Raw genomic sequence first — 72,089 nt, 5'->3', positions numbered from 1 at the left:
TAGCAGGCATCAATAAAAGAGAGATAGGCCAGGAAAAATGATACAGGGGAGCCCAATAATGGGCTGGCAGTGACCACAATGATCATATTTCCTACCACAGAGATGATGTAGATGATAAAACATGGCAAATATGATTTTCTGCATGTTTGGATTTTTTGTGAGCCCTAGTAGGACAAACTCTGTAATGCTCCTATTCTCCATGGATTTTACATTATGGTTAATTATATTACCTGGAAAAAATGAATTTTTATTAATGCAACTTTGAATTTATTAAATCTCTCCATATAAGAAATAATAAATTCCTAGACTTTATTGAATTGTGAATTTTTATGTGATTTCTTGGTATAGAAAAAGGTTCTCAGTTCTCGAAGATTTCTTAAATAGTCTTCTGGGTAAATAGTCTGTTAAAAGTGTAGACATGAGGAAATTTGGAAACATAAAGAAACATAAAGGCAGGATACCCTGTGAGCACACTTAATCATCTGAGATGATTAAGAGCTTAATGTGAAGTAGAAGATTGCACACATAGTGGGACCTAGGCTTGAAAAGGGAGATACAACGTGGATGTAAATGCTATGAGTGCAAGGCTGAGGAATTTTCCCTTTATTCTTAGGAAATGGGAAACCATGGAAGGTAATAGTGAATATGACTGGAAAGATGAAAAAGAATTTGAGAAAGGTGGAATCATGGATATAACTCTGGTAAAGCTCTTTTTGTGTCTTGGATGAAGTGGACTGAGGTTTAGTAGGAGGATAGAAGCCAGAGAAAGGAACTCCATTATTAAACTCTTTATAATCATTGCCATTAAGTGTAACAGGGCATCGGTGAAGAGAACGTAGTGAAAGGATACTGGAGCTACTGTAAACTAATTGATAACGCTCATTTTCTAAATCAAATAACATTGTGATAGCTAGTAAATAGACTAGTGCTTGATTGCTATGTGCAGGGTGTGGTAGCACCTGTGTGGTTTATATTATTTCATTCATTTTGCAAATAAGGAAACACTCTCAGAGATTAATGTTAATAATAATAATAAGGATAAAATTAACTAAAATTTACCGAATGCTTACTTTGCTGTAAGTGATTTTGCAAACGTTTGGTTATTTAATCCTCACTATAAACCTATGAGATGATTGCTACTCTCATTTTTATACTAATTTTACTCATCAGGAAATAAAAGCATAGAAAAGTTATTGATTCTGCCCAATTTCAAGCAGATATTAAAGAGTAGAGCCAAGCTTAGGTCAGATTATACTTGTTAACTTTTTCCTCTCATTTTTTTCCCCAAATTCTTAATCCATGCCCTACTGTGTTAAGTTGAAGTAATAATCTCCTTTTGGTATGACCATAATAATTATAACTAATTTAATGCTACTCAGAGACAAGTGTATATGAAGAAATTTCTTCAGTGCATACACACACACACACACACACACATTAACATATTGGAATCCCCAAATATTAATTAAAAAGTGATACTGCTTTCATTGAAGGTCCTTTTTATTTTCTCCTCTCCCTCTGCCCAATTTCCTTTCCTCTTAATGCCCCTTCAGAGCATTCACCCCCAGTCTCTTCTGAAAATGGTGAAAATGACTACCACAGCAGTTAAGTGTGTTGGTTTGAGAATTAGAAAGACCAGACTGGAATCTCGCCTTTTCCACTTGCAACTCTGTCTAACTGAGGTGCATTACTTTGGCCCCTTACATTTTTGTTTCCTCATCTATAAAGTGAGAAAAATAATAACCACTTCACAGGTTGTTATGAGAATTTATTGAGGAAATATATATCAACATATTCTCCACACTGCTATGGACACATAAGGATTTTCACCTATTATTGTGATCGTGTATGCATCTAGGAAATGGGAAGGATTGACGTTTTGAAGATAGTACAGAGAAACATTTAGCCATATAATAAGTTCAGGAAGATTCATCTCCAACTTTGCTTTTAAAGAAGGCAAGGAGACTCATCTTATCCGTAGCAGTTGATGTTAGGAAGGGTGTTCCGTGTTTGTCCTTGGACTAAATAGCTTATGATTCATGTCATTTAAAATTCATACTTGTGTATTTTCTCCGTGTGAAGTGTAATCAAATTTTATTTTCATTCTCATGATTAGTCTTGATTATTAAAGGAGGTGTCTCATGGCAAAAGAAAGATGTCTGATGTTGGAGAGCTGCATCCTACAATGTGCTTAATCTCTATGAGCCTCAAATTTTCAGGAAGATTTTTCAGATCCTTAAACAGACCAGAAGAATTACTGATTCCTGCCCTGTTTTTTTTTTTATTTCTATTCAGCTATAAATTTACTCTATTTCATATAGTCTCATGCTTTATGCTAGTATTTCTTCTAATTAACTGTGTTTTACCAGTTTGACTGAGCCAGAAGATTGTGTGCTTTATCTTTATTTTTCTTCCCCTCTCTCTATTTTTTAGCAATAAACAAATTCAGATAGGAACAGCTACTGCATTAAATTCAAAGACACTATCTTCTCTTTTTATTTGATTCTATACATTGTTCTCACATATGTAGAATGTCCTCTTATGTCATTAACAATCATATATTAATATTATGCATGATATGGTTGTTAGTGTGTAATTTAATAAATTCTATCCATTTATATAGGAATATATTGGTAATCTAAAAATCCACCATTACTAAATTTTATTCAAGCAATATCTTACCCTGCAAGTGAACACTTTTATTGCAGAGGCACGCTATTTTAGCCCCAACACTGTCAGAAATTACCAAAGTGAAAGAAGCTTAGAAGTCTTGGAGGGGGCCTAAATAAAAGACTGAAAGTCAAAGTAGCTGTGAGTGACACAGTCCTATTTGACTTCTTGTCTCAGTCACTCTATCTCAATCCCTAAATCTTATCCCCAATCTTATATCCTTCTCTAGGCATCCATTGAGAGTGCTGATTTAGTACTTCTAGACTGTTCTAGTATTCTCTTCAACACCTGGCAGAAGCCTATAATTATGGTGTTGCGTATCCTAGATATTTAAAAGCAATCTTCTTGTTTTCTTTTAACTGTGAAAAATTTTCCCCTATCCTGTTAATCAACACATCCATCACCCCATATATTTATCTTTTACTTTTTTCTGGTGAAGTCATTTAAGTTTCTCACTCTTAGCAAATAATGTTATTATCAATTATAGTCACCAGGTTATACGTTAGATCCTCAGACCTTATTTATCTTAAAGCTGAAAGTTTGTACCTTTTACCAACCTCTCCCTTTTTCCCCTAAACTCCCAGGCTCTGGCAATCACCTTTCTGTTTCTATGAGATTGACTTTTTTTCTTTTCTTTCTTTCTTTTTTTAAATTTCAAATATAAGTAATAGAATACGCTACTTCTCTTTCTCTGTCTGGCTTATTCCTCTTAGCATAATGCCCTCAATTTCTATCCATGTTGTTGAAAATGGCAGCATTTCCTTCTTTCTCACAGCTGAATAATATTCATATGTATATCTTACATCTTTATCCATTCATTCATCAACTTAAGTTGTTTCTGACTGTTGTGAATAATGCTGCACACAGACATCTTAATTTCAAATAATTCATCCTTTTCTCTATACCTAAATAATCCAACTTCCCAAAACATTTAGATTTTATCAAATATCTCTTAGAGTGGCTGCTTCATCTGAAAACACACAAAATAGTCTTACTTTACCTCATGTTCAGATACTTGTACTGTAAAATGGGCTATAATCTGAATTGAGTCCTTCACAAGGAAGATTGGACTATCAGCTAAATATATCAGCAGAGGTTGGAGCATCTTTTCAAATATGGGCTTCAACACTTCAGTCCACTTCTATATTAGATCCACAGTGATTAGTATATGTTTTAACATACAAGTGGTTCTTGGGGGATGTGATATGCTCATGCTTTATGGTATGGGAATTCAAGCTCTTGAATCAGTAAGACCTAGTTATGATGGGCTAGCTGCATGACTTTGAACATAGGCCACACGATGCTTCTAGTTTAATTCTCTGTATATAGTAATTATCCTATATGTACTAGCAGTTGCTTTTGTTTTTAGGGTTTTAGAATATTTAACTACCCTGTGCAGAGATGTTAATCAGTGCAACTAGTAAGAGCTAATCAGAATCTATGAATTTCAAGTTTTTAAAAACTGTGCTGCACACCTGTCAATTAGCAGCAGCAACAGTTCTCTTAATAGTAACTTTTAAAAAAAACACAGGTGTTTTCTTCCCTCCCCAGCTGAGGTTACCTATTGATAAGGAAATGGAGATGGAGATGTTGGTGACTTTCTCTCTGAAGGCAACTATGGGCTTGAATGGAACTTCTTTCCTGAGGAGCCAGGGTGTGCCCTGACTTCACTTTTTCCTTAGAAAGAGAGAAAACCTTGGCAGCTCCTGTTTGCACTGCCCGGTGGCCTGGCTCCATTCACTAAAGGTCCTCAAAATCTGCCAGTGTCTCCTCTTCATAGCAGCAAGTTCCTTCAGATTGTGTTGCCAAGTACTTTTAGCACTTTATTTACCTTATATTCTTTAACTTTCTTTGATGTTTTGCTTTTAGTAATCTTTTTCAGTTATGCCTCCCCAAAATGTAAATTCTATGATAAATTTATGAAATAACCTATGTATAATGATATGCTGTACCACAATGACACCTAAAACTTGAGAATGGGCAGGGCACCATTTGTTTTCCTTAAATAGATTTCTTTTCTTCCAACTGCAAAAGCTTTGTTAACATATTAAGACTTTCTTGAGGGCTCTTTGTTTGCTTACAGTTAGTTCTTTATCAAATGGCTTCTTACTGCCATGCAAATATGCTTTCTTCAAGTTCTCTCTTCAATTCATCCAAATAACCAAACCACAATTGAATTCAGCTTTGAATCTAACTGGAAAGGGTTCACATGGAATCTTTAGGCCCATTGCAAGTAGGTATGTTAGACTCTCCAGAAAACCTGACCTATCCAGTCTGACTAGATTTGTTCCCCATGTGCCTCATCCAAGTAGTACATCTTGTAAGAAGACTGACCTTAGAGATGTTGGTTTCTCATCCTGAAATGGTATAAGATCTCACTTTAAGTCCAAGAGTGTTAGACTTAAATACTAGACAATTTTTTTTTCCATTTGAGCTTAATTTGGTTACATGCTTTTGAAATTTAGTGCAAACAAGATCTGGAACGCTCTAAGTGAAAGTCATATAGTCAAGCAACATATTATTTCTCTAAAACCAGGTATGATTCCATGTCTAATGATGTTAACTCTACATCCAATTGATGATACTTTGGGGCTAGTCACACAATTTTATGGTATCATGAATAAATACCTAGAAGTAGAATTGACGGAACGTAGCTTACTCTGGTTTGAGTAGATATTGTGTTAATTTATTTCAAAGTTTCTCTTTATTTTTCACACCACTACCAGCAATATATAAGTTCCATTCCTCATATTGGTAATTTGTTTTTCTCTCTCCCTCTTTTCTCTTAACTGATCTTGGTAAAATTTTCTGAGTTTTACTAATCCTGCTAGAGAACTGACTTTTGCCTTTTTTAAATTCTATTTCAGAATGTTAGTTATGTCATTGATTTCTTTGCTTAATTTCTTATATTCTTATTTCCATATTGTTTTTATTTAATTTGCTTTTATATTCCTACACCTTGGTTCCTAGGATACTTATAGATCATTGATTTACCAAACGATTATTTTTAATGATAGAGGTGATATCACTACACATTCTACAGATTTTAGGAGAATAGTAAGAGAATATAATGAGCATATTAAGGCCAATATATTAAAAGACTTAGAATAGACAAATTCTTTGAATGATGTAAGCCACCCAAGAATATTGAAAAAAATAAGCAATAGATATTCCCAATAGTTCCCTCTTTCTTAAAGAAATTTAATATATTGTTTTGTTTCCCTACCCCCTGTCTAACTAGCTTCAATGGTGGATTCTAGAAAACATTAAAGAAAAATATTTATTCTGTACAAACTCTTCTAAAGAGAATAGAAGCAAATATTTCTGAACTCATTGTATCAGTCCAATATTTCTCTGAGACTTATCATTTATACTAGCTTATCTGTACATTTCTTAGAAATTTCTCTATAGGCAATCATTTCACTGTGAATACAGACAGTCTTCTTATTCCTACACAATATGAGTGACTTTCATTTTAATGTGAGTGTAGCATTGTTGCAAGATGTAAGATCAATATATAAAAATAAATTGCATAGTTTGTACTAGTAACTAATAAACAGAAATTGGATTTTTAAAATTGCATTTATAATAATGTCAAAATACTTAAGAATAAATATGACAAGATATAAGAGAGACATATATACTGAAAACAAAATATTTGTTCAAAGAATATGTAACCCTAGGCTCTCCAGGACCAGTTCAACTGACTCCATCTTACCAACAGAGTGCTTAAAAGTTGTCTTTCAGGGACTGTGACCCCTTGTCCAGTTCAGGCTGGTTAAGATCACCAAACCATCAACTGCGCCTGTGCAAATGCTCAATAAATGACCCCCCTTTATTTTTTTGTTGGTGAGGAAGATTGTCCCTGAGCTAACATGCCAATCATCCTCTATTTTGTATATGAGATGCTGCCACAGCATGGCTTGAAGAGCAAAGCATAGACCTGTGCCTGGGATCCCAACCTGTGGACCCCAGGATACTGAAGTGGAACAGATGAACTTAACCACTACACTGCTGGGCTGGCCTCCAGTGCTCAATAAGTGACCCTTTGATGTCAGGAAGCTAAAATATCTACCCTCAGATCATAGTAATCCTGCCATTTTGTGAATATGTTTGCTATGAAGATGTGTGAACCTTGACTACGCTTTTGCAGATCATCAATTACCTCACTTCTCCTTACCTCCAATCATCTATCTCTACACTTCAGACTGCCCTGCCTTTCATCCCATAAATTGTGCCCCAAAGCCTGGATTGGGGAGACAGATCTGAGGGTACATTCCTCTGTCTCCTCGTAGATAAATCTACATTTCTTTTCCCAAAAGCTGATGTTGCCATTGGGTTTTTTAGTGTGCATCAGGCAAGAGAACCCCAATTTTGTGTGGTAACAAGTATAAACACCTCAAAGAAAAGGTGTGTTCATGGACAGACAACTCAATATTATTAAGGTATGAACTCTCCCCAACAGCGTTTCTACATTCAAGATTTCTGAAACAAACTATAAACAGGCACATTTTTAGAATTTTTCAAAACTGATCTAAAACTTATATGGAAATGCGACAGACCTAAATTAGCTCCCACAACTCTAAAAAGCAACGTTGGAGTACTTACACTACCTGATTTCAAGTTACGTTATAAAGCTACTGTTCCAAAATAGTGTGATCTTTTCATGGAGATAGGTAATAAGATCAATGAAGCAGACTTGAGAACCTGGTAGTAGATTTGCACATATATGGTCAACCAATCTCAACCAAATATGTAGCCAATTCACTGGAGAAAAAAATCATCTTTGCAACAAACTGTTGTGGAAGTATTGGATATCTATATATACCAAGACAAACCAAAAAAGAAAAAGATTTCATCTATATATCACACATTAGACAAACTTATTAAAAATCCATTAAAAATGGATTTTACACCTACATGTAAAATATAAAAGTACAAAACATTTAGAGTGAAATATATGAGAAAATCTCTGTGACCTTGGATTATAAACATAATTTTAAAAACGGTACCAAAATTGTGGTTCATAAAAAATGATAATTTGCACTTATCCAAAATTAAAACTATGCAGCAGAACTGATATATGACCAGGGTTGAGTTCAAGAATTGAGGATGTAAATGCCCAACATGTATCTGTCTCTAAGGAGTGCCCCAGTGTGTGTTAGTGTGGGGAGATTAAAGTTATGACCAATTATCTCCTTCTGTGAATTGATACAGACTAACGTGAATAAAGTTTGGTCAATATTGGACATAATATTGAAGTGCACAACCTGTAAAACAGTGGCTTACAATATCATTTAATGCTGAAGTGCTATAATCCTTTATTTACTCAGGGTTATTAAACTTTCAAAGCCTAGAAACAAGCACTAAACTTAGAATAATCCATTTTCTTGCTTCTGTTGCTTACTGGCTATTTGAGCTAGTTATTTAAACTCTAGAATCCTCTGTGTTCTTATCTGACTAGTAGAGCTAATAACATTTGTGTCAAAATATGCATTATTATGAGTATTAAATAATTTAATGAACTTAAAACACCCAATAATCTCTCAATAAATTTTTGTTATTGTTTTGCTAAGTAGTGTGATCCAAATAAGATTAAATCCTGTAAAATTTAATTCCCTGATGTTTTAAATGCATGAGAAAACTTTGTGTGGATTTGTACATGGTAGAGAGAGAAAGGCTAACTGAACTTTAGTGTGTGTAGAAGAGGCTGAGTCTAGACAATCTGAGAATATTCAGTGACAGGAGAAAGAATCAAAGGGTAAACACAATAAAAGATTTACTGTGCTTTGCATGCTTCTTTCCTGTGACTCTTCTATGCATTTTAATTTTTCCTACTGGCCTAGTTTATGGGGAAAAGAACATTTATTCTCGTATTTTTCCTCTGTCTCTCATTCCCCAACCATCTATTCCATCAATGTTAGTTCCTATCTAGAAATAACCTTGTACAAATTATGATATGCAGGTCATTGATTTTATGTACCTAGCTGCTCTTCACACTTAGAATCTTGATAATTGTCCATGCAGGTCTGTGAGTGTCCGTGTTTGGTTCTCTTTGCCCTACCTCATCTGAGATTTTCCTGAAAACTAATCTGTTACTTCTGCAGGCTACATTAGATTTTGTCCTATTCTTCAGAAAGCTGGAAGAGCACAGTGCTGTCAGAGTTTCCTGAGCTGCTCAGACTGTAGACTTTTAGGCCTCCAAGGAAATAGTGCGAGTTCTTTTCCAAGAGGGCAAATGTGGAAAGCAAATACCCAGGAGCAACAAGCACATTATTTTGGACACTGGCTTAGCAACATTGGGCCAGGATCTGTTTAGAAATGCCTTTGGGAATATGATTACTTAGAGCTTTTAAAAACTAATTCTTGCATTGTCGCCTAAGTTTACATTCTGTTCTTCTAAAGCAAATTTTCTTCAGGTATAGGCATGAAATAGATATTCCTAGGACCTAAATACTCGTGTTAGCTTTTGAAGGAATTTAAAAATACTTTTGTTTACTTTTCAGTTTGAGCTTTTATTAGGGTGTCAGTTGGCATTCCAAATTCCCAGCCTGCTTCCTGAGGAATAACGATCTACTTCTCCTGCATCACTGATAGTTTTAGTGAATATTTGAAGTCTACTTCTCCTATTAACCTGGAGAAGGTTTAAAGCATGTTGAGATTTAAAAATATTTTCAGAGAATTAATCTGGATGCTTTGAATTCCTCGATTGTAATTTTCCGCATTTGATTCCAGATTTGGGTCCTGGAGGCGAATTGGCAGGGTGAGTATCTGAGGGCGAAATGCTTCCTGATGCACCCTAAAACTAACCTGACAGACACTCAGATCTGATGGCTGGTGAATTACTCATGTCATCTTGGTGTGGGAAGCGTCCCACCAACCATGTGCTTGGTTAATTTTATGTTCTTTATATTTATTTTATACAACTTCATTCTAAAGGCTATAACTTCTCTTGTCGCATATGATAATTCAATTACTATAAAAATGTTTTAGCAGACTTCAGTTTTAATTGTGAATTTTTATAAGCAAAATTCCCATGACAAACAATAGAGCTAAATAAAGCATTTTTAAGTGGGCAGTGAATTTCATTGTGTCCCATTCTTGTGCTTATATATTATCTTCTATATTACTATTAAGAAATAGACCAGTTAGTGCTTGAATATATACAATAGTGAAGAATGTCCTAAATTTCAAAAAATTGCGATGCTAACATAGACTGGTTTTATCTAAGTCAAGTAAGGTAAGTTTATAGTATGCTACATGCTGCTACACTAGGAGAAAATTTGGATGTGTAGTCAAAATTTTATTTAAATTTGAGTGTCTATTCTTCTACAGACAGCAAAACACAAAAAGCACATATTTTTATTCAACACTAACAGAGAAATAAAGTAACTGTTTGAGCATTTTTTTAGTAAAAACAACAAGAGTAATGATTAGTGTTAAGAAATGCCCTAAGATAACCAATCTATCATTGAATTAATTAAGAGATTTTCACTAATAGATTGCTGAAATTGAAGTTTATCTGATTCCGCATTAAATTCATGTGACAATTTTTTTCTTTACTTTTCCATTGGATTTTGTTGTATATATGTGCATGACAACTTCTGTAGCTGCTAAACAATTCACTCAAACAGGAAAGACCAGGAAAGGAAAATGACCATCGGTTTTGAACCACACATGTCACTGGAGTGTTTCACATTACTTCATGTATTCCTCACTAAATTTCTGACTTATGTAATGATAACAATTGTATATGAAAGGAAAATGTTTAAAGAGATTCAACAATTAGCTCAAGGATCACACTAGTCAGTTTATTTAGCATTCCTCAATGTTTCTACCTCTTTCTGTGTTGCCAACTGTTCTAACAACTTGTTCGGTGGTTGCTGATATTCTTTATTTCATCAGTTGTGGCTGCAATTTTTACATAGGAGATTTCCATAATATCACTATGTTGTTTTATGACAATGATTCTCCTCGATTGACTTTCCCCTTTTATTTTTGCTAACAGCACTGACCATACAATATGTCCCCTCAGATTGCAGGATGGTGTTTCGAGCTATTGCAAATTAACTGCCAGTGATGATCTAGAAAACAAGCAGGAATCTTGACTTGAGGAATTTACTGAAGGAAAATTATTTTGAATGTTTTAGAATCAAAGAATTCTAGAATGCATGCTGATATTAAATACTCCACTGCTTTTTACATGAGTACTCAGAAGCACAGACTGGGTGTCTAGCAATCCTTCATCTTGCGTATTCTTTCTACTCAGATGAGGCTTCACGACAGTCTCTTTATCACTGCCCTTCACCGCACCCTTCGGCCAACCTCTCAGCTCTCAGGCATTAAATATAGCCCCAGACGGAGGGAGAGAAAAGATTTTTGTCGTCTAACATTCGCAGGGGATTATTTTCCAATCCTGAGAAATTACTTAGCTTCTCTTGATCTGAGTCTGTTCTATCTAAAATCAGAGATTTGGATTAGTCATGTGATTTCTATTTTGATATTGTTCACAATCTACCTATACAATAATTCTGTTTGTTTCATGTAATGAAATGTATCTGAAAAAAACAACATTATTTCCACATTATGAACAAAGACTGAGTATCAGTTTCAATAAGTAGAAGACAGGTCATTGATTCTCACACTCCTGAAACATTTCAATATTCTTCAGTTACGCTTAACTTCTAGACGTTGTGACTGATAATTATTTTGCTTCGTTATTTGAAGGAGGCTAGGGAATCTTGTAGTGATACTGAAACAAGTAGGAACAAATTGAGAATTTTCACTTTATAAATTTAGAATTTTGAATAGCAATTTAGAATAGAATTGATGACCTATAGTACGGACCATTTTTTCAACGCCATAGCTGTCAACCATTTGACACCTAAAATCCTTTAAAAGACTATAAACAACACACAGAATGAATTCGTGAGTCACTAGAGTTGATGGTTTCGAAATAATCTTGCAACAAAAGCAGTTTGTGTTTTTAAAATAGATTTATGGGGGCCCAGATATGACTGTCACATCAGACCCAGACTAAGGGAGAAGCTGTGCTAGCTTTTACAAACCCACTAGGGTCAGATACTTCCTCATCAGTGGGTACAACAGCCTCTGGAAGTGCTTTCTCTCTATTCTCCACTCATTTTGTACTGATTAAATAATGTCTTAAGATTTACATTAGGTACAAAAGATCCAAATTCCTGAATTTTTCATCTATTAACTATTGCAACAAATACTGCTTAGTGCTAATTAACCGCAGTTTGCCTTCAACTTACCTTCTATATCATCTCCTTTTATTGACATTCATTCGTTAGATTATATGTAAAACATTAAATTTCTAGCAAAAGCCATGACATATGCACAATTCAAATATACTTGGGCAATTTAACAATCTTATTTTTACTTTACCAATTCCTATAACAAACTTCGCTGACTGTATATGTTTTTTAATTGTTTTTAATTTATAAAATGTAAATATGAGAAATGAAGTTGCTGATTACTTTTCACAATTACAGTCATTAATTGATATTTTATTAATGTATAGTTTTTAAGCATTCTTTGCTTTTTGTTGCAACAACAATTCCATTGGTTCAACATGACCCATTGACAATGTTTGATCACATAACAAAGAATAGTGTGCTCTACACACATTAAAGTTTAGCAGTTCAAGCTGGGCTGTTTAAATACATTTGCATTTCTTCAAGATTTGTTCCCAAATAATTCAGGGCATTTGATCAGATAATCTGAAAAGAAGAAAAATTACCTTATGTATATGGCACAAGAATTGAAAAATCTTTTCTTATTTTAGGTCAATTAGACTAAATAATATAATTAACGTTTTTTTGTTATCTAAATAACAAAATTAACAGCAGTATTTTTTATTTTCAAGATATTACTTAAATATTTAAAATCATTACCAGTATTATCAAGTAAAATATATAATTATTCTCAATGAAATCATTATGAAATTATTCCACAATAGGTTTATAAAATGAGACATAATAAAAAGAAAAAGCAGCTTAATTCAATAAACTAAGAATAATTAAGAATAAGATTCCATTCCTGTCAATCCATGTTTTAGTAAATTTTATACTATTGTGTTTATACTATTAATTTTTCACCTGAAGTTGTTTTCTTTCTTTCAGAAACATGTCATTTGTCTGTAACATGCATCAAATCAAATATATGGAAAGCCAGAGAAACATCTCAGTATTCATTCTTCTAGGACTTTCTCATGACCAGAACACACAAATATTTTGCTTTGTGCTCTTCTTATTCTGTTATGTTGCCCTGTTGGTAGAAAACCTTCTGATCCTCATCTCCATTCGATGTAGTCCTCTTTATAACCAACCAATGTACTATTTCCTCATCCACTTATCCTTAATAGACATCTGCTATACTTCTCCCGTTACACCCAAATTAATCGCCGACCTGCTAGTGGAAAGAAAAACCATTTCCTATAGTAATTGCATGTTACAAGTCTTTACTATGCACTTCTTTGGAGGTACTGAGATCTTCATTCTTACTGCCATGGCTTTTGATCGCTACGCTGCCATCTGCAAACCTCTCCACTATGTGATTATCATGAACAGGACAAGATGCAATCTCCTAGTCTTGGCTTCTTGGGTTGGTGGGGCTGTTCATTCCATTCCTCTCTTTTCTACAGCAATCAGTTTGCCCTTCTGTGGTCCTAATGAAATTGATCACTATTTTTGTGATATTTTTCCTTTGCTAAAAGTTGCCTGTACTGATACCTACATTACTGGTGTCCTCGTAATTGCCTTTTCAGGTATGGTTGCCTTAGTTACCTTTGTTGTCTTATTTATTTCTTATGGCATTATATTATTCACTTTAAGAAATCACTCAACTAAGGGAAGACATAAAGCCCTCTCTACCTGCTGGTCTCACATCACTGTGGTTGTCTTATTTTTTGGGCCTGTGATCTTTATCTACCTTAGACCTCCCACCACTTTTCCTGAGGATAAAGTATCTGCTCTATTTTACACCATCATTGCTCCTATGTTCAATCCCTTAATCTATACACTGAGAAATACAGAGATGAAAAACGCCATGAGAAAAGTTTGGTGTCAAACATTGCTTTCAAAGGATGCACATAATTAATTTGAAAGACCTTATTGGATAAGTAACTTTGTGAAAGAAAAAGGGGTAGCTGTGGATTATAAAAACAGGAATTATCTCATAGATTTTATATACCATCACTATCTTAAATGGAATGAATGAGAGAAATAAGACTACGAGTTTAAAATAATAACTAAAATTCTAATTCTTGCAAACCAAAATTAAGTGGAAACTAAGTTAATGTTTTTGGGTGTAGGTAAGGAAGATTGGACCTGAGCTAACATGTGTTGCTAATATTCCTCTTTTGCCTGAGGAAAATTGTCGACGAGCTAACATCTATGCCAATCTTCTGCTATTTTATGTGGGATGCCACCACAGCATGGCTTGATGAGCAATGCTAGGTCCATGCCTGGGATATAAAACTTGCAAACCCTTGGCCACTGAAGTGGAGCATGCAAACTTAAACACTATTCCATTTTGTGGAGTATTAAGAGGGTTTATATATGGTTACCTTCATGAAAAAGCAATAGGGCCAAATCAAATAGGCAATGCTATATTGATCAGTGAATTATAAATGAAAATGTTTTTAGGGATAATTCTATTAAAAACTTCTGACTCATATCACATAGTGACAGACAGTCTGTAGTAGTGGAGACGCTGTGATCTAAAATTAAAATAAATTTAAACTTCTGATGGAACATTCACATATACATCCTCTAGTGTCGTTCAGAAATCAGTTGTCAACAAGGAAATATGTAGAGTAGAATCTATTTTAAAGTGACTTCTGGGCAACTCTCCTGACACCCTATTGAAAGAAATAATAAAAAAAAAAAGTGAAGACAGAGTGAGAATATATAATTTAGAATGCTAAAAATAAACAATGGTATTACACCTATTGGCCAAAATTTAATAGCATGGCCCATTGAACTTAAGGAAATGTATGATAAAATTTAAGTGTTGACCAACTGCTATCTGCCTAAAATTGATAAGTAATATTGCAATCGTTGGAGCAGAACCAAAGACCTTTCCTGTTGCAATTAGACAAAAAAATTAGCAAAAGACAAATAAGAAGTGGTCTAAAAGCAGAGCAACAAACCAAAAAGCAAAATGCATTTTGGCTGCACATGAATGTTTACAGCAGCTTTGTTCATAATTGCCAAGTCTTGAAAGCAAACAAGCTGCTCTTCAGTAGGTGAATGGATAAACTATAGTACATCTAGACAATGCAATACTGTTCAGCACGAAAAAGAAATGAGCTATCAAGCCATGAAAAGACATGAAGGAAGCTTAAATGCATATCTTAAAGTGAAAGAAGCCAATGTGAATGGTCTACTTGCTGAAAAGTTTCAACTGTATGAAACTCTAGAAAAGACAAAACTACAAAGACAGCAGAAAATCAGTGGATGCCAAGGGTTAGGGAGCAGGGAGGGATGAACAGGTGGAGCACAGAGGATTTTTAAGTCAGTGAAACTATTCTCTACATTATTAAACTTTTGGATATTGTTTTTGTACATTTCAAAACCCATAGATTGTACAACACTGAGAATGAACTGTAATGTAAATTATGAATTTTGGGTAATAATGCTGTATCAATGTAAATTCATTTGATTGTAACAAGTGTATTACCTTGGAGGAGGAGATTGTCCCTGTGTGAGGACTGGGGATGTACAAGAACTCTTATGCTTTCTGCTCAATATTGCTGTGAACCTAAAACTACCCTAAAAAATAAAATTTACTAAATAAAAAATATTGTGGCACAATACATAAAGCAAATCATCTTGCAACTATAATAAAGAAGAGAAATCAGGAAAATTTTCTAGAGAAACTAGAAGAAACTTTTATGAAAAGACTTCTGTGCATGCTTAATAGGATTTAAACTAAGATCTCTTAAGATGCACAGCAAATATCACAATAGAGAAAGGATTGGTTAATGGAGTTTTATGAAAAAGAAAGTAATTAAAATACTGAAAGGGTTTTAGAATACATCGAGGCAATGCAAGAGTTAAAAATTCTGAAGGTGCTGCTCGAAGAAGGTTAAAGAGCAGAAAAAGTAATGAAGGAGGTAAAATTAAGTAGAACTGTTATAGCAGACAGGCATTGGACAAATTATTTTCTCAGCCATAACTAATAAATGAAAATGCAGCCAAATTTAAATTTATCTTTTGAAAAATCATCACTAAACATGTCAGTCTACGAAAGGGAATGTGCCGAAAATGATTAATTTTATTACCAACAAGTTTATATTCCATTGTTTATGGGAGAGAAAAATATATCCTTCCCTTCAAATGGACTCAAAGATAAAAAAAAGCATATGTAATTTTCTTGAAAAAACTTTAAAATGTGAATAAGAATTCCACATAATATCTCCTCTCTTTTCTTGCCTATATATACTGTTCTCACATATCTAGAACATCCCTTTATATCATTCACAGTCATGCATTAATAACAAATCAAGTGCTGCCCTAAAGCCCAAGAATTAACATGTATTCCCATGTAACTATGGAAAGGGCATGAAATCCAGCAAACTCTCAGCACCTATTATGTATCTTTTGAAAGACTTTATTTTTTTTTTTGGAGCAGTTTTAGGTTCGCCTGAAATAGAGGAGAAGGGAAAGAGATTTCCTGCATAACCCCTGCTCCTACACAAGCATAGCCTCCCCGATTATCAACAACCCACTCCAGACTGGTACATTTGTTAGAAATGATGAACCTGTATTCACACAGCATAATCATTCAAAGTTCATAGCTACATTATGGTTCACTTTTGTTGTTGGACACTTTATGGGTTTGGACAAATTTATAATGACATTTATCCACAATTATGGTATTGTACAGAGTGTTTTCACTGCCCTAAAAATCTTCTGTGCTCCTTCTGTTCATCCCTGCTCCCCATATAATGTCTTTTACCTGTTTATTTTCTTCATTAAGGAGACTCTATTATTCTAATTATATTTTACTGCCATATTTTATAAATCACATAACCCAACCTCAGCTCTGTCTTGGTTCCCATTTCTCAGATATCTGTCCATGCCCAGGCCCTTGTCTTTTTTCAGTAGAACGAATGAATTGCATCCACACAGGTCCTCTGAAAGTGTTACTCCTGCCTCATATTGAGGGAGAGATCTGGGGAAAACCATAGACACAATACTGTTTGTCTTTAGTGTCAGGGACTGCTCTTTGATGTTTTACCTCTTGGAGTCCTTTACACAGCTCTTATTGTTTTTTTTTTCCCCTCAACCCATGGAATACCAGGGAAAAACATTTGGTCCATTCTGAAGGAAACTAACTGTGACCAGTTAGTTGTATGGTGCTCTGTTTGATTTGGTTCAATGTACTATTTTTCCAGAGTATTTAGACTTTTTTTAGGTAAAGAAAATGTTCATGTGTTTATGTGCCTGTGTGTGTCAGATGTGGGTGTCTGCATGTGTATGGTATGAGGAGTGTGGGATTTTTGAGGAGGGCTCACAGGAAAGACCCTCTCCATCAGAGTGTGCTATGAAACAAAACCATGAGACCTATTATTAGTTTTTTTCTCCAAGGGCCACAAAATTTTATTAGCTGAAAATATGACTAACATATACAAAGTGCACAGCCATAATCTATTAAACAAGATTAATTATTTATTTGCTAGATGTTATTTTTATTTTTTATGTTTCTATTTCTATTTTTGTTTTTAGTTATTTTCTAGATTGTAGGACAATGTCTGACATCTGCATATATAAATGTATCATGAATTTAATCAATTGTTTTGCTCAATATATTATCAAAAACACAGAATATTTTACAAATCTTTATATTTTAAATGTATCATTAAAGAAATGTCACCCATTACTATATTATTTTATTGAAAAATTAAAAGTCCACCATCACTAAAGTGTGTTAAATGAATAGCTTAACCTGCCAGTGAACACACACATTGTACAAGCACTGCATTTAAGTTTCACAGTATCAGAAATCATCAGACTCAAAGAGCTTAGAAGACTTGGATGGGCCTAAAAGAAAAATTGGAGATCAAAACTACCTGTGGGTGAGATAGTTCTATGTGACCTCCTGCCTTGATCTCACTCTCGTCCCTCATCCTCTCCCTCAACCCTATGTCCATTTTTAGGCATCTATTGAGAGGGCTGATTTAGACACTTCTAGGCTACTCAAGTGTTCTCCTCAATACCTAAGAGAAGCCTATGAATATGGTTATAGTATATCCTAGATCTTTCAAAACATTCTTACTTTAAAACAGTTCATTATTTTCTCGGTACCTACATCATCAACTTTGCCAGAAATTTTGATTGTACTAAATATCTCTTAAAATACGTGCTTCTTCCAAAAGTACATAAAATAATTATCTTTCACTTCATGTTCTGATACTTTTACTATAAAATGAGCTATAGTCTGAATTGGGTCCACCACAAGGAAAACTGAACTAGCAGCTGCTTTCTCCAACCCTCTTTTTTCAAGGCCCTGGGAATATATCATAAGAGGACGGCAGGTTTTTCTTAACTTCTTGCTTGCACATATGTTAGGTCCACTGTGATTAAAATGCATTCTCACATGCAAGTATTCAGGTGGTCCTGAATGGGATGTGATGGACCACAGTGTGTTGTAGTAGTCAGGATTTTAACATCTGGAATCAGAAAAATTTATCAATGAGGGTATAGCTGTGTGACCTTGGTTAATGCTCATGAAGCACCTTGCTCAGTTCTCGGTGTAAAATAAATATTCTATATGTGATTATAGCTGCTCATCTTGTGATTAGAGATGCATTTAGGATCTCAGAGAATGTATGTTCCCACTCCAGATAAGTTAAATAGCGTGGCTAGTAATAGATTGTATCCAGACTCTCCGACTTGGAAGTTCAAGTTTTTAATCACTGTGTTGGATTTCTTCTCCAGTATCAGCCATAGTAGCTCCACTTCTAAAAGTAAATTAGGAAAATAAGCTCACGTGTTTGGTTCCCTCAGTACCTGGGACCACTTTTTGATGAGAAGAGGGAGATAGAGATGTTGGTGATTTTTAGCCTGAATGTAACTGGAGATAGACTATAGGTTCCTTCAGAAGAACAAAGTGCTGTTCTGACTTCATTTCTCCTTCAAAAGGAGGAAGAAGTTGAAACACCCATAATGGCCTGCCCGATGGCCTGGCACTTTTCTCTAAACATCCCAGACATCTGCCAGTGGTACTATTATTTTAGCTACATGCATCCTTTGCAATTAAAATCCCAAGCACTTTTATCATTGAATTTCCCAAACATTCTTTACGTTTCTTTTAATGCTTTGTTTTCTTCAGCCATATTAATTTCCCCCATCCTCTATGTTGTAATCTTTTTGATAACTTTATGAGATAATATAGGCAATATGATTTCACTGCACCACAATTACACTTAAACCATAAGATTGAGCAGACACAGTTGTTTTACTAAAATTCATTTCTTTCCTTCGAACTGCAAATGATTTGTTGCTGTATTAAGACATTCTTAAGGGCCCCTTCTTTGCATAGAATTAGTTCTTTTCCCAGCTGCTTCTTTTCCCCACACAACTATACTTTCCTCAGATTCTCCCTTCAATTCAACCAAATAACCAAGCTATAATTTAATTTACATCTGGATTTATTTTGAGGGATTTTCACATTAGAATTATTAGGCCCATTGCAGATTGCATTGTGGCATTTCAGAGTTTCCATAATGCTGAACATGTCCAGTATACTGAGATTCATTTTCCATGGACCTCATCCAAGTGAGTACATCTTGATAAGAAGACTGGCCTTACAGGTTTTGGTTTCTGACTCTGAAATGGGTATATTATCTCAGTTAAGTACAAAAAAAAGTTATTTCTCCCTTTTTGAGCTTAATTTGCTTATGTTTTCTTTGACACTTATTTCAAACAAGAGCAGATCTTCTTAAAGTATGACCGTATGCTCAATCTACTTACTCTTCCTTCTAAGATCATATATGGTTCTGTATCTATCCTTCTAATGATGAAGCATTGATGCAAGTCACTCTAATTTATGGTATGGTAAATGAATACCTAGAAGCAAATTGCGAGATCATAGGTCGTGACCACCTTGATAGATATTGTCAAAAACTATTTTATGTGTTTGCAAAAATTTACACTACTGGGTGTTTCTCCAAAGAACTTGATAACGCAAAGGCATAAAGATACCTGCACCCCTATGTTCATTGCAGCATTATCCACACTAGCCAAGACTTGGAAGCAACCTAGGTGCCTATCAAGGGATGAATGGATAAAGAAGATGTGGTATTTATACACAATGGAATACTACTCAGCCATAAGAAATGATGAAATCTGGCCATTTGTGACAACATGGGTGGACCTTGAGGGTATTATGCTGGGTGAAATAAGTCAGAGGGAGAAAGTCAAATACCATATGATCTCACTCATAAGTAGAAGATGAAAACAATGACAAACAAGCACATAGTGGGGCTGGCCGGTGGCGCAGTGGTTAAGTTCACACATTCTGCTTCTCGGTGGCCTGGGGTTCACCGGTTCGGATCCCGGGTGCGGACATGGCACTGCTTGGCAAGCCAGTCATCTATCCCATCAATGTTATTCCCTGACAACAAATAACCTGGTGCCAGTCCTGATATTGCAAGTCACTGACTTGATTGGTCTCTTTACTCTGTGCATGAAAGTTACTCTAATTAATGATCCATACTTGGACTGTAGCTGCCTGTCCTTGGTTGTCCTGGTCCTCCCTCATCTCAGAATTTCCCCAAAGCTACCCTAATATTATTTCATGCTCCATTGTTTTTCCTCTTTTCCTTCAGAAAGTTAGATGAGTACACAGTAGGCAGTGTTTCTTGAACTGCTCTTCTGACTAGAGCATCTTAGGGCCTCCTGAGGAATAGTGACTGAGCCAGGCTGTTACCAAGGTGAGAGGTAAGGTTATAGCCAAAAAATGCCCAGAGGCACCAGGAACATTATCAGGGAGAGTGACTTTAAGGCATTAGGTAATCTGTTCAGAAAGCCCCAGAAATATAATTTTTTAGATTTTACAACAACCAATTAATTATTTCATTGGCATCGAAGTTTATATTCTGCTCTTCTGAACCAAATTTTATTTAGGCATGGGCATAAAATAAATGACTCCTGGGACTGAAAATGTTTGCATTCTTTCATGAGAATTTCAAAACACTTATTTTTTTTTTTCGTTTGGAACATCCTTTCTTGCACTCCTGATGGTTAATCGATATTTAAGTCCCACTCACATTGCAAAGGTATACCTAAAACCTAAAACAGTATAAATGTTCTAAGAAAGGTTGATATTTTTAAAACAATTTTAGAGAATTGACCTAAATATGTTTGGATAATTGGTTTGTAAATATCAGCATTTTATGTCAGATTTAGATACTGGAGAAGAGTCAGTGGAATGAATATCTCAGGAGGGAATTCTCCCTGATTCATCCTAAACCTAATCTAATAACCACTTAGATCGGATCATCAGCGAATTAACAGTCACCTTTTTTGAAGAATATTTGACCAACTATGCTTTAAGGGGGTTAGATTTTATTTAAGTTTGTTCAATTATTTTCATTATTAAGACTATATTTTCTCTTGCAGCACAAGATAATTTGATTATTATAAAAATACTTTATGTAAGTTTACTTTTAATTGTACAATATTTATAACCCCAATTCCAGTTGAGAACAAGAACACTTGAGTTAAAGTCAATGAGATGTTGAAGTTGCAGTGAGCTTATTGACTACCATTTTGGTATTTTCATATTTTTGTTGATATTTGTATAAAGGTGTAGCCCAGTTTATGCTTGAATATCTCCAATGATAAGTAATTTTGTAACATTCAAAAACCTTGCCATTCTAAAGTAGACTTGATTAATTTGATTCAATTCAAGTGAGTTTATATTCTGACACCAGTAGGGGAAATTTTGAACTTATGGTGAAACCTCACTTACTTGAACCATAAGAGGAATGATACTTGTTATTTCAATAGCATAACCAAAAGAGAATGCAGAATTTTTATGCAATATTATCAGAGATATAAGGTAATAATTTGGCTATATTTTTATAGTACAGACAAATTTCAGGCTAGTGATTAGTGTTAAGAAATAACCATTTTATCAGAATATTTTTATTTATTTTTACTAAACATTTGCAAAAATTAAAACTTATTCTCATCACCTAATTAATTCCATACTGTGATATTTTTGTCTTTTCTTAATTTGTTCATTGGACTTAATTATATATGTGTGTGGCAACTTCATAAACTGCTCACTCAAAAGATACAAAAAGGAAAAGGAAAGTAACACGTGTGCTTATGAACATGTAAGAGACTGCTGTGTATTACATTATTTCTTGTAGTCCTCATTGTATTTCTGAATTATGAAATAGTATCACAATTCTCAACGTGTAAAACGAGGCTTTGAGAGGTTAGCAATTAGGTCAATGATCACAAAATTTATGGAAGGGAGAAAGTTGATTCCGTTTACTGAGTTCCTTATTTAAAGTTTTGATATATAGGAAAGGAAGATGCTTAATAAAATTGGAGAGACTAACTAGTGAGAATAAATAAATTGGTGAGAATGTTTGGCTAGTGTCTATGCCTATACTGGGTGATTGATTTCTCATAGAACATTGGCAAGATTGCTCAGATTTTAAATTTTAAAACCCTAAATAACTACAATTAAAGTGAAAAATAAGGTAAATATAAGGACACACTTCACTTACTATCAAATCACTGACTATTAGAATTACTTAGGTAACTGGTTTTCTTTTTATATTCAGATGGTTGCCATTATAGACACACAATTTGAATCAAAACAGTTCACCATTCACTTTATTGTGTACTTCTCCATGTTTCTACCTCTTTCTTGTTGCCACTATTCCAACCATGTGTAGAGTATGTGCATATTTCCTCTTTTCAACATTTATGTTTTCAATTATTTGACAAATTGAGAAAAGGTGTTCAAGAATATATGCGTTTCCATGACAATAATTCTATCATTGTCCTGTTTCACTTGTTTCTTTTACTTCTGCTAATAGCAGTGATAATAATATCACTTTCCCTCAGAACTTGGGATGGGTTTTAAGAGCTATTGTGGATTAAACTTTTCTGATGATCTAGAAAACTAGCCAGAATCCTACTTTAAGAAATGTGCATTTCGCTAAAAACGATGGAAAATTAGTTCAAAATGATTTTGAATAAAGAATTCTGGATCATATATTTATATTAACTACATGTTATAGCCAGATAAACATTCAGAAACACAAATTAGGTGACCCAGTAATCTGTCACCTTGCATATTTTTTCTTTTGGATTCAAAATACTCTCTCTGCTATCCTTCGTGACCCCCCCACTTGCTCTGCTCTCAAACTCGGGATGCAGCCCCAGACTGAGCGAAATCACATATCCATTCTCCAATGTCCACAATGCATTACTTTTTGATGCCAAGAAATTGCTTACATTCTCGTAATGAGTCACTTTTATTGAAAATTAGGTGTCTTGATTACATTAAGTGATACTCCAGTATCACCAGGCAGATGCTTAGGACCGGATCATGATTGTAACCTCCCAAACCCCACATTCATGAAACAGCAGAGAAGCAGAAATATGAGAGAGATGTGGGTTTAGCCAAGTCAGTCATTGAACTTTGAAATGTAACTTCTTTCAATAAAGATTTTTTTTTCAAATTTAAAAACAAATTTTATCATGACCCTCATTTCCATGAACACAATCTTTTATCTAGATATTTCTTGCCAAGTTCTTGTTGAAGAGACATTATATGCAAGCAAAAATATATACTGAAATCAAATATATTTGAATGTATTCTGGAAGACTTACTTATCCTATTTTCTTCCTCCCCATCTCACCCATACCTCCAATATATTGTCTTGGAAGTTATGAGTTGACCAAAGCTCAGACTATAATAGAATGAATAGACAAAAAATTACCCTTAAACATTTTTTCTCTCCTTTAGTAAATTTTCTTCTCCATAGAATTTAAATTTATCTTATCATCCTCCAAATCAAAAACAACTCTTGGGAAAACGTCTGATGAAGCTATTCGCTTTGGAGTGCCAAGGATAAAAAAAGAAGCTTCTTTGGACTTTGTGACTAGGACAAAGATCTGAAAGTATAAGAGAAGTAATCTTGGTATCTGAATCATTACAATGAGCTTATTCTTTCCTTTATTCTGTTAAATGAGTACTGTATCATAAAATATTGACGTTTGAAAATACAGCAGGCATTGGAAGCAAGAGGATGTGGAAGTCTCTCACTCTATTTAGTCAATGATTTGGGCCACTCTCTTGAGACCTTAGTTTTTGGTTTGGATATTATCAATCCTATTAGTCTGTCCATTTCTAGGGCAAACATTTATTTTCTATATTTGGATATATATACCTAAAAGTTACTACTACTAATAAATATATATAGTTTAGTTAACTCTAATAAGTGTGGGTCTTCATCAAATATTTAATGAATAGTTTCATGATGATGTTAAAAGTCTATACACCAAACTGCATCCATAAAGCTCATTTCTATCCATTCATTTTCGAAACAACCCAGACTACTTTAGTCATATGTTTATTAAATTCTTTGAAAAATATTCTCTGTGGCCTCAAGTACATTTCAAAGATTCGCTATGTTAAACAAAGTAATTTTTAATCTATTTTGTAATTTATAATACCCCATGATATAGAAAAGGGAGAATATACTTCTCAAATCAATGAGTATTTATTGATGTTTGTATATAAGCACGGTATGTTCACAATGTAATGGGTGTATACAAAGATTAGTATATATCAGGTGAGTCTCTGTAATGAAAGTAATACAGTAGCCAAGGATTAAAAATAAACAGTTGTAGTGAATCCAAACCCCTTGTACCTTCTCCTTTCTGACTGTAATGACTTTCCATTTTTAGCTGTTTCAACTTTCTGGGAACCTTAAGACCAAACTGCTCAGAAACATCCTCTAGATGGTTTCAGTGATGACCTGTGAGAAGGAAGATTAATTCTCCTGCTCTCTAAAGACTTTCTTTACAACTCGCCTTATAATATTAGATATTATTGCTTATAACACAAGAATAAATGTGCTTATTTTAGCTTCCTTTTTGGTACTGGAATTTGGAAAACTATATATTCTCAGGAATTATTCTCCACAGTTCCAACCCAATGCCTTGTACTTTTGAGGTGCTCAGGAGGAGCTTTTAAATTGAATATTATCTATTACCCCTTAAAATGTTATATTTTTCTTATTGTTGTTGCCTTATGCTGATCACAAAACACATTCACAGCAGAAATTTACTGTAGTCTTCTGTCTGTTGTGTATGATAGGGAGACAAATACACCTCCAGTTTATAAAGCCAGAAAAAAGAAAAAATGACTTGAGATCAAATTTTAAATAACTTTTGAATTGTTGTACAATTTGGAGTAGAAGATGTTTTAGTACAAACAGTAACACATGGCAGGTAAGACCTTAAAACTCTGACACCCATAAAAATGAGAATCTTAAGGCATTTTTTAAAAAACAATTCTGAGCCTTTGGGAGAAAAATAGAGACATTTTTCATATCCTCCTAATATTGATTCATGTTTTTATGTTTGGTATGTGCATGACTACACGCTAGACTTTTCCCCCCAGAGAAGTGTTAATACCTTTCCATTCTCAATGGAGTCTGACATAGAAACAGGTTACAGTGGACCAGAGACAAAACAGCATCAGTGACATGGCACATCTTCTAATATTCTGTATTCACTTCAACTCTTCAAACACAATCAGCTTACTTTAAAGTGACTGAATTTATCAAAACAATAATAAGAGAATGTGTTAGTTTGAAAATGGGTAGGTAACAAAGAAGAACTGAAAGAAAAGTAGACATGAAAAGGTGGAGAATAAAGAAGGGTGTAATACAGATTGTTAAGTGGCTCCTTCTGTGTTTCTATGGTTTATTACAGATGCTATAGTGAGCAGTATTGCTTTCCTTAGGCACTGTCTCTTCAACTACCCACCCCTCCCTAACCAACTTACATTAGACTTCTGTCTTTGGAAGGATCCCTACACTTACTTTATTTCTATGAAGAATTTACCATTCTCTGTGAAAATGTCAACAAGTTGTCCTGAGTTTCTTTACCCCTCAAAAGCCAAAATAAAAGAGTGATATAATCTACCCTTCTTGAATTTCTCGGTCTGTGTAACTGAATCCAGTGATTCCTGTTCATCTGTTCAAGAGATGCCCTGGAAAACAGCTCTAACTGAGAACTAAAAAGTCGTCATGAAACTTAATAATCATTTCTAATGTTTCCCATAGCTGGTTGCCCCAAATGACATGAAATTAATATTTATTCTTTTTCCTCTTTACGAATCTTACTGAAGACAGAAGAAGCCTTATAGAGGAGCAAGGCAGATTAGATCACTTGTGGAAGAAGATACGGCAGGGACAAATATTGGAAAGGGAAGATTTCTACCCAACGTACTTTTAGAAACACCCCTCCCACATATATGGCATGTTATCTTTCAGATTTTAGCATCCTCATTGTCATGTTTCCTCTGAGCTTTCTTTGAGAAGTAGTTATTCTACTTTTAAATTAAATCTCGGAAATGCATCACCTGCAAATTATATTATTATGACATCATTTTGGAAGCCTACAAGGAGTAATAATTTTATACTCTGATATAGAAATTCTATTCAAAGATTTCTCTTAGAGGTGGAAAAGCCTCATTCTCCAAAAACTATGTGAAGGTCATTATTTCCATTAACGTTTTCTATAATTTCTAACCGGTCATAATTGTTTCTATCTTTCTAGAATGCATAGCTCTTAGCGAGCATTTATCTTGTTAAACTACTTTTCATCAAAATCTTTTGTGAAGTTTCTATACTCTGCCATCTGTAGAAACTGTGATAAACCTTAACGTGTGGAAAGAATTCCCCTATACTACACTTCAGTGGTGGTTTTTCACATACCTGGTGCTCATAAAAGATTTATTAGTTCAATAGACCATTTTTCCCCAATACATATTTATTCTATTTATTCCCTATGTTAATAATACATCTCGAAAAACTTTGGATTGTTCTTTTTCTCCCCGTTCTTTTCTGAGTGTGTGGAAACAGTATAATCAAAATAAATATGGAAATATGCTAGAAAATTATTTTGGATTATTTTGTAATGATGTCACTCTGTTTACATAGATGGAAATAATCTGTCGCTTCCCTGTTAGAAGACTCTGAATTAGTGTCAAGTCTGACTATCCTTTTTTCACAGCAGCCTTCTCAGACAACACCAGAAAAAATGTTCTTGTCCACATTCCAGGGGGACTACTTTAAGAAATAATTATGTAAATTATTAGCATTCTAGAGAGTATTCTACCTTAAAGTTTTCCTTGCTTTACTAGTCAGAACCATCTTATATGTAATAACTTAACTTTTGGTTTGTCTACTCAATCTATAAGAAAAGCAAGTTAACCTACCTTTTGTTCATTAACCATATAGAAACAAGGATCTTGAGATGTTATGTGCTTGAGAGTGACCAACAGTACCAGGGAAAAAAGAAGAATAAAAACAATGAATAGTGGAGAAGGTGGTAAAGACCAGAAAGAAGAAAAATAGTGCCAGATAAAAAAACAGAAGGTCACCTGGAAAAACCTGTGCTCCCAACTGGAGCCCTAAGTTGCCCCTCCCTGCATTTCTCAGTAGAAACCTTTTATGACAGAAGGGTTTGAGATGATATATTCAAAATGCTGAATGAAAATGTCATCTGAGAATTCAATACCCAGAAAAAAAGTGTCTTTTGAAAATAAAGATGACATACATTTCCCCACAAACAAAAGCTGAGGGAGTTTGTCACCACCAGACCTGCCTACAACAAATGCTAAGGGGGATTTTCAAGTTGAAAAGAAAGGACAAAAAACAACAATATGAACACAAATGAAATTATAAAACATTTTATATAGTTATATATGAAGACAAATATGGAATACATTGTTACTTTAATGGTGGCATGTAAATCTCTTAATTTTAATGTAAACATTGAAAGACAAAAGTTTTAAGAATAATTATAATTACAAAAAATTTTTAATGGACAGATATAACTTGTAGCATTAATAACAAAATTATTGTAAAGTGTGAGTGGAGAAGTGAAAGTGTAGATGTGATTGATATTAAAATGCTATCACTAAAATACAATACTATAACTATAAGGCACTTTATGTAAGTCATATTAACCACACATAAAAACACCTATGGATAATACAAAAAAGAAAAATGGAAAAGAATCTAAGAATATCACTGCAACAAACAACAAAATACTGCAAGAGAGAAATGGAGTAACAAAAGAAATATAAGACAGACAGAAAATATATAACAAAATGGCAAGTCGCTACCTATCAATAATTACCTTAAATTTATTTGGGTTAAAATCTGCAATAAGACGATATAAAGCAGCTGAATGGATTAAAGAACAAAAAGCAAGACTCTACTACATGCTGTCTGTAAGAAAACCAACTTTGGATTTCAGGACACGAATAAACTGAAAGTGAAGGCACAGAAAAACATATCCAATACAAATAGATAGAAAGGAGCAAGTGTGGCTATACTTATATCAGAAAAAATAGTCTTTAAATCAAAAATGATCAAAGAGGGCCAGCCTGGTGGCGCAGCAGTTAAGTTCGCATGTTCTGCTTTGGCGGCCCTGGGTTCGCCGGTTCGGATCCCGGGTATGGACATAGGACTGCTTGGCAAGCCGTGCTGTGGCAGGTGTTCCACATATAAAGTAGGGGAAGATGGGCACAGATGTTAGCTCAGGGCCAGTCTTTCTCAGCAAAAAGAGAAGGATTGGCAGCAGATGTTAGCTCAGGGCTAATCGTCCTCAAAAAAAAAAAAAAGAAAACAAATTTAAAAAAATAAATGGTCAAAGAAGACAAAGAATGACATTATATAATGATAAAAGGATTAATTCATCAAGAAAATGTAACAATTTTAAATATACGTGGACACAACATCAGAGCACCTAAATATACAAAGCAAATATTAACATAACTAAGGGAGAAAGATAGGGCAATACAATTATAGTAGGACACTTTACTACTCTCATTTCAATACTGGATAGAACATCAAGGTAGAAAATCAATCACCTAAACAACACAATAGACTAAATAGACATAACAGACATACACAAAACTTTTCACCCAACAGTAGTGGAATACACATTGACTAACTAAACCCAAAAAATAGCAGAAGAAAGGAAGTAGTAAAGACTGGAGCAGAAAGAAATGAAATAGAGGAAAGAAAAATAGCAGAAAAAATAAATGAAAATATGATTTGATTTTTTAAAAAGCTAAACAAAATCAATGAAGCCTTCCTAGACTAAGAATAAATGAAGATGCAAATAAATAAAATCAGAAATGGAGGAGGAGACAGTTCAATGGATGACATTGAAATATAAAAAGTCAGAAGAGACTGTTATAAACAATTACATGCCAACAAATTGGATGACCTAGAAGAAATGGATAAATTGCTAGAAATGTAAAACCTACCAAGATTAAATCAACAAGAAGTAGAAAGCCTGAACAGACCCATAGCAAACAAGAAGATTGAATCAAAAATCTTCTAACAAAGAAAGGTCCAGGACCAGACGGCTCCATGGGTGAATTCGACCAAACATTCAAACTACTGATACCAACACTTTTTAAACTCTTCCAAAAGGTAGAAGATGGAATACTTCCAAACCCTTTCTTTTTTTTGAAGAAGAAGCTTAGCCATGAGTTAACATCTGTGCCACCCTTCCTCTACTTTATATGTGGAACACCTGCCACAGCATGCCTTGATAAGTGGTTGGTACGTCCGTGCCCGGGATCCATACTGGTGAACCCTGGGCCACTGAACTAGAGCACGTGAACTTAACTGCTGTGCCACAGGCCAGCCCCAAACACTTTTTGTTTTTGAGACCAGCACTGCCCTGATTCCAAAACCAAAGACGACACAAGAAAAGACAACTCTATGCTAATTTCCCCCAATTAATATTACTGTAAAAGTCCTCAATAAAATACTAGCAAACTGAATTCAACAGCACATTAAAAGAATCATTCATCACAACCATTTAAGATTTATATATGGGATGCAAGGATGGTTCAACATATGAAAATCAGTAAATGTCATATACCAAATTAACAGAATGCAAGACAAAAATCACATGATTATCTCACTAGATGTAGAAAAAGCCTTTGACAAAATTCAACAATTTTTCATGACGAAGACTCTCAACAAAATAGGTATGGGAGGAATAGAACTGAACAAAATAATGTTTCATATAAAAAATCCACAGCTGACATTGCATTCAATGATGAAAAACTGACAGCTTTTCTTCTGAGATCATGAAAAAGACAAGGATGTCTACTCTCACTACTTCTATTCAACAAAGTACTGACAGTTCTAGCTAGGGAAATTAGGCAAGTGAAGAAAATAAAAGGCAACCTAGTTGAAGAGAAGAGGTAAAACTACCTCTGTTTCCAGACAGCTTGATCACATACACAGAAAACTCAAAGACATTACAAAAGAATTGTTGGATCTAATAAATTCAGTTAAGATGAAGATACAGAATCAATATATAAAAATCATTGGCATTAGGGGCTGGCCCCGTGGCCGAGTGGTTAAGTTCGCGCGCTCCGCTGCAGGCGGCCCAGTGTTTCGTCGGTTCGAATCCTGGGCGCGGACATGGCACTGCTCAACGGACCACGCTGAGGCAGCGTCCCACATGCCACAACTAGAAGGACCCACAACGAAGAATACACAACTATGTACCGGGGGGCTTTGGGGAGAAAAAGGAAAAAATTAAAATCTTTAAAAAAAAAAAAAAAATCATTGGCATTATAATACACAATGAAGTATCAGAAATGGAAATTAAGAACACAATCCACATTAGCAATAAAAAGAATAAATACTTTGGAATTAACCTACCCAGAGAAACTGAAATCTTGTACACTGAAAACTTTAAAATATTGATGAAAAATTTAGAAAAAGATACAAATAAAAGTGCAAAGACATTGCATATTCATGGCATGAAAGAATATTGTTAAAATGTCTTAATATCACAAAGTGATCAACAGATTCAATACAATCTCTGTTAAATCCCAATGGTTTTTTTTTTCAAAAATAGATGGAAAAGCAATTCTAAAATTCTACGGAACCACAAAAGACCCCTAAGAGTCAAGCATCTTGAGCAAGAAGAAAAAAGCTGAGGCTTCACAATTCCTGATCTCAATTATGTTACAAAGCTATAGTAATCAAAACAGTAAAGTACTGATGCAACAAAAACAGGCATATAGACCAATGGAACAGAATAGAGAACCCAGAAATAAACCCACACGTGTATGACCAATTGATCTTGAACAAGGGAGACAAAAACACAAAATGTGAAAAGGATAGTCGTTTCAACAAAGAGTGTTGGGAAAACTGTATATCTATATGCAAAACACTGAAATTGAACTTCTATCTCAGAACAAAAATCACCTCAAAATGGATTAAATACTTAAATAAGATCTGAAACTATAAACTTCCTAGAAAACACAGGGAAAAACTTTCTTGACATTGGCCTTGACAATAATTGTTTTGTATGCGACACCAAAAAGAAAAGCAACCAAAGTAAAAGTATACAAGCGTGATTTCATCAAACTTAAAGCTTCTGCACCCACACAAATCAACATAATAAAAAGGTGATGTACAGAATGGGAAAAATATTTGGAAACTGCGTATTGAATATGAAGTTAATATTGAAGATATATAAAATATATATAGACTTCAAGTCCCAAAATGCAAATTTCCCAATCACATATGAGCCAAGGATATAAATAAACACCTCTCAAAGGAAGAAATTCAAATAGCTAACAGGTACATGACATGGTGTTCAACATCTCAATTCATCAGGGAAACACAAGTCAAAACCACAATGAAGTATCATCTCCAAAATATTGAAAAGGAAGAACAGTCGTAAAATCATTTTATGATGCTGACATTACCATGGCACTTAAGGAAGATAATGAAATTACAGGAAAGGAAAACTACAAGAGAATATACCTGATGAATATAGATGCAAAAATTTTCAAGAAATATTCCAAATTGCTTTTAACAGCACAGTAAGGATTATACAATATGGTCTAATGGGAGTTATCACTGGAATGCAAGGATGGCTCAACACACAGAAATCAACAAATGTGATATACTATATTAATAGGATGAAAGATAAAAATTCTGTCACCATCTCAATAGATGCAAAAAAAGGCATTTGACAAAATACAACATTCTTTCATGATAAAAACACACAAAAATTACATACACAAGGAGCTATACTATACTATACTATACACTATAATCTAAACTGTATGGGACTGGCATTAAAACAGACACACATCAGTGGACCAGAATCAAGAGCCCAGAAATAAACCCTTGAAATGTATGGTCAACTAATATTTGACAAAGGAGGTGAGAATACTCAATAGAGACTGGACTGTCTCTTTAATAAATGATGTAGGGAAACAGGAAAGCCACATTCAGAAGAATGAAATTGGGCCCATATCTTATACCACTCACAAAAATTATTTCAAAATGCATTAAAAGCTTAAATGTAAGACACGAAACCATAAAACCTCTAGAAGACAACATAGGGAAAAACTCCTTGACATTAGTCTCAGCAAAAGGTTTTTGGATATGTCACCAAAAAGACAAGCAGCAAAAGCAAAAATCAACAAGTGGGACTATATCAAACCAAAAAAACATTTGCACAGCAAAAGAAACAATCAACAAAATGAAAAATAAACCTATGTAATGGAGTAAATATTTACAAACCATCTATCTGATGAGGGGTTAATATCCAAAACATATTAAGAACTCATAAGACTCAATATCAAAAAAACCCCAAATAATCTGATTAAAAAATAGACAGAAGACAGAATACACGTTTCCAAAGACATACACGTGCTCAATATGTACATGAAAAGGTGTTCAATATTACTAATCACCAGAGAAATGCAAATCGAAACCATAATGAGATATCATCTCACACTTGTTAGAAACTATCATCAAAAAGACAAGAGATAAGAAGTGTTGGCTAAAATGTGGAGTAAAGGGAACACTTGTGCACTGTTGATGGGGATGTAAATTGGTACAGCCACTGTGTAAAATAGTATGAGGCTCCTCAACAAATTAAATATCCAACTACAATATGATTCAGTAATTTCACTTCTGGGTATATATCCAAAGGAAATTAAAACGATCTCAAAGAGATTTCTGCACTTCCATCGTCATTGCAGCATTAGTCAAAATAGCCAAGATACGGAAACAACCTAAATCTCTGTCAAACGATGAACAGATAAAGAAAATATAGTAATGAGTATGTGTGTGTATACTATATACATATATATATCCTATATAGGATATATATATGTACGTATATACTATGTATACTATATGTACGCATTTGTACATGTATGTATGTATAGTAATGTAAGCCTTGACAGTTGACTTTTCTTTTTGTAATGCAAGTGCCTGACTTAAGCTTTAATTGCCAGTGCATCCATTTCAAACAGGCATCCACTTTGAGGAAGGCTATCTCAAATAAACACATTCCCAGCCACATGACTAGCTAAAGAGTGAGGATGTGGGGCCCCACCCCCACTGTGAGGCACCTTTGTTTTTAGAAATCCTGGTTGATTTAGATAACTAGCCATTTGGACCACTTGTTATTTTTTCTCTCTTCCCATACTTTAAATTCCAACTCTTATGTTTTAAATTTGCCAGTGATGAGTGAGCCCTGGAGACCCTAGACCCCCAACCTTGACCTCAATACAAGCAGAAGCCAGCTCCCCCTACACTCCTTGCCTTGTGACCTCAGTTATTAGCAGAGAATTGAATGGTGGTTCCCAGAGGCCAGGGTTTGTGGGAAATGGAAAGATGTTGGTCAAAGGGTACAAGGTTCCGCTTACATAGAATGAATACTTTCTATAGGTCTAATATAGACCATGGTGACTACAATTAACAATGTCATATTGTATACATGAAATTGCAAAGAGGATAGATCTTAAATTAAATCTCATCACACACACACAATGGAAACTACGTAGAGACAATTGGTGCGTTAATTAGTTTAATTGTGGTGATCTTTTCACATTATACATATGTCAAAACCTTAAGTTGTACACATTAAATATATTTAATTTTTGTACGGCAAAAAATATCTCAATAAAGCTGTTAAAAAAGTGGTAAAGCCAGCATTTAGATTTATGTGGTTTGACTCCAGAGGTCATACTCCTAATCTTTATAGTCTACCACCTTCCTGGAAGCTAAAATAAGTGAAGTTTATGATCACTGCATCAACTTCTTAATGTTTCCTGTATTTTATGCCATTTACTAAGATGTTTGAAATAAGGCATAATATAGGATAGGGGCATTTGTTATTGACTTGGAAAACACATAGAACTGGTTTAAAACCTGGCTTCTGGTACTTAGCAAAACAACCTCAAGGAATTTGTTTATTTCTCTGACCTTTAGATTTTTCAACTGTATACTTTCAATAGGAATACATAACCTGGTACTATTTTTGTGAAACGCAGGTATTGTAATAAAAAAAGCCTTGGGGAATATATCAGATACTACTTGTTCCTAAAATTACAACTAGAATTCATTATTTTTCTTTAGACAAATCAGTTTTGAGGGCTGGTGGTCGCTTCATAAGTATCCATTGGATGAATATAATATCCCAGAAATTTTAAAACTTGTGCTTAAATTTCCCACTTTTAATTTAGCTAAAAGTACTTTTGAACAGCACCAACCCTTCCAACTTTTCTTCCGTCGTGTAGCTTCTTCTACACCTATTTTATAGCCTTGATTTTTAAATTTACGTTATAGCTTCTTTCTTTTCTTCTATACCTCCTACCTTCAATTATTCATCTGAAATGCAAATCACCATGAAAACCTGTATAGTGTGTATGTGAGTGTGTTGATGTGTGCTGGTGTTATAGAGAAGTAGACTAGGTAAGTTTATGATGGATCATGACATTTCCACTCTGTGTTAATTATATGACCCTCCTCATGCATGACATGCCAACTATGGGAAACCAGTGCAACGCTGAGCTTCATAATATCTCAGAAAGCAAGTGAGAACACTGAAAACGTGTTATTTTAATGAATTTATTTTAAAATAATCTTTGACAGGAGGATAATATTAGTATCAGTAAGGTTTTCAAATTAAATAATGAGAAACGGTATTAAAAATGAAGTAGAATGTTGTAACAGGTACTAAGAATGCGGTACACTTTAATACACTGAAATGGATGAATATTAAAACTTCATGATATAATCCCCAGCATGCACATCCAAGCAGCAGGTGTTAATCTGCTCTGCCCACTCTGGGCAACAAAATTCTATTGGCAATTCTAACTTATGAATCTGTACCATCCCTTTATTAAGAAAGTACAAACAAAGAAAGCTGCTTCCGGCTGCATAGTGGGTTCTCTCTAACTCCACTAACTAGAGACAAGTATACTGAATATTTTCTGAAAGCCTATAGCACTTTCTTTTATTTTATTGACATAATCCAATTTTATATAAATAATATCACACATTTGTTTCTTAAAACCCGGTTCCATTTTCTGTATTTCAATCTCAGAAAATAAGTTGTATGTCTGGTGTATTTTTAATTTTCATTAGATCCTGATAATATACACCATTTTACTTTCCTTCTTCTTAGAATCATAGGATTCTATTACTATAGCTCTTATACCCCAATCAGACAAACAGTTGACTATGTCAAGGTCTTTGTAACACTATATTTAAATAATCACATACATAATTTCTCAGTTATCTTAATAGCCAAAGAAAAAGTAAGAAAAATTATTTTAGAATATCAATTTATTTTAAAAAAGCCTTTGATTCAATAATTAGAAAATTTTTAAGGAAAAAATAATGATATAATGAAATGAACTTCTTGATATGCAAATTTAGTTCCTTTGTTGTGAAAGTGTTCAAGAAAAAGCAGAATACCTAATTTGAAATGTGCTATAGAGGTAATGATGAATCATTGAAAACTAGCTACATTTTATCTATGGATGGTCACATGTTTGAGCAGTTGTGATTGTATGTCTTTCTTTCTTTTTATCAAATAAGAGGGTAGACTGTGTTGTGAGGTGTATTTAACCATGAGCAATGCTAGAATTGACCCTTCAGGTAAAGAAAGAGTCAGGCTGAAGATGTGAGGAGAGCTACTAGTCTGAGGGCAGAAGAACAGAAAAAAGCAAGGAAATAAAGTGCATCATACTAAATTGCATGAGATAGTAAGGATATACATAGTCATATTTGATATATTTACAGATTCAGTCAAACCATGATTGACATCAGGCCAAACCCTCAATTCACTTTTTGCTGTCTGAGGTAATTTTGACATGCCATAACTTTCTCATCACATTTTTCACTTCTGCATTCCTCAATGTGTAGATGAGTGGGTTGACTAAGGGTGTTCCAATAGTATAAAATACTGCCACCATCTTGTCCATTGAGAAAGTGCTTGGGGGGCGTGTATATATGAATATACATGGACCAAAGAATAAGACAACTACAATGATGTGGGTAGTGCAAGTGGAGAGAGCTTTTTTCCTCCCTTCTGCACTGTGGTTTCTCAGCGAATGCAAGATGACAATATATGAGATCATCAAAATGACAAAACTGCTTGTGCAAAGGGCCCCACTATTAGACACCACTAATAGGTTGATCACATAAATATCTATGCAGGCTAGTTTCAACAAAGGCTGCATATCACAGCAATAACGATCAATCAAATTGGATCCACAGAAAAGCAATCTCAAGGCCAGGATAATCTGAGCTATAGAATGTATAAAAGACCCTATCCATGCAAGAACAATCAGGATGATGCAGACCTGCCGGTTCATGATGATTGGATAGTGCAAGGGCTTACAGATTGCCGCATAGTGATCAACGGCCATGAGGACAAGGACAAAGATCTCCATGGCGCCAAATAAATGCAGTGCAAAGATTTGAGTCATGCACTCATTGTAAGAAATGATTTTCTTTGCAGAGAGAGCATCTACAATTAGTCTAGGGGCTGTGGACGTTGAAAAGCAGGTATCAACTAAGGACAAATAAAATAGGAAGAAGTACATGGGGCTTCCAAGTGTCTGGCTGAACTTGATGGTTACAATAATAAGCAAATTCCCCAGCACAGTTCCCAAATAGAAAATGAAGAAGATTGCAAACACCATTTTCTGCTTTTTATGATCCTGTGTCAATCCTAACAGTATGAACTCAGTTACACTGTTATTTTGCTTCATTGTTTGAGTCAATTTGGGGAAAGCACTGGTTAGACATAATCTGCAAAGAAGAAAAGAGAAAAGAATTTTAAAATGAATACTGCATTTGGAGGTTGAATACACTTAATCATGGAACTGCCACTTTCCGATAAGTAATCACTTACCTGCAGAGTACTTCTGGTTTTATCTGAATAAAATGTAATTAATGATATTTAGTATATTTATTTAACTGATTGCATATGAAAATAATGACATAAGAATAGAAAAATAATAAATAAGTAAATGACTCCTCTGACAAAATAAACATTAGTTTAGGTTATTTGGCATGAGTGAATAACTTTTTCAGCCGAATATTTTCTTCAGCATTCATCGAGGACACATCAATATAAGGTAGTGTGTTGCGGAAGTAGAGGAAACTTTTACATGATTTACTCAACATGCTGTCACATTTCTTGAACCAAGAGTCCAGCTATAAAATACTCTTCTAGTAAACATTGAATGAGAAAACGATTGTCTAAACATTTCAGTGTCTTTCTTAACAAAACCTACACACACACACACACACACACACACACACACACACATACACACACAGACATGTGGTAGAAGGAGGGAGGTGGAGCAATAGAAACAATAAAAATGAAATTTTAGCAATGGACACAGCCAGTTGGCCCAGTCCATCATCAGACTTATTTTAAACTGTTGCCTTGACTAGGTTTCTTTTCTTTTCTTTTACTTCTCAACCTTTCTAATTGTTTACTGTTCTAAATTCAGCTTATCTTATTGAACTTTGTACTTTTAATTATAATATATTGTCCAAAATTAAATTTATCCCCATATTTACTATTTTTCTAAGTCTTTCAATATATTTTCTTAAGACAGAAGGACTCATTGAGACTAAAGTGAAGATAAAATAGAGGGAGAATACTAGCCATAAACCAGAACATTCTTTCCAATTTCAGATTTAATGTTAAGTGTAATGGATTCAGAAAATGATCTCAGGCAGCTCTAAGCCATACCTGAAAGTTTTCAGTAGAATTCTTGGGATATATATCTTTAATGCCATGTACTCTCACTTCAAGTAAGAGAAGATAGAAATAAAAACAAACTCATATTTACCCATGTCTGACTATATGCCAAACAGCAGACAAACTGCTTTATGTGCTTTTATGGTTTCCAGTTAATAGCACAGTCAACAGCAAATTATAATTGCAAAACTGGCAAAGTATGTTTACAACTCACATGCTAGACAAAGCATAATTTTCAACCATAAATAGATTTCACTCAACGATCTTAAAAACACAGTGAAATGAATGATGGACCAAAGAGTCAACTTCAAAAGGGTCTCTTCTACTTATTAAATGTAATAAGCATATGGAAAGATGCTCAATTTCATTCATAGTTAAATACATTCAAATTCAGTTTCCAATTAAATAAAATTTTCACGTATCATTTTAATAAACTAATCTTTATGATACAAGTTTATTGACATATAGTGCTGACAAATTGTGGGCAATCATCAATCCCACCCATTTTCGGTTGGCGTGTAAGTGGGTGGAATCTCTTGAGGGATGGTTTTCAACATCTATAATATTACAACTGCACATAGACCTCAATCCAGTGATTCTATTTCCTACAGATACTCTTACTTGCAAAGATGGAAAAAAATTAAAATCCATCTGAAGGGGGCTGAATGAATCAAGAATGGTACTTTTATTGATACTACTCATTGATAAAATCACTGGTTAAATAGTGCATATGGTCTCTAACATATATTTTAAAGTGAAAAATAAGAGGACAGAACTGTATCCTAAGATGTTGTTTTAATTAAAAGCAAGAGATACATATTACACACATACATTTCTGTAAATGAACGGTAATTTGAAGAATGTCAACAAAAGCGTGCATTTGGACTCTCTCTGTGAGGAAACTGTATTCTTGGCATCACAGATGTGAGCAATATGTAATTTTTAAGACATACTGTTTGGCAACATTTGAAAATATAGCACTATCATGTGTTTCATTAAAAATAAACCTTTTTAAAACATTATCTTACCTTAGGAGGCTGTTTACTACTCACGTTGGCATATCACTGAGCCATACAACTCTCTTCTGATGGAGGTAGAAAGAGCAGCAATAATTTGAGGCAACAATAAGACCCAAGAGTGTGAGTAGGATGGTGAGCTAACTATTGAGGTAGTTCTAGAACTCAGTGCTTTTTAATCACATCATATACCACCACGCTGCCGTTAATTACAGGTCCCCTGGCTTTCTTGGATGTTTTCCAAACATACTCTTATCAAAGCTCTTCAATAAACAAATGGAAAAACTGTTGGCAGTTTATATCAATTAAGAATATTATATAAATATCCCTCCTTATCTATATCTATTTACCTGTGTGTATATGTAGATATATAAATATACACATATTAGCATTACATATATACAAATGACACACTTTAGAATGAAGCAACATAGGGGTGAGAATTTTTATCCATCACCTACTGAATTTCAAAGTCTAAAAAAAAGTAGGTGCTTAATAAATATTTGTTGTATGAATGAAAGAATTAAAAATCCTACAATCTAATAGTGTTCTGCACTATTCTATACTCAGATGGCATTGAGGAAAAGGGAAGCCTGTATCCTACTATATCCACCACCATGTCATCATATCTATGGACTATTTCCTGGAACACCCAAGCAGATATTATTTCTATTTGCTTGTCTCTCACACATTCATTCCAATATACCGTACCTAATAGTGCCATTTCCATCAGGAGCTGCTGTGCACATTTTTTATTTCCATCATCTCACTTTAGAATGTAAAACACTCCTAAAAATGTCCTAAACTTTCTATCCTTCCACAAATGCATTGTATGTATTAGATCCTCACAGTAGCATTGGTAAGGTTCACTTTCACCAAGTATTAAATAAAACTAAGTTAATCTCCAATGCAAATCTTACTGGCTTTGGTAATAGTTTATGCAGAGGTTAGGACATTCAGTTGCCTTCTTCTCTTCCCAAGGCAATTTGGACACTCTTTACTCAAATGAGAATAAAAAAAGTGATTCTAATATTCTGTCTGATTATCTGGAACCAGGATCTCTTTGCTCTCACAAAGAGGCTTTAGTTCTCATCTGCATGCCAGAGGCTAGGATGGTCCCAGATTCACTCCACTATTTCTGAAATCTATTCTCACATAGGATTTTGACTGGGAAATGCTTCTCTTCTGTCTTCCTTGTAGGAATATTTAACATGAACGATGCACAATATAAGAGTCTGGGCAACGTTATTCCCTGAAGTGTCCCTTCTCTTACAATTACAAAACATGAGCCAGATGTGATAAAGTGCTTAATCTTCAATTTGTCTCACTACATTATGAAAAAAGGTGGCCTATTCTTGCGATTAAAGATGTTCATATGGATCCTAAATGACATCTTTAATTAGAATAAAAAATCATGGTCGCCTAGTGCCCAGGTCTTGGTTTCTAATACCATTCTCCAATAAAATGAATCAGGAATTCTTGAAGAAATGGCTGATTGTAGGACTGGGGCATGGAATGTAAAGATGAACTGGAAAATACTGTAGTCCTAGAACTTAAGGAAGTGCTAAAATACACACACACAGTGATGAGGATATGACAAAGGGACACAGGAGCCAACTGAAAGAGTCCCAATGGCCAAAGCTAGAAAAAAAAATTAGCAGTAAAATAGATAACACATAATTGAAATATAACTCAAAGTACAAAATAAATATCCATGAGTTACAATGATCTAAATAATTAAATAAATAAATGAATATAGGAGGAGAATATAGAAAAGAATCCCAAGTGATTTATATAGATACTCTGACCTCAAGCTCTTCACCTCTTAAGTGTGGGCCGTTCATAGTGACTTCCTTCCAAAGATCACAGTATAGGAGGAAGGAAAAGTAAATTTACAGAGAAGAAATGTGACAAACACTACCTCAGCCAGGTGATCATATTAACAAGTTTAACAGCGGTAAGTGACATTGAGAGCATGTACCTATTGATATGATGTGATGAAAATGAAACTTTCTCTTGTGGTCTTTCTCCCAATAATCCATAACTCCACTCTAATCGTAAGTAAAATATCAGATAATACCCAATTGAGGGCTTTCATACCAAATACACGACAAGTACTCTTCAACTGTCAAGTTCATCCAAAACAAGAAAAGTCAGAGAAACTGTCACTGTCTGGAGTAGCTGAAGAAAACTTGACAACTGAATGTAAGGTGGTATCCTGAATCAGATTCTGGGGAAGATAAAGGCTTTTGTAAACTAAACAATGAGTCTGGTTAGAGCATGCATTTTATTTAAACATAATGTAATAGTGGCAATTAACTAGTTGTGATAAATGTATCACACTAATGTAAAAATAATAGAGAAATCTGAGTGTGGCTTATATAGGAACTCTCGGTATTATTTTCACTGCTTCCCTGTAAATGCAAACCTACTATAAAATATAAATTTTACTAAAAATGAATGGCTTATTTCATTTAACTCATCCTCAAAGTTTGTTCATGTTGTAGCATGTATTACAAACTCTTTCCTTTTTAATGCTAAATAATATTCCATTATATATCTACATATTCTACCTATTCAAGTATTGATGAATACTTATGTTGCTTAAACATTTTGGCTGTTGTAAATAACCCTGCTATGGACAGGAGTGTACAAATATCTTTTTGAGTACCTTCACTCAGTTATTTTGGGCATATTCCCAGAAATGGAAATGCAAAACCATATGGTAATTTTATTTTTAACTTTTTGAGCAATGCCATATTGTCTTTCACAGCAGCAGCACCATTTTGCATTCCCAAGAAGAGTTCACAGGTGTGATTAGTGATGTTGCACATGCTTTAATTGCTTATTGGCCATTTTTATATCTTATTTGGAGAGGTTTCTATTCAAGTCTTTTGTCCACTTATTATTTGGGTTATTATTTGTTATTGAGTTGTAGGAATTTCTTGTATATTCTAGATATTAACCATTTATCAGATATATATTTGTGAGAATTTCTTCCTAACCAAAGGGTTGCCTTTTCTCTCTGTTGATTGTATCCCTTGGCACAAGTAAGTTTTCAATTTCAATGTACTTCAATTTATCTACTTTTTCTTCTGTTGCCCATGTTTTTGAGATCATATTCCAAAAAGTAATGCCTAATAAAATTGCCTGATCTATCCTCTCTACTTCTTCTAAACATTTTATTGTTTTAGCTTTTATGTTTAGGTCTTTGATCCATGTTGAGTTTATTGTATATATGGTGTAAGTTAAGGGTCCACCTTCATTCTTTCACATGCAGATATCTAGTTCTTCGAATACCCTTTGTTTAAAAAACTGTCCTTTCCTCATTAAATGATCTTTGCACCCTTGTAGAAGTCATTTGACCATTCATGTGATTTTTTTTTGCACTCTATTCTATTCCATTGGTCCATATGCCTGTCTTTATGCCAGTATCACACCATTTTGATTACTGCAGCTTTACAGCAAGTTTTGAAATCAGGAAATGTGAGACCTTCAACTTTGTTTTTCTTTTCAAGATTTTCTTGGCTATGAGGTCCCTTGAAATTCCATATGATATTTTCAAATAAATTGTCTATATCTGCAAAACTATCATTGGAGTTTTGATAGGGATTGTATTGAATCTGTATTGTTTTAAGTATTACTGACACCTTAACAATAAGTTCTCCAATTCATGAAAATGAAATATCTTTTAGAACAAATAGTGTATATACACCCATGCACTGCATAATGATATTTTAGTTTATGACAAACCACATACACAATGGTGGTCCCATAAGATTGCTACCATATAGCCTAAGTCTGTAGCAGTTTCTACCATCTAGGTTTGTGTAACTACTCTCTATAATGTTTGCACAATGACAAAACCACCTAATGATGCATTTCTCAGAATGTATCCCTGACATTAAGGACATAACTATATATGTATATATACAGAGAGAGAGAGAAAGAAAGAGAGAGATATTTGAAGAGATTTGTTGTAAGGAATTGGCTCTTGTAATCTTGGAGGCTGGTAAGTGCAAAATCTGCAGAGCCAATATCCTAGCTTGAGTCCAAAGGCCAGAAACTACTGTAAAATAGTAAGAGACAATGTCCCAATTCAGGTCCATAGGGAGGAAGCTGCCTTTGAATCAGGAAGAGTTAATGTGCCAGTATTCAGGCTGTCAGACAGGAAGAGTTGATGTTTCAGTTCAAAGGCTCTCAGGCAGGAAAATTTTTTCTTACACAGTGGACCTCAGCTTTTTGTTATTTTCAATCCTTCAACTGATTGGATGAGGGCCACCTGCATTAAACAGGGCAATCTGCTTTACTTAGTCTACTGATTCAAACATTAATATCATCCAGAAGAACCTCACACACACAACCCCAAACAATGTCGATATAAGGGATCAGCATGATACAGAATGAAAGACAATCATGATCCCTATGAGCTAAATTATGACACAGTGCTGGACAGCTGACATAGCCCGGATGTAGGATGATACTGCTGGCCTTGCAAGCTGAAATCAAACTGCTTCTGGCGGTCCTTAACGACAGGGTGATAAAAAGCATTTGCCAGATCTCTAGCTATGTATCAAATACCAGATCATCTGTTAATTCGCTCAAGCAAGGAAACCACATCTGGTACAGCAGCTGTAATTGAAATCTCCACCTGATTAAACTTACAATTATCCACAGTGATTCTCCAAGATCCGTCTATCTCCTGCACAGGTAACATAAAAGTGTTGAATGTGTATGTGCTGGGAATTGCCATGCCTACATCTTTGAAGTCCCTGATAGTGGCACTCATCTCTACAGTCCCTCCAAGATTCGTGGCATTGCTTTTGGTTTACTATTTTCCTAGGTAAAAGCAGCACTAGTGGCTTCCAATTGGCCTTTCCCACTGCAGTAACCCTCACTCCACAGGTCAGAGAACAAATGTGGTGATTCTACCAGTTGTTAAGTATTTCTATTACAATTATGCATTCTGGAACTGGGGAATAAAACACAGCATAAGTTCAGTGACCCACTGGATCCACTGTGAAATAGACTTGAGCTAAAACTTCATTGAAATCTGACCTACTCTGACTGGTGGAACACAGCATTGTTTTTGGATCTCTTGGAATCATTGTCAGGTCAAAGCCAGTGTCCAGTAGTTCCTGAAAGGTCTGATTATTCTCTTTTCCACAATGCACAGTTATCCTGATAAAATATCATAGGTCCATCTAGGGATGACTGTGAGAAAGAAAAATATGCAAATTTTTAGCAGTGATCCAGGGTCCTTCCTCAAGGGGACTCAAAGAATTAGGTCTGTAAACTGGCTCCAGACTGGGAATACGTTATGAGGCCATGGCTCTGCTTTTATGATTCAAGCTAGACTTTTGTTTACTTAACCTAAAACTTTTCTGCTGACACAGATCAAGCAAAAATTGAGTTGGCTTCCTCTCTATTTCACTTCTGGGAACACCATGATCAACCAGCCAATACTATAAATTTTCTTGTGTTGATTATTCTGATTGTTGTTTTGACTCTACTGTGCATTATAGGGATCATGCGCACCTTGGCTTTGGGAGTTGAGGGCCACCCCTTGGCCACAGTTACCCAGGATCACAATACTCCCACTGCATTTAGATTTCCTGGTTCAGTGACCATAGTTCCAATTAGAGGTCTGGCCTACAGATAAAAGGGATCACAGGGCTTTTCAAGGATGCCAGGGATCCCCCATCAGAATATTTTTTATGGTTGTGATGAAAGCTATGTCCTCTGTACCCTCCCATTGTGATGGAGTAGATCTTAAATGACAAATGCACTCTAACATTCTTTCTAATTTCCTTACTCCATTGAATTCCTTCCTCTACATTAAACCAAGGCATGTCTGGTATTTCTAAGTATCACACTGTGAGCCACCATTTCGTTCATGTGTTAGCTACCAAACACACAAACTGACAGAGCCTTTCTTAACTCTAAAAGCTACAACATTAAATGCAGAATCTCTGCTTAGTGAGCCCACATTGAAATATTCAGCCTGATCAAACTTTACATTTTTTCCATGAGTACCCCATACCTTTCATATCCATTCCAACATATATTTCTAAGATTTTTGTCTCTAATTAGAAAATGCAAGTAGTTATTTTGGAGTGTAGTGCACCTCCTCATGAATCACACTTTGTACCTCACCTTTAGGGCCCTGCTGGGACTTGTGTCTGGTTATAGGTTCAGAAACAAAGCGATGGGATGAGTCCTTTGGAGAATCAGAGTTATCTTTTATGGTAACTGCCTCAAGGGAGGCTATAACAGTTTCCTTAGGCAATGCAGGGTTAAATCCTTCAGAATAGCAGGAGAAGCCACTTCCACTGGGAGTGAAGAGGCCTCTGCTACTACAAAAGAAGTTCATCTTCTCTCTATTCTGTCTTCTCAGCTTCCTCATCCATTCAGTGATCTGATTCAGAAGGTGTGTTTCCTTCTTGACCCTTCTTTCTCAAATCTTCATCCTATATCAAGTTATTAGTTTATAACTCCTAAACATTTTTTGAACCTTTTTCTATCGCTCCATGTTAGTTTGACTTTCTTAGATGCAAACTCTGAGATGGGGGTTTTTATAAAACTGATTTAGAAGGTAAAGGCTTGAGGGAAGCTGACTACGGTGGGAAAGAAAGGATGTGGTCTCAACTGGTGTCTGGCTTCAGCTTGGAACCATGGGAACCCTGAAGTATACATTGTACTACAGAACTGATTCCACCTTGAGGCAAGGGCACCAGCCTTTTGTACCCTCACTTCAGTCATTAATTGGCCACTGTTGGGCCCCAGGGGAAGCAGCATCAATTTTCTCCAGTGCAATTGTCCAGAGGAGATGAGGCTATAAGCTTTAGTAGCCCAAACACACAGCATCTGGGGCCTAGATGCACTAACCCAGTGAAGGGGATTTGTACTGGATGCAGCAGTGTCCACCACATACTCCATCCTCAATGGCACCATCAGAGGTTAGGCATCCATCTTTTCATACCTAGATCATTACAAAACATCGTAATTGCTCTCCTTCTGCCTGTTCTGTCTCCTTCAGTTCACTTCCGATATCACAACCAGAATTACCATTGCAAAACTCAAATCTAACTACATCATTCACCAGCTTAAAAGACCTTCCAATATTTTCCCCATGGTACTTAGCATTAAGCCTCAACACAATTATGAGACCCTTCTTGATCTGCCCTGCTCCTGTCCCTCCAGCTTCATATCTTGCCATTTACCCTTTATAAGGCCAGTGTCCAGCATGTTGCCTGGCACACAGTAGACATTCATTAAATAATTGTTGAATGAATAAATGAAGTAAGAACCGCAGCTCTATTGAATTGAGTAGGTTTTCTGCATGCTTATTTTCACCTTCTGGCCTTTGTTACATATTCTTTCTCATAGGAATGCTCTTGCACTAACTGATGCCTCTTCACTCTGCTGACTCTTTTTCACGCTTCAGATCCCATTTCTTATGTCTTTTCTTCCTGGAATCTTTCCTGAAGCCACAGGTCTTTGCTGTGTGTTCCTCAAACATGCTTTCCTACTACCTTTTGCTACTACTATTTTATCATTTATAACCCTATATTGTAGTTTTCAGCTGTCTTCTGGGTGTCTCTCAATGAATCTTAAGCTTTGTTAAGACCTTGGTTCCTCTTTATTCACCAGTGAAGCACCAGCAGCTATCAATGTGTACATTCCTTATGTTCAAAAATGATTGTTTGTTAATGAATGAAGGAGGGAAGGAACGAATGGAATATATTTACCCTGGCATAGCTTTTTGTGTAGATGGAGCTACATATTTTTAAAAACGGCTTTTCATAATGAAATTTTACCAAAAAGTAAACCAATTAACGGCAAAATATAACATCAGCAGTCCACATTCCTAAGATGATAAAATCTTGCTGAAAGCAGAAAGAATACCGAGGTAAATTACTTGTTCATTCATGAGAATTTCAGTTTCAGTTTTATTTCTCCTGAAACAATTTAAGAAGGAGTAAAAAAAAATTGTGGTTTCCCTAAGAAATCTACCTAGAATTCTCCTCAGAGTCTGAACCAGATAAAAGTAGAAAAAAAAAATCCCTGGTCTCCAGTATTATTTTTTTGCTGTATATTTTATTGACTTTTTTTCATCATCCTTTATACATTTATCTATTCATTCAATGTTTATCATGCACGAGATGTTGTTCTCCTTGTAGAAACTTTGTTAGTTAACAGGCAAGTATTTTATGGAGTACAAATGTATACTCAATAAATGGAAATTCCTGTGACATCAAGATATTCTTTTATTTGAGTCATTAATTTTTCTGAGGGGTGATCAGCATTAGATGGTGACAGGAGCAATACAAAATGATTCTGAAACCTACACAGAAATTTGGAAACATGGTGTAATATTCGTCACTTACCCCTTAAGGTTAAACGGCCTATTGATTTTGTATACCTGAAGTATTTACTGAAATATTACAATATTTCAGTCAACATATTATCATCAACTATCATATATAAAAATGAGCAGAGTTATTAATAAAAACTATTAGAATTTAGTTATAGGTAATGAATATATAGTGTCCATTAGCTCAGCCCCTAGCTCGATCAACGGTAACTATTATAATTATCTTACCTTTCTATCGTCATTGCCTAGCAGTGTGTCACAGCAGTTAAGAGCATGGTCTGAGAAAAATCAGGTAGATCCTTGTTACTGGTTCTTCAATGTATCTGTTCTGATACCTTCTCATTTCTGTCTGTTTCGTCATCCATAGAATTATGGGTAATAACAGTGCTTACTTCTTTGGACTGTTATAGAGGTTAATGCTCAATACTGATATATTTTTTTTAATTTCTTTTACTTTTATTAGAATATAAGCTCATGTATCCGTATACATGGATGAACTAATAAAACTAAGCCCCAGTTCAGTAGAATTTTTCAAATGTGCAAATAGTGGTCCTGAGTTTGGATTTTCTCCTTTTTCTTGCACTCATTTCTACTCCTCTCAGTAAAGAATCTATGATGTGTAGCTGTCATTTGAATTTCTTTATCCCATAAGTCTTCCTTGTGGAGATCATCCAAAATGTCCTTTTGAGCCTTTCCTCAGTTGAATCAATGTTGGTCTCCAGGCACATTTCTTTGTCACCTGAAATAACTTTCCTACTACACAATTTCCTAATGGCATTTTTCATCTGCTCATTTCTCAGGGTATAGATTAAGGGATCTAATGTGGATATTGCCATGGTAGGGAATATAGCAAATGCTTTATCGGTTGATAAAGTAGCTATGGGTCTCATGTACACAAATGCAGGGCACAAAGAATAAGATGACCACTGTGATGTGGAAGACACAGGTGGAGAGGGCTTTGCACCTCACCTCCCAGCTGTGGATCCTTAGGGAGCACAGTATAACCACATAGGGGGACCAAAAACAGGAGGAAGTTTTACACACAGATGAACTTACTATAGGCAGCAATGAAGAGCCCTAGACTGTGGGTATCATGGCAGGCAAGATTGAGAAAAGGCTTCGGATCACACATAAAATAATCTGTGAGATTAGGACCACAGAAAGGTAAGCAGAAGATGAAGAGGATATGTATGGTGCATGAAGGAAACCTCTCACCTGTAACACTTTCATTAGCAGGCCACATAGCTGCTGATTCATGATGGTTGTACAGTGTAATCGCTTTCAGATGGCCACACAGTGTTTACAGGCTATCACACTGAGCAGGATGACATCAGCACCGCCAAAGAAATGTTTGCCAGAGCATTGTGTCATACATGCAGTGAACGGGATGGTCTTCTTTTCATGGTGTGAATCTATGATCAGTTTCACGGTACTGAGAGATGAATAGCAGGCATCAATAAAGGAGAGATAAGCCAGGAAAAACTACACGGGGAACCCCAGTGATGGGCTGGCAGTGATGATGACCATGAGGAGCACATTTCTTACCAAAGAAATGATGTAGACGACAAAAAAACACAGCAAATATGATTTACTTCATCTTTGGATTCTCTGTGAGCCCCAGCAGAACAAACTCTGTGATGTTCCTATTGTCCATGAGCTTTATCTCATGGTCAATTATATTACCTGAAAAAAATCACTTTTTATTAATGAAAACTTGAATTCATTAAACCTCTCCCTCTAACAAATAATAGATTCCTGGATTCTAGTGAGTAGTGAATTCTTATGACATTTTTTGAAATACAAAAATGTTCTGAGTTCTTGAAGACAACTTAAATTATCTCCTGAGTGAAGATTCTGTTAAGAATATAAACACAAGGAATTGGAAACACAGAGGCAGGAGATTGTCTGTGAGCAGTTAATCATCTGAGATGACTAAGACTAACGTGAAGTAGTAGATGGTGCACATAGTAGCAGTTAAGCTTGACGAAGGAGGTTGAACATGAATTCACATTATTATAAACAATGTTGAACTCGTAATCTACTTTTTATATGACCATAATGATTATAGTTACTTTCATGCTATCTAGAGGCAAGTGTATATGAGTGTTTATGTCGCAATTTCATCAACACATATGCACATAGGAACACATTGGAATCCCCAAATATTAATAGAAATGTGATTCTTCTTTCATTGAAGATTCCTTTCATCTTGACTTCTCCCACAGATCCATTTTCTTTCTTTCCAATCCCCCTGCAGACATGGGCCCCCAGATTCTTCTGCAAAATGTTGAAAATGACCTCCATAGTGGTTAAGTGTATTAACTTCAGAATTAGAAAGACCAGACTGGAATCTTCACTTTTCCACTTGCAACAACTTTTATCTGGGATGCATTGCTTTGGCACCTCACAGCCTTGTTTCCTCATCTTTAAAGTGGGAATAATAATAACCACTTCACAGGTTGTTATGAAAATTGATTGAGAAAACATATATGAACATATTCTCTACACCGCTATAGATACATAAGGATTTTTATTTATTTTTGTGACCGTGTATTCACCTAGGAAACAGAAAGAATTGACATTTTGACTTTTTCATTTTGTGTATGTGTGTGTGAGGAAGACTGGCCCTGAGCTAACATCCATGCCCATCTTCCTCTACTTTATATGTGGGAACACCTGCCACAGTGTGACTTGATAAGTAGCGCATAGGTCCACACCCAGGATCCGAACCAGCGAACCTGGGGCTGCCAAAGCAGAACTTGCAATCTTAACCACTGCACCACTGCCCGGGCCTCTCCACTTTACTTTTAAAGAAGGCACAGAGACTTGTCATCTACAACAGTTGATCCTGAGAAGGGTGCTCCATGTTCGTGCTTGGACTAAACAGCTGATAATTTATGTCATTTAATATTCATATTTATGTCTTTTCTGTATCTGAAGTGTACTTAAATTTTGTTTTCACTCTCAAAATTAGTCTTGATTGTGAAAGGAGGTGTCTCATAGCAAAAGAAGGGTGTCTCCGGTCAGAGAGCAGGGTCCTACTATCTGCTTAATCTCTGTGACACTCAAATTTTTCATTTGTCCAATTACGTTAATGATATTTACCTCCATCTTTTGAAAAATTGAGTTGATGATGAAATGCTCTACTACTATATTTGAAAAGTGTTGAAATACAATGATTACTATATACGAGGAGTAAAAATCTTCAACACGTTCCAGCACTATTGAAAACTTACCTTATAGTTTTAGATGATCTTAGTGATGTTTGGGGGTGTTCAGAAACAGTTCCTTCTTCAAACTGACCTTGTCTTGGGATAAATAAATTTCAAAGTGAAAAATATGACACACTCAGAAAGAACCTTTTCAGACAATTCGATATGAAATCAACAGTTGTTAAGAAAGTGTTTTCATAAGTCTAAATCTTTCCTTCTAGCCTAAAGCCTCATTTTCACAGATAACCCGGGTTTAAATATAGAATGGATTCGTTTGAAACACTATGGAGAAATGATCTTCTGTAGATGGTCCCATAGGCAAAAGGCAGAAAGTGTGGAGGAGATACATTCAAATGGGTCATTCCACCCATGATGAATTTACTCTGAAGATGTTAACACCAAAAAAATATCTTCGCTTTGCACTGCATGGATATTTGAAGAGGTTTTTATAAAGTTTCAAGGACTTTGTGTTGTATCTACTACTTTCTCTCCCAGGAATGAATTGCCTCCTTTGAGAAAAGTCTTTGTCTTAGCAGCAGCTATTCTGGACAGACGTGTTTGAGGAACACTCACTCATTAATGGGGAATTGTATTCCCTGCCCTTGAAAGGTGAACATATGACAATCCCCTTTCTCAATCTGAACCCTGAGAGAACTTATGTCTTCTTATCAATTTTAAAACTTTTCAGGAAATGCTCTCTTGATTACTTGAGAGCTAAAGTGGTGAAGGCATAAAATTAATGAGCCATTTTAAAGTACTTGACTATAAAAATTGTTTTTCACGTTCATCAGAGGGCTGTGAAATTAAGCAGAAACTCTAAGTTTCCCAATTAGTTATCTCTGGGACTCATGGTCTGGTCGGTATGGAATACCAGGCAACATTAAAACTGTGGGGAGATGTCTAAAACACAAGAAGAGGGTTCTAATTTCAAACACAGGGATTGTTCCACGCTTCTCACTTGGTACTGTTAGCAATTTTCATTTGAGCCATTCTAGCAGGTTTGTAGTGACAAATTATTGTGGTTTTAGTTTGCCTTCCATGATGACTAATGATATTGAGCATTTTTTTGTTATTACTGTCTATTTGGATATATTTTTTGAAGTTTCTTTTCAAGTTCTTTTCACAACTCAAAAATAGGAGCTCTGAGTTTCTCATAACTGAGTTTTAAGCATTTTTTATATATTCTAGATATAGGTTTTGGTCATATATACGTTTTGTGTATAAAAATAAATATAAAATATATATTTATATTTAATTTATATTTAAAATCTCATATATAAATATATAAAATCTTATATATAAATTACATATAATATAATTTTTTTTTTTTTTTTTTTTTGGTGAGGAAGATTTTCCCTGAGGTAACATCTGTTGCCAATCTGCCTGTTTTTGCTTGAGGAAGATTGTTGCATTGTTGCTGAAGATTGTTGTTGTGACAATCTCCCTCTATTTTTTATGTGGGATGCCACCACAGGGTGGATTGATGAGAAGTACATAGGAACGCCCCCTGGATCTGAACTCACAAATACTAGTCCACCGAAGCAGAGCACATGAATTTCACCACTATGCCACTGGGCCAGACCCAAATATAAATTTTTATGTATAAAATATATAAAGTTTTTTCTCAGTCTATGGATTGCCTTTTCATTTTTAAAAAGGATGACATCTGATAGGCAGAAAATGTAAAACTTTGACAAGTTTCATTTTGTCAGTCTTCCTTATGATTCCTACTTGTTGTGTCATGTGTAATAAATATTAGCCTACACCAAGGTCAAAAATATTTCTTCTAGAATTTCTGTAGCTTCCAATTTAACATGAAGACTTCTGACTCATTTCAAGTTAATTGTTGTATACGGTGTGAGGTAGTGGTTGAAGTTCCTTTTTTCTCATATGAATACCAATCGATCTAGCATAATTTGTTGAAAAGTCTATTGTTTCCCCATTGAGTTACCTTGACATCTTTGTAAAAATTTCAAACATTTGAGTATATCTTGACATTCTGTTGTGTTGCAATGATCCATATGTTTATCCTATGTCAGTGCCACACAGCATTTTTTATAGAAGCTTTATAGTAAATCTTGAATTTAGGTAGAAAAGGTTCTGTAATTGTGTTCTTTTTTTTTTGAGATTTATTTGCTATTCAAAGCTCCTTTAAAATTGTCTATTTCTACATAAATTTCAGAATAGGATTGTCAACATCTCCAAATAATTTGCTTTATTTTTATTGGAATTTGATATTGTAAAATTGATATGGTAAAAATGTCGACTCTTGTAACCCATTAACATGGCATCTCTCCATTTATTTATGTATTGACTTTCAGCAATTTCTGGTTGTCACATAGAAGTCTTGAATGTATTTTTAAAACATATCTATTAAATGTCATGTTTTTTAACAGTATTTTACATAGTACTTTGTTTCTAATTTCAATCTCTAACTTTATTATAGAAATGTATTTGATATTTTGCTTGACATTGTATTCTGTGACCTTGTTAAATTAACTGCTTAGGTCTGTTAGTTTTTCTGCAGAGCACAAAATGTTTCTACCTATGCAATCATGTCATCTGCACCTAAGTATATTTTTACAGTTTTGCTCCTTCCTTTCCAATTTGTAAGTCTTTTATTTCTTTTTCTTAACTTATTGTAATGAGTGGAACCCAGCATACAATGCAGAACAAAAATGGTGAGTGGACAGACTTATTTTCGATCTTAGAGAGGATTCATTATTAAGTGTGATGGTAGTTGTAGGTTTTATACAGATGCTGTTTATCATGTTGAGCAAGTTTCTTTCTATTCTTCATTTGATAAAAATTTTTTATCATAAATCTAAATTGAAATTTATCAATTTTTATGCATCTATTGACATTATCTTGTGATTATTCTCTTTTTTCTGTTAATTAAATGAATATTGATTGAGTTTTGAATGTTAAACCACGTTTTATTCCTGGTATAAACTCCACATGTTCATGTGAATTATTTTTTTTAATTTGGCATATTTTTGATAGTATATGGTTTACTATCTTTGTGTATATGTTCTAGAAGATATTCATCTCTCATTTTATTTCTTGTAATGTGATTTAGCATTTGGGCAATGCTGGCTACCTAAACTGATGCGCTTAGTGTTCTCTCTATTTTCTGAAAAAATTTGGGTAGAATTTGTATTATTTATTTTTTAAATATTTTGTCAATTTAAAAGTAAATTCATTGGGCGTGGGATTATTTTTGAGAAAGATATTAACTAAAAATTTGCTTTTTTCAAATGGTATAGGACTATTTAGGTTTTTTGTTTCTTCTTGAGTCAGATTTTATAATATTTTTACAAATAATTGATATTTAAGTTGTCAAATTTTCTGGCGAAAATTTGTTCTTGATATTTATTACTATTTTATTAATGTCAATAGAATCTGAATATGTAATACTAGATGCACTTTCCTTTTTAATATGAGTAATTTGTCTCTTCTCCCTCTCTCTCCTTGTCTCTCTCTTCTTTTTCACTGTTTCCACTCCCCATTAATCTAGCTAATCAGTTTTATTGAGGTTTTAAAAAAATCAGTTTTTTGTTTCATTGATTTTTCTATTTTTTTTAATTTTCTATTTCACTAATTTTTTCCTTATCCTTATTATTTTCTGCCTTCTACTTATTTTCTCTACTCTTCTATTGTTATAGGTCAAAACATTTGGCAATTGATTTTAGACGCTATTTAGTTTCTAACATATATATATATATTAGACATATATGATAGTAATATAAAATATATAGTATATATAATAATATATCGAATAATATATATCAGATATATAATAACTATGTATATATTATATCTGATATATAAATATATTATGGTCCAAATTTCTGTCTAAAGATTTTACTGCTTCCCAGATATTCAAATATGTTGTTAATTCAATTTCATTTATTTAAAAATTTTTTATTTTGTAATTTTTTTAGCTGAGGTAAAATTCTTATGAAATAAAATTAATCATTTTAGCCATTTAAAAATGTACTATCCATTGACTTTTATACATTCACAATGTTGTGCTATCATCACACCTTTCTTATTACAGAACATTTTCATCACACTGCACAAATTAAGCAGTCAATTGTCATATTACAATTCCTCCAGCCCAAGGACCTGGAAACCACTAATCAGCTTTCCATTTCTATGGATTTGCTTATTCCGGACATTTCCCAGACAGACATACCTTGGAAATATTGTGGGGTCAGTTCCAGACCATTGCTATATAGCAAATACTGCAATAAAGTGAGTCACATAAATTTTTTGTTTTCCTGGTGCTTATAAAAGTTATGTTTACACTGTACTGTAGTGTTATAAGTGGGTAATAGCATTATGTCAAAAAAAACTGTTATACCTTATTTAAAAGATGCTTTATTTCTCAAAATGCTAAGCCTCTTCTGAACCTTCAGGAAGTCGTAATCTGTTTGGCGGTGGATAGTCTTGTCCCAATGTTGATGGCTGCTAACTGATCAGGGGAGTGGTTGCTGAAGGTTGAGGGAGTTGTGGTGATTTTTAAAAATAGCCAAAATGCAGTTTGCCACATTGACTGACTCTTCCTTTCACAAACAATTAGCATGCAATGCTGTTTGATAGCGTTTCACCCACAGTAGAACTTCTTTAGAAATTGGAGGCAATCCTCTCAAATCCTGCTGCTGCTTTATCAACTAAGTTTCTGTAATATTCTAAATTCTTTGCTATTGTTTCAACAATCTTCAAGCATCTTCATCAGGAGTAGCTTCCCTCTCAAGAAACCACTTTCTTTGCTCATCCAGAAGATGCAGCTCCTCAATCATTAAAATTTTACCATGAGATTGCAGCAATTTCGTCACATCTTCAGGCTCCACTTCTAATTCTAGGTCTCTTTCTATTTCCTCGGCATCTGCAGTTATTTCCTCCACTGAAGTCTTGAACTCCTCAAAGCCATCCATGAGGTTGGAATCAAGTTCTTCCAAACTCCTGTTAATGTTAATATTTTGACCTCTTCTCATAAATCATGAATGTTCTTAATGGCATCTAAAATGATGAATCCTTTCCAGAAACTTTCACTTCACTTTACCCAGGTCCATTAGAGGAATCACTATCTGTGGGAGCTATAGCCTTAAGAGTGTATTTCTTAAATATTAAGACTTGAAATTCAAGATTACTCCTTGATCCATGGGCTGCAGAATGCACGTTGTGTTAGCAGGCATGAAAAGAACATTAATCTCATTTTACATCTCCACCAGAGCTCTTGGTTGACTAGTTGTATTGTCAATGAACAGCAATACTATAAAAGGAATCTTTCTTTTCTGAGCAGTATGTCTCAACAATGGGCTTACGATATTCAATAAATCCTGTTGTAAACAGATGTGCTGTCATCTAGGCTTTGTTGTTCCATTTATAGAGCAAAGGCAGAGTAGATTTTGCATAATTCCTGAGGGCTCTATGATTTTCAGAATGGTAAATGAGCATTGGCTTCAACTTAAAATCACCAGCTGCATTAGCCCCTAACAAGAGAGACAGCCTACTTTGAAGCTTTGAAGCCAGGCATTGACTTCTCCTCTCTAGCTATGAAAGTCCTAGATAGCATCTTTTTCCTATATAAGACTATTTAATCTACATTGAAAATCTTTTGTTTAGTGTAACCAACTTCATTAATTATCTTAGTTAAGTCTTCTGGATAACTTAACACAGTGTCTATATCATCACTTGCTGCTTCACCTTGAACTTTTATGTTATGGAGATAGCTTTCTTCCTTAACCCTCAGGAACCAACCTCTACTAGCTTTAAACTTTTCTTCTGCATCCTCCACACCTTTCTCAGCCTTCAGAGAATTTAAGAGAGTTAGAGTCTTCCTCTTGGTTTAGCTTTAGCTTAAGGGAATGTTGTGGTTGGTTTAATCTATCCAGACCAATAAAACTTTCTCCATATCAGCAATAAAGCTGTTTTGCTTTCTTATCATTTGTGTGTTAACTGGAATTGCAATTTTAATTTCCTCCAAGAACTTTTCTTTTGCATTCACAACTTGCCTAAGAGACCCAAGAGTCCTAGCTTTCATTCTATCTTGACTTTTGACATGCCTACCTCAGTAAGCTTAATCATATCTAGATTTTGATTTAAAGTGAGAGATGTGCAACTCTTCCTTCCACTTGAACACGTAGAATTATTACTTGGCCTAATTTTGATATTGTTATGTGTCAGGGAATAGGGAGGCCTGAGGAGAGGGAGAAAGATAGGGGAACAGCTGATCGGTGGAGCAGTCAGAACACACACATTTATTGATTAAGTTCACCACCTTATGTGAGCACAGTTCATGGTGCCACAAAACAATTACAATAGTAACATCAAAATGACTGATCACAGATAACCATAATAATTAAAAAGTTTGAAATAATGTGAGAATTACCAAAATGTGACACAGAGACACAAAGTAAGTAAATGTTGTAGAAATGGTGCCAAAAGGATTGGTTCAGCGCAGATTTGCCACAAACCTTCAATTTGTAAAAAATGCAATATCTGTGAGTGCAGTAAAGTGAAGTGCAAGAAAATGAGATATGCCTATACAAGTAATGAGAGTGGACATTCTTGTGTTGTTTTGACTTTATGAAGGGAGGATTTGTTGGGTGTAGTTGCTTGAATGTTTAGTAAGTTTTCTAAATGATTTTTGGAAAGACTGAATTTTCTATGAGGTGTGCTTTTGCAGTGTCTCTTCTATGATCTTATTGCTTAGCTAGTTATTTGACAGAGATATGCTTAAGCAGTTTGAGCTAGAAAAATAATATAACATAGATCTAGATCTATAATTTTTTGTGCCAAGAGTTTTGTACAGTGTCACTTCTTTAAAATATGTTGAGGTTTTTTTAATGGTGTAATACCTAATTTTGCAAATATTCCTTTTGTGCATGAAAATGATATGTATTCTTACTTAGATGTATAATTTTATGCATGCCTCTGTATACTCTTAAATTGTATTTTTCAGATTGTTTATATTCTTCGTATTTCCTGCTTTACTCACCAGTAATGAAAAAGGAGCATTGAAATCTTCCACTGTGAAGGTAGATTGATATTTTTCTTCATGTGGATTTATCTAACTCTGTTTCATGCATTTTGATGTCATATTATTATGTGCATGTGTGATTCAGGGTAATGGAGCAAGAAGACCAAGTCAAATGCCATAACTGAAGAAGAGTATTGTAAGAGATTATTTTCAAGATGTGGACAGCTGTAGAAAAACCACAATATGTGCAATACTCTGGGACTAGTAAGAGTTGAATATGTTAGAGTACAGTGGGGGCACAGAAGGTGCAAGGAGAAGTAGAAATGAGGAATGGCAAAAGGAAGAATACATTACAAAATAAAGTAAAACTTTGGAGGGACCTTACATGCACCCAGGAGGATCATCTGTTATGAACTAAGGACTATGATTACTCAACCTATTCCCTTTAGTTTCTACTGACACTCCTCCCCCTCTCACAAATCAAAACTAAAATAAGGGGGGAAATGATTAAGCATTGTGCATTTCCCAATTCTAACCAGTACCCTAACACTAGAAAACACCCAGTAACACTAAATGATGTAGAATTGAATGATAAAGAATTCAACTTTTATTAAAAATATATCATGTTCTACGATAATTTCAGTCTTTGAGGAAATTATTCTAGCAGAGGAGAGAGATAGAAGAACAAATATCCATAGTATTTCATCAGTGCTATCACATTACAGAAGTATTGAATCATTCCTGTGAGAACCCTCAAGAGATAAACAGAAGTAAGTCTCAAACTTGTCTATATACCCAAATAATATATTGACTTTATTTTTATGATTATAACTACATACACATTAGCTGCTGTAAAATGCCTGTGGGAGTTTTTCCCTCTGGTCTTTCATGTGCTTTTAATTTGACGTATTCTCACCACTGCTTTTCTAAAAGTTTCCTTTGGATGGAAGGTTCACTGGAGAGCCAGAGGCATTCTACATCTATTTGTGGGTTCATGGCACAGTCACACAAACAAACGGAATCAGCCTGAAGGATCACCTTGATATTCCAAAGAAATGTAAAGTCTTCCAGAAGTAAGCATCCTGATTAGTGAGCATACATATATATATGTATGTATGTATTAAAATTAGGAGAAAATAATTGGGATTTTGAACAGCATTTTATTTTATGTAAAAGTTGAACTTAGTAAATTCAAATTTTTAAGTTTAAATTCTTGTGAAATAATTTTCTTGGTGGTTATTTTCAAGAGAAGTCATTCAGGAAAATCTGAATGATAATTTGAGGACAAATTGAGGGTTTTAAGCCTTTATTTGTATTTACGAGAAGGCATTTAAACATAATGGAAAATGTATGAACTTCCAAATCATACAGAAAATGTTTAGGTATAGACCTTCCCCTTTGTGCTTGTGTAACCTTGAGTTCTATTTTCCTTATTTGCAAAACAGATCCAATAATACAATAACATATACCCCATCAGGTCATGGTGAAGATGAAATGCTTGGTAAATAAAAGTATTTAGTAAATTGTTTAAAACATATTATTGCTTTGTATGTGTTATCTAAATATTTTGCTTAAAACATGTCAAATAATGAAGCCCTTCACTTTCACAATATTTCTTTATTACAGATGTGATAAATAGTTAAAGAAACAGAAAAATCATAAAATGCACTTCATGATTTTATACTCTCCATATATTCTCATATTCTTAGTCATAAATCCCACTTCACAATAGTCTTTTTAAAAAGATTTTTTTCCCTTTCATACTGCAGTTGTCATGTCTTTTCAAATAATCCCTCTCAGAGATTTTTCTCAAACAATTTATAGTTTAAAGAAGAGATATTTGGAAGAAAATCTCTAGCTGAAAAATATGTAAAAAGGTGGACTCAAAATTCTTTACTCCAAAAACTCTACCTATCTAAGCATATATGTGGGCGGGGGTGTGAGTATGTGTGTGTGTGTGTGTGTGTGTGTGTGTGTGTGTGTGAAAGAGAGAGAGACAGAGAGAGACAGAATCAGAGTGAGAGAGAGAGAGAAGGGACAGGGAGAGAGAAAGAAAGGAAAGAGACACAGAGTTTTTTTTATGAATTAGACAGAGGCTGTAAAGAAAATGATTTGAGGATAGGACAGGGGATATTCCACAGGAGGTAGCTTTGCCAGAGGTTTCTATGGGCACTGCTTTGAAGAATGCTATTTTACATGGACCTGTCTTTCCCCAATTGATGTTCAATCATTGTAAGTTGAGCAGCACTGCTCCAAATCTTAAGAGATGTGGAGGTGTGCAACAATGTTCAGGGAATATTCTAAACCAAGAATTGCACTTCTAGAGTTTTGATTCTCTAGTTTTTCTACAGTTTTGTTATACAATTTTAATGAAAAGTTATCACTAATTTGTGTTCTTTAACTGATCAGATTCTTCCACATAAAAAAGACTAGGTTTGGATAGTCTCAATTTATACATAAAAATGTTCTTTGCTAAAATCCATTTTGAACCCAGAACAAACTTAAACCAACACCCATGTTTCTCCCTTATGCTTCCTGTATGTCTCCTATGAGTTCTTCAACCTATCTCTTCAGACGAAACATAAAATCCACAGAAAACAAATTAACTGATAAAAATGCTAATGTCTACTTTCTTTCACAACAGTTTGTTCCTCTCCAAACATTTTTGGGTGTACTGTTTTGTAGATTTGACAAGTTAGAATTTTAAGCTCTTTACTTTGTATATTCTTTACATAAGCTTTATTTACTTTGCTCTTGGCATAAGGCAAAAAGATCCGTATAATTTGTTCCACTTGTCAGTTGAAGCAGGTGGATCAGAGGGAATAAACTGCTCAGTGCTAACAATAAAAATAATTAACAAGAAGTGAGACTGGATGCTCATCTTCAATCATTAAATGAGGGATCTGTTCACTATATCATATTGTTCTCTCACTGACATCATTAAAAAACAATTCATTGAAATTAATAGTCTTCTAGGAAAAACACGATTTTGTTGTGGATGACATTTGGTTATGGGTAAAAAGTCAACATATTCACTCTCCGCTCCTAGGTATATTATATCAAAATGTTCTCAACGTGTGTTTAAACAAGCAGGTCATTATATAATCATACTAGGTTCTTCAATATGTTAACATAAAATAACCAGCCCTCTAAAATGTTTCTAATGTTTCAATAGCAACCTCTAATGTGTCATGAGAATAATTAGAAAAAAAGGTGAAGTTGCTATATAATAGTAACCTGTATTCCTTCATTCAGATGCCCAGCACTTGCACCTTCAGTTCCCTAGTTCCTTCTCTCCATCTTCTGAATTTTGAGCAAACAAGCCAAGAAGGAGAGTCACTGAAACTATTGTGAATTAATTAAGGCTATTTCTCTGCTATGATGCAAAGCCTTGATTTTATTTTTATTTCAAAAATAAATATTTAGTTTCATTGGATATATGGAATGTTGGTGCATGATTGGGACTTTATGTATAAGTTATATGTAGCATACTGGAAGGGAGCAATTTGCCTAACATAATACAGATAGTTAATGGCAGAGATGGAGCAAAACCTCATATCTTTTATAGAGGTGGAAAACAGCTGGGAGACCATTTGATTAATGGATAAGGTGGCATAGCTGTTAAAAGCATGGAAAATGACATCAGATACACTCATGTTGTAAATTGCTACTTAATATCTTAATGATTTTGTGGAATGAAGTGAACACACCGTTTTCTATTTTTCATATATAAAGTGAGTATCAGAATTGTAACTAATGAGTTTTTATTAGTTAAGTGTGTACAAAATGTTTACAAAAGTTCCAGACATAAAATATGCTCTCATTGAATATTATTTGAAATATAATGATGCCAGTTATCAGAAAACGATTTAAAAGTCCGTAATGAATCCTTTATGGCCTAAATCACTTTTTTTCTGTGTTTAAATGTTCCAAAACTTAAAAAAAATATATTATTGACGATATACTATGTTCTCTGTCATTTCAGATAAACCAAGGTTCTGTTGTATACTCTGGACTCACCTTAACCTCATGAGAAATCAGAATATCACAGAATTTGTTTTCTTGGGGCTGTGGGATAATAAGCAAATAGAGCTACTCTTCTTTTTCTTGTTCCTCCTCTGTTACATGGGGAGTTCCACCATCTTACTCACAATTGCTTGCAGCCATCTAATCCAACAACCCATGTACTACTTTCTCTGCCACCTTTCCCTCATGGACCTCTGCTACACCTCCACAGTGATCCCCCGGCTAATCAGGGATTTAGCTGCGGTAAGAAAAAATATTTCCTGTAACAACTGTATGACCCAGCTCTTCACTGCCCACTTGCTGGCTGCTGTGGAAATATTCATCTTAGTGTCCATGGCTTTTGACCGCTATGTTGCCATTGTCAAGCCCCTGCACTACATGGTCATCATGAACCGGCAGAAGTGTAACATGTTGATCATCATGGCCTGGGTTGTGGGCTTTTGGCACTCTATTGCTCTACTTCTCATAATACTCAATTTAACTTTCTGTGGTCCTAATCAGATAGATCATTACTTATGTGATGTGAAGCCTCTTTTGAAACTGGTATGCAAAGATATTCATGTTGTTAATATCTTAATGATTGCAAATTCAGGGATGGTGGTGGTGGTTGTTTTTCTTGTCTTGGTAGCTTCTTATATACTCATATTATATAATCTTAGGACACGCTCCTCTGCAGGGCGACACAAAGCACTCTCAACCTGTAGCTCTCACGTTATGGTTGTAGTTTTGTTCTTTGTGCCCTGTATCTATATTTATGTTCTACCTGCAGGGAGTGAGAACAAAGATAAGGAAATCTCTGTGTTTTATACTGTGATTGCCCCCATGCTGAATCCTCTCATCTATACCCTGAGAAATATGGAGATGAAAATTGCCATGCGGAAGGTATGGTCTCAAATGGCATATTTAAAATTAAAGCAACTAAGATAATATTCATTGTGCTTTCAATCCTGTGTCCTCAGGGCATTTATCATCTGAGATGTTTTGAAAGCATATAAGGTTTCTTTGGGAAGTTGGACTAAATGACCTCTGACAAAGTATGAGCCAAAAATGCAAGTCACTGTTATTCAGAATGTTATCTGCACTTTAGAAGGTCCAACTAGTTCCAAGTGTGACTACATTAATTTGAGTAATTCACATGCCCTTCTAAAGTGTGTCTCTAATCATGTCACAACTCCTCTCTCCAAAAATTTATTTGGAACTCTATTTTCCTTGGAATATAATCCTACCTTCTCATTTGTTTATCAGATATCTCCTGAAATAGGTCTGACTTGATTTTACTGATTTCAAAAATTTATATACTGGAAGAATGTGTGGTGTTATGGGGCCAGGGCGACCTGGGTGACTACTGACTCTGTAACCTTTTATCTCTGTGTCTTGGCAATTTGGTTTAATTATGTGAACCTCCATTTAAAAAATATCTGTGAAATATGGAAATATTATACTTCTTAAAGATGAAATATTAGTTTGGCTAACCTGAGTAAAGATTTAGCATCGCATATGGCATACAGGAAATTGACGTTAGGGGATTTTCCTCTTTCCCTACCTTTCTTTCTATGTTTCCCTTTGCTTGGATGCTTTCATCCAGCTACACGGAACCCCATGACATTCTCCAAACATTCTCTAAAATATCTCACCTCTATGGCTTTATTTCTGCCATCTCCTCTGCTTATAACGTCCCCAACCCTGTGCTTTAGTGTGCATGCCTTTCATATAATTCACACTCCTGATGTTTTCTTATTCATGAAGATTTCTGATTCCTGCCCTGTATTTTTTATTGGTATTCTGCTGAACATTTACTGTATTTCAAATAATCCTATGCCTGATACTAGTGTTTCTTCTTATGAACTGTTTTTCCAGTTTAACTGAGCCAGAAGGTAATGTGTTGTACCTTTATTTTTCTTTGTTTCTCCGTCTTTTTCAGAAATAAATCTGTACAAATTAAGATGGAAATAAACAGTTACTGAATTAAATTCAAAGGCACTATCTTTTCTTTCTATTTGACTGTATACGTTGTTCTCACATATCTAGAACGTCCACTTATGCCGTTAACAGTCATGCATTAATAATAAGACAAGTAATGTCAGGGAGGCTAAAATTTTAACATACATCATTATGTAACCATCAGGGAGAGATGGAATCTAGCAGACTCTCAGCCCCCATAATGTCTTTTTCCTTAGTTATTTTATGCAACAAGGAGGTACACTTTTTATTATCATTTATGCCCATCCCCTTTGAATCACATAATCCAATCCTTGGGATCTTGAGAATGGGTCAGGGAAAAACCCATCCCATCAGAAAGAATGTTATGCAACAAAACCAAAAAACCTTTTATTATGATTTGTTTTCTTTTCTCAGTGGTCCATTAGTTTTTGTTTGATTGTTTGTTTTGTTTTTTGTTAGGAAGATTGACCCTGAGTTAACATTTGTTGCCAATCTTCCTCTTTTTGCTTGAGGAATTCTTCTTTATCTGTTCATCCGCTTAATCCACTTAGGTTGTTTCTGCATTGAGGCTATTGTGAATAATGCTACATAGAGGTATCTTAATTTCAAGTAGATCATCCTTTTCCCTGTACCTAAATAATCATTTTTCCCAAAACATTTAGATTTTATCAAATCTCTCTTAGACTAGCTGCTTCATCTGAAAGTGCAGAAATTAGTCTTATTTTACTTCACATTCAGATGTTTTGCTATAAAGTAAGCTATAATCTGAATTGGGTCTGTAGCCACACACCCTCCAGAACCAGTTCAACTGACCACATCTTAGCAACAGAGTAATTAAGAGTGGTCTTTCAAGAACTGGGATCCCTTGTCTAGTTCAGGACGTTTGGGAGCACTAACACCACGTCAACTGAGCCTTTGTAAATGCTCGATAAGTGAACTTTTTGGTGTCAAGGAGCTAAAAATCCCACCCTCAGCTCATGGTTATGCTGCCATTTTGTGAACATGTGTCCTATGAAGAGGCATGAAGATTAACATGCTTGCACGGATCATCAATTACCTCACTTTTCCTTACCTCCATTCATCCATCTCCACACTCCAGACTGCCCTGCCCTTCATCTCATAAATTGTCCCTGATGACCTGCTTGAGGAGACAGATCTGAGGGCACATGCTCCCGTCTCCTTGCAGATCAATCTCACAAAATAAAGCTACGTTTCTTTTTCCGAAAGCTGATGCCATAAAAATTTGCTTTCTTAAAGGTTTATTGGACAAGAGAACACCAATTTTGTGAGGTAACAAACATAAGCACCTTAATAGATGAAAAGTAAAAAATATTAAAAATTTAAAAAAATATAAATGTGTTCATGGACAAATGTCTCAACATTATTAAAGTATGAATTCTCCCCACCAACATTTTTAGATTCCAGAATTCTCAAACAAAATATAAACAAGCACATTTTAAAACTTTTCAAATCTAATCTAAAATTTATATGGAAATGCAAAAGACCTAAATTAGGTCCCACAACTTTAAAAAACAAAGTTGGAGAACTTACACTATCTAATTTCAAGTTATATTATAAAACTGCTGTGTTCAAATGGAGTGGTATTTTCATAAAGATAGACAATAAGATCAGTTAAGCAGACTCAAGAGCTCAGTAGTAGATCTGCACATATATGGGCAGCTAATCTTAACAAAGGCCATAGTTAATTAAATGGAGAAAAGAATCATCTTTACAACCAATTGTTGTGGGCCTATTGTATATCTATACGTACCAAAACAAAAAAGAAAAAGCCTTTCATCTATACATCACATGTTAGACAAATTTATTAAGAATGGATCTTAGACCTACATGTAATACATAAAAGTATAAAACATTTAGAGTAAAACATGGGAGAAGATTTTTGTGACCTTAGATTTTAAAAAGAATTTTAAAAATTGCACCAATATTATGATTCATAAAAACAGAAAATGATAATTTTCACTTCATCAAAATTAAAAATATTCAGTAGACCTAGTATATGACCAGGGATGAATTCAAGAATTGAGGATGTAGGGGCCAGTTCAGTGGCATAGTGGTTAAGTTCATGCACTCTGCTTCTGCTCCCTGGGGTTCACCAGTTCCGATCCTGGGCATGGACCTACACACCACTCATCAAGCCATGCTGTGGTGGCATCCCACATAAAATAGAGGAAGATTGGCACAGATGTTAGCTCAGCAAAATGTTCCTCAAGCAAAAAGAGGAAGACTGGCAATAGATGTTAGCTCAAGACTGATCTTCCTCACCAAAAAAAAGGAATTGAGGATGTACATGCAAAACTTCTGTCTGCCTCTAAGGGGTGTCCTACTGTGTGTTTGTGTGGGGAGGATAGAGACATGACAACATGACCAGCTGTCTCCCTCTGTGGATTGATACAGGTAGACTTGAGTAAATTTTGGTCAACATTGTGTATAATGTTGCAGTAGACAATCAGTAAAACACTGGGTTACGATATCCTTTAATGCTGAAATGCTAAAATCCTTTATTTATTTTTACTTTTCCTACCTGCCAAGTTTATGGTAAAATAATGTCTATTCTTTTATCTTTCCTTTTCTTTGTCTCTCATCCTCCAACCATCAATTCCATCAATGTTAGCTTCTAACGAAAAGTAACCTTGTACAAATTATGATATCACAGGTCATTGATTATTGGTCAATCTGCGCTACACACTTAGAATCTTGATAATTGCCCATGTAGGACTATAAATATCTGTGTTCACTTCTCTTTGTCCTACATCATTTGAGATTTTACTGAAACCTAAGCTAATATTATTGCAGGCTACATTAGCTTCCATCTTATTTTTCAGAAAGCTGGAAGAACACAGAGCAGTCAGTTTCCAGAGTTGCTCAGAGTATAGACTTTTGGGCCTCCAGAGAAATAGGACCAGTTATTTTCCAAATAGTAAGCAAGCACATTATTGTGGACACTGACTTAGCAACATTTGGCCAGGATCTGTTTAGAAATGCCTTTGGGACTATAATTACTTAGACCTTTCAGATACCTACTAATGCTTGCATTGTCACTTGAGTTGATCTTCTGTTCTTCCAAACCAAACTCTCTTCATGCATAGGCATAAAATAGATGTTCCTAGGACCTAAATACTTGTTTTAGCTTTTGCAGGAATTTAAAAATACGTTTTGTTTATTTTTTGTTTGGGTTTTTATTAGGCTGTTAATTGGCATTCAAAAATTTCAGCCTGCTTTCCTGAGGAAAAAAGATTCACTTCTCCTTGCACTGCTGCTAGTTTTTAGTGAATATTTGAAGTCTAATTCCTTTGTAAACCTGTAGGAGGTTTAAAGCATGTTGCGATTTTAAAAATATTTGCAGAGAATTATTCTGGATGTGTTTGAATTACTGGTTTGTAATTCTCTGCCTTTTATTTCAGATTTGTGTACTGGAGGCGAATTGGCAGAGTGAGTGTGTGAGGGCAGAATGCTTCCTGGTACACCCTAAAGTTAACCTGACAGCCCCTCAGATCTGATGGCTAAGTGAAGTACTCGTGTCACCTTGATTTGAGAAGAGTCCCACCAAACATGTGCTGGGTTAATATTATGTTCTTTATATTTACTTTATACAATTTCATTCTAAAGGCTGTAATTTCTCTTGCTGCATATGATAATTTCATTACTCTAAAAATGTTTTAGAAGACTCTAGTTTTAATTGGGCATTGTTTATAAGCAAAATTCCCATGAAAAAGAATAGAGTTAAAACATTTTCAAGTTGGCAGTGAATTTCATTTTGTCCCATTCTTGTGCTTATATGCAATCTGCCATATTACTATTAAGAAACAGATCAACTTATGCTTGAATGTCTACAATAATGTAGAATTTACTATCTTTCAAAACACTTTGCATGCTAAAATATGTGTTTTATCTGAGTCAACTACAGTAAGTTTATAGTATGCTACATTCTGTTACACTGAGAGAAAATTTGAATGTGTGGTGAAAATTGTCTTTAAATATGAGTGTCTAGTCTTGTATGGACAGGATAACACAAAAAGCACACAGCATTTTTATTCAATACTACCAGAGAAATAAAGTAATTATTGAAGTATATTTTTGTAGTGAAAATTAAAAAGACTAATGATTTGTGTTAAGAAGTACCTTAAGATAACCAATCTATTATCCAACTAACAGATTTTCACTAATAGATTCTCGAAATTGAAGTTTACCTGATCACACATTAAATTTATGTTACAAATGTTTTTTCTTTATTTTTTCATTGGGTTTAGTTGTATATGTGTGTAAGACAATTTATGTAGTTGCCAAACAATTCACTCAAACAGGAAAGACTGTGAAAGGAAAATGACTGTGTGTTATAAACCACGTGTGTCACTGGGATATTTTATATTACCTCATGTACTCCTTATTAAGTTTCTGAACTGTATAATGATACTTTAATCCTATAAAAAAGGTAAATGAGGTTTACAGAGAGTTAATGGTTAGCTCAAGGATTACACTGGTCAGTTTATTTAGCATTCCTCAATGTTTCTCCTTCTCTGTGTTACCAACTGTTCTAACGCCATCTTCAGTGGTTTCCTGATATGCTTTATTTAATCAATTGTGACTTCAGTTTTTACATAGGAGGTTTCCCTTACTATCACTATATTGTTTTATGACCATAATTCTCCTCGAATGACTTTTCCCTTTTCCCTCTGCTAACAGCACCGATCATATAACACATTCCCTCAGACTACAGGAGACGTTTAGAGCTATTGCAGATTAAATGCCAATGATGATCTAGAAAACAAGCAAGAATCTTGATTTGAAGAGCTTCCTGAAGGAAAATTATTTCAAATGTTTTAGAATCAGAGAATTCTAGAATACATGTTTGTGTTAAATACTCCACTACTCTTTACATACATGAGTACTCAGAAGCACAGACTGGGTGTCTGGTAACCCAGCATCTTGACTATTCTTTTCTACTCAGATGAGGATTCAAAATAGTCTTTTCATTGCTGTCCTTCATGATACCCTCTGACATCCTTCCCAGCTCTCACACATTAAATGTAGCCCCAGATTGAGGGAGAAACAAGATTCTGTGTTCTAACATTCATAGGGTATTATTTTCCAATCCTAAGAAATTACTTAGATTCTCTTCATCAGGGTATCTTCTATTTAAAATCAGAGATTTGGATTAGTTAAGGGATTTCCACTTCTATGTTGTTCATAGTCTACATATATAATAATTCTCTATAAATATAATGGTTTTACATAAGTAAATGTATCTTAAAGATAACATTGTTTCTACCTTATAAACAAAGAATGAATATCAGTTGCATTAAGTAGAAGAGAGGTCATTGATCTGCACACTCCTTAAATATTTCAATACTCTTTAGTTACACTTAACTGCTAGACACTGTGATTGATAATTATTTTGGTTTTTTTTTAATATGAAGGCGGGTAGGAAGTCTTGTAGTGATACTGAAGCAAAGTAGGAACAAATTGAAAATTTCTACTTCTTGAATTTAGAATTTTGAAAAGTAATTTAAAATAGAATTGGTTCCCTCAGTATGGACCATATTTTTCAATGCCACAGCTGTCAGCTGTTTGTCACCTACAGTCCTCTAAAAGACTATAAATAACATAGATATTGAATTTATGCATCACTAGAGTTGATGGTTCCTAAATAATCTTGAAACAAAAGCATTTTGTGTTGTTTTTGTTTTTAAAGATTGTCACTTGAGCTAAGATCTGTGGCCAATCTTCTTTTTTTCTCCTTCTTCTTCTCCCCAAGCCCCCCAGCACATAGATGTATATTCTAGTTGTGAGTGCCTCTGGTTGTGCTATGTGGGACGCCACCTCAGAGTGGCCTGATGAGCGGTGCCATGTCCGCACCCAGGATCCAAACTGGTGAAACCCTGGGCCGCCGTAGCGGAGTGGGAGAAAACCTCTTGGCCCCAGGGGCTGGCCCCTGTGTTTTTAAAATAGATATCTGGTGTCCCAGAGTTGACTGTCACATCAGATCCAGACTAAGGGAGAAGGTGTGCTAGCTTTTGCAAACCCACTAAGGTCAGATAATTCCTCATCAGTGGGTAAAATCACACCTGAAGTGCTTTCTCTCTATGCTACACTCATTTTGCACTGATTAAATAATGTCTTAACATTTACATTAGGTACAAAGGATTCAAATTCCTGAATTTTTCACTTATTTGTTATTGCAACAAAAATCACTGAGTGATAATTAACCACAAAGTTTGTCTTCAAATTGCTTTCTGTATCATCAACTTTTATTGACATTCATTCTTTAGATTGTATATAAAATATGAAACCTCTAGCAAAAGCCATGACAAATGCACAATTCAAATACACTTGGGCAATTTAAAGATCTTATCTTTCCTTTACCAATTTCCATCACAAACTTCAATGTCAGTACATATTTTTAAATGTCTTTAATATGTAAAATATAAATACTAGAAATAAATGAATTTGCAGATTAGTTTTCACAATCCCAGTCATTGATTGATAGTCTTTCTTAATGTATAATTTTAAAGTATTCTTTGCTTTTTAATACAGCAGCTATTCCATTGGTTTAACGTGACCCTTTGAAAATGTTTGGTCACATAACAAAGAAGAGTATGCTCTTCACAAATTAAATTTCAGCAGTCAAGCTGGAGTGTTTAAACACACTTGCACTTCTTCAAGATTTATTCCCAGATAATTCAAGGAATTTGATCAGAAAATCCAAAAATAAGAAAAACTGATTTTATCTATAAGGCAAAGAAATTGAAAAATATACAAAAAAATTTTCTTGGTTTACATCAGACTAAATAATATAATTAATAATTTTGTTATCTATATAACATAATAGTAATAATTTTTGTTTTAAATATTTTAAATCATTACCACTGTTTATGAGGAAAATATATAATTATTCTCATTGTTAACACTATAAAATTATTCCACAATAGATTTATAAAATGAGACATAATGAAAGAGAAAGAGGCTCAATTCAAGAAACTAAGATCAATTAATGTTAAGATTCTATTCGCGTCAATCTATTTGTTAGTAAATTTTACATTATTGTGTTCATACTATTAATTTTTCACCTAAAGTTGTTTTGTTTTTTCAGAAACATAAGTCATTTGTATATAACATACATCCAATTGAAACATATGGAAAGCCAGAGAAACACCTCAGAATTCATTCTTCCAGGACTTTCTCATGACAAAAACATACTAATATTTTGCTTTGTGCTCTTCTTATTCTGTTACGTTGCCCTGTTGGTAGAAAACCTTCTGATCCTTAGTTCTATTCGATGCAGTCCTCTTTAGAACCAATCAATGCACTATTTCCTCATCAATTTATCCTTAATAGACATCTGCTATACCTCTATAGTTACACCCAAATTAATTGCCAACCTGCTAGTGGAAAAAAAAACCCATTTCCTATGGTAATTGCATGTTACAGGTCTTTACCATGCACTTCTTTGGAGGTACTGAGATCTTCATTCTTACTGCCATGGCTTTTGATCACAATGTTGCCATCTGCAAACCTCTCCACTATGTGATTATCATGAACAGGGCAAGATGCAATTCCTTGTCTTGGCTGCTTGGGTTGGTGGGGCTGTTAATTCTTTTCCTCTCTTTTCTACGGTAGTCAATTTGCTCTTCTGTGTTCCTAACAAAATTGATCACTATTTGTGATATTTTTCCTTTGCTAAAAGTTGCCTGTACTGGTACCTATATCACTGGTGTCCTCATGATTGCCTTTTCAGGTATGGTCTCCTTAGTCGCCTTTGTTGTCTTATTTGTTTCTTATGGCATTATATTATCCACCTTAATAAATCACTCAGATGAACGAATATGCAAAGCTCTCTCTCCCAACTGATCTCATATCACTGTGCTTATCTTATTTTGGGGGCCTGTAATGTTTATTTACCTTAGACCTCCCACCACTTTCCCTGAGGATAAAGTATTGCACTAGTTTACACCATCATTGCTCCTATATTCAATCCCTTAATCTATATCTGAGAAATACGGGAAACTTACATGCATATTACAAAGTGAAAGAAGCCAATCTGAAAAGTCTCTCTACTCTATTATTTTAACTATATGACATTCTAGAAAAGGCAAAACTGTGGAGACAGCAAAAAGATCAGTGGGTGCCAAGGGTTAGGGAGGAGGGAGGAAAGAATAGGTATGCACAGAGGATGTTTAGGGAAACTGTTCTGTATGTTACCAAAATTTTGGATACTATCATTATACATGTCGAAATGCATAGAGTGTACAAAACCAAGAATGAACCCTAATGTAAATTGTGAATTTTAGGTAGTAAAGATGTGTCAGTGTAGATTCATTTTTGTAAGAAGTGTACCATTTTGGAGGGAGGGGTTGTCCTTGTGTGGGGACAGGGGGTGTAGAGAATTGATGGAATTTCTGCTCAATTTTGCTGTCAACATAAAACTGCTCTAAAAAATAAAGTTTATTGAATAAAAAAATA

At 34.6% G+C, this 72,089-nt stretch overlaps 3 protein-coding genes across 3 annotated transcripts; 2 read left to right on the top strand and 1 right to left on the bottom strand.

Annotated features, from left to right (window-relative positions):
- The first annotated feature begins 12,855 nt into the window (after nt 1-12,855).
- Nucleotides 12,856-13,791, top strand: LOC139040542 (olfactory receptor 4P4-like). Its single transcript, XM_070487303.1, has one exon. It carries the CDS (start codon nt 12,856-12,858, stop codon nt 13,789-13,791), a length of 936 nt encoding a protein of 311 aa, XP_070343404.1.
- A 22,031-nt stretch (nt 13,792-35,822) lies between these two features.
- LOC139040437 (olfactory receptor 4C11-like) lies at nt 35,823-37,050 on the bottom strand. Its single transcript, XM_070487208.1, has one exon. The coding sequence runs from the start codon at nt 37,042-37,044 to the stop codon at nt 36,112-36,114; it is 933 nt and encodes a 310-aa protein (XP_070343309.1). The 5' UTR covers nt 37,045-37,050; the 3' UTR covers nt 35,823-36,111.
- A 24,623-nt stretch (nt 37,051-61,673) lies between these two features.
- Nucleotides 61,674-65,988, top strand: LOC139040541 (olfactory receptor 4P4-like). The gene is made up of 2 exons (XM_070487302.1): nt 61,674-62,571; nt 65,858-65,988. The coding sequence occupies exons 1-2, from the start codon at nt 61,674-61,676 to the stop codon at nt 65,986-65,988; spliced, it is 1,029 nt and encodes a 342-aa protein (XP_070343403.1).
- Nucleotides 65,989-72,089: the final 6,101 nt, after the last annotated feature.

Source organism: Equus asinus, chromosome 17 (assembly GCF_041296235.1).
Source record: "Equus asinus isolate D_3611 breed Donkey chromosome 17, EquAss-T2T_v2, whole genome shotgun sequence".
NCBI lineage: Eukaryota > Metazoa > Chordata > Mammalia > Perissodactyla > Equidae > Equus > Equus asinus.
Note: the sequence above shows the minus strand (reverse complement) of the source record. Positions and strands in the feature narration are given on the sequence as shown.

Excerpts from the sequence above, each read along its gene's own strand:
- LOC139040542 (XM_070487303.1), top strand. The coding sequence starts at position 12,856 with ATGGAAAGCCAGAGAAACATCTCAGTATTCATTCTTCTAGGACTTTCT.
- LOC139040437 (XM_070487208.1), bottom strand. The coding sequence starts at position 37,044 with ATGAAGCAAAATAACAGTGTAACTGAGTTCATACTGTTAGGATTGACA.
- LOC139040541 (XM_070487302.1), top strand. The coding sequence starts at position 61,674 with ATGAGAAATCAGAATATCACAGAATTTGTTTTCTTGGGGCTGTGGGAT. Across the intron at positions 62,572-65,857 it reads GGTATGGTCTCAAATGGCAT|TGGCAATAGATGTTAGCTCA; the intron begins ATTTAAAATTAA and ends AAAGAGGAAGAC.